The sequence below is a fragment of the Nicotiana sylvestris genome, chromosome 4, assembly GCF_000393655.2.
Source record: "Nicotiana sylvestris chromosome 4, ASM39365v2, whole genome shotgun sequence".
NCBI lineage: Eukaryota > Viridiplantae > Streptophyta > Magnoliopsida > Solanales > Solanaceae > Nicotiana > Nicotiana sylvestris.
This window is the reverse complement of record NC_091060.1, coordinates 107,167,897-107,239,985: the sequence shown is the minus strand read 5'-3', so window position 1 is coordinate 107,239,985 and position 72,089 is coordinate 107,167,897. Positions and strand designations below refer to the sequence as shown.

General features: G+C 39.9%; 4 protein-coding genes and 1 long non-coding RNA gene across 9 annotated transcripts; 2 read left to right on the top strand and 3 right to left on the bottom strand.

The window, feature by feature from the left end:
- The first annotated feature begins 2,765 nt into the window (after positions 1-2,765).
- LOC104217734 (uncharacterized) lies at positions 2,766-9,764 on the top strand. Its single transcript, XM_009768045.2, has 4 exons — positions 2,766-3,080; positions 3,346-3,433; positions 8,774-8,926; positions 9,435-9,764. The coding sequence occupies exons 1-4, from the start codon at positions 2,948-2,950 to the stop codon at positions 9,469-9,471; spliced, it is 411 nt and encodes a 136-aa protein (XP_009766347.1). The 5' UTR covers positions 2,766-2,947; the 3' UTR covers positions 9,472-9,764.
- Positions 9,765-20,191: 10,427 nt separating this feature from the next.
- Positions 20,192-21,133, bottom strand: LOC138889962 (uncharacterized). Its single transcript, XM_070173310.1, has one exon. It carries the CDS (start codon positions 21,131-21,133, stop codon positions 20,192-20,194), a length of 942 nt encoding a protein of 313 aa, XP_070029411.1.
- Positions 21,134-27,338: 6,205 nt separating this feature from the next.
- Positions 27,339-35,446, top strand: LOC104217732 (pentatricopeptide repeat-containing protein At1g79540). Of its 5 annotated transcripts, none has more exons than XM_070172161.1 (5): positions 27,339-30,131; positions 33,043-33,296; positions 33,396-33,513; positions 33,695-33,889; positions 34,003-35,446. In XM_070172161.1, the coding sequence occupies exon 1, from the start codon at positions 27,535-27,537 to the stop codon at positions 29,902-29,904; it is 2,370 nt and encodes a 789-aa protein (XP_070028262.1). In that variant the 5' UTR covers positions 27,339-27,534; the 3' UTR covers positions 29,905-30,131; positions 33,043-33,296; positions 33,396-33,513; positions 33,695-33,889; positions 34,003-35,446. The 5 variants fall into 5 exon arrangements, with proteins under 5 accessions (XP_070028262.1, XP_070028261.1, XP_009766344.1 ...); XM_070172160.1 differs by having other exon boundaries at positions 33,040-33,285; XM_009768042.2 differs by having other exon boundaries at positions 33,040-33,296; positions 33,793-33,889.
- On the bottom strand, positions 33,602-34,517 carry LOC104217733 (uncharacterized). Its single transcript, XR_011406887.1, has 2 exons — positions 34,431-34,517; positions 33,602-33,918 (listed from the first exon to the last, which is right to left on the bottom strand). It is a non-coding gene; the product is annotated as an uncharacterized lncRNA (long non-coding RNA).
- Positions 35,447-37,335: 1,889 nt separating the features above from the next.
- On the bottom strand, positions 37,336-38,037 carry LOC104217735 (probable transcription factor At5g61620). Its single transcript, XM_009768046.1, has one exon. It carries the CDS (start codon positions 38,035-38,037, stop codon positions 37,336-37,338), a length of 702 nt encoding a protein of 233 aa, XP_009766348.1.
- Positions 38,038-72,089: the final 34,052 nt, after the last annotated feature.

Genomic DNA, 72,089 nt, shown 5'->3' with positions numbered 1-72,089 from the left:
TACTCCCTATGATTATGGAAACATGAAGATTATCAATTTTCCAATCATTTGTAGTCTCAATATGATAGCCATTTGTATTAGTAAACTTCAGGTTTACTACAATATATGTTTTGACCATAATCATATAATATGAATGACATATTTGTATATAAGCTCTTCGAGAGTCTTCATTTATTATCCACAATCTAATATTTATCGGGCACCACTTGTGTAATGTATCCTCTAGGCAAATAGTTAGCTCTTCAATAGTTGTTGATACATTTTATACTATCAAATATTGCTCAATCATTGCTGGTATCATGAGAGAAAATCACAATTAAATAAACAATGTAAAACAACTGTTTAAGCACACGAAAACTCCTTTTCATAATATTTTCCTACTTCAGGAGGCAATTTCAATTGTGTTACTTCTTCAGGAGCAAATTTAAAATACGAAATATTGAGTATATATTCTCTCAATTATATTACCTCTTCTGGAGGTGAATTGTAATATATTCACATCAAGAGCGCATTCATATTTACCTGACTTATTAATATTGTCACATTCACTTCAGGGAATAGATTAATACTACCAAAAGTTCTCATCCTTCCAGAAATCGAACATAATAATCTGAATGCGCATTAATCACATCAAATTGTGATGCTTCAACCTCTTTTTAAAATATTTACTACTTTCAGGAGCAAATCGAGGTGTGCATTTAATATAGAGAATATTTATGCAACTTATCTTCAATTATAACCATAAAAAGCCTAAATTCTCATTTCTGGTAATCATAGGCATATACCACTTCTGGTGGTTAACAAAATATAGTTACAATGAGATATATGAAATATAACCACTTCTGGTGGTTGTATATTTCTTGCAAACTCTGCTAGAGTTTAAGTTGATCTAATAATGTTATCCATATTCTTCAAAATGACATAAATAAGATATATTATAGTAAACATCATTATCAAATCATAATTTTTTCTTTATGTACAACAATTACATAACCATACTATCTATTACAAACAACAAAAATTAAAATATTTACATTTCTATAGATTTACCACCGATTACATAACTTGTTTCTCCTTCTGGGAGTGCAAGGTAATCAGCTACATCCAAATGCATGAAGTCTAAATTATCTTCAGAAATAAAATTTGCTTCAACATTTTTCTCTGTCTTCTTTAGGGAGGCTTGATAAAGCTCAACCAGGTGCTTTGGCGTACGGCAGGTACGTGACCAGTGCTCTTTTCCTCCACATCTATAGCATGAATTTTCTGCATTTGGTGTTTGCACCGCTTCATGCTTTTGTTCCTTCCTTTTCCACTGCTGGTGGTAAGGAGGCTTCTTTGGTGCATTATTATTACCATGATTGGGGTTTCTTCCCCGACCACGTCCATGACCACGACTAGGGCCACCGACCTCTTCCACGTTTAGCTTGATGGAAGTTCGTCTCATTCACTTCAGGGAATGGACAAGAACTAGTAGATCGGCTTTCATGGTTTTTCATTAATAGCCCATTATATTGCTGGGCTATAAGAAGATGTGAGATAAGTTCAGAATACTTTTTAAATCCCATCTCTCGATACTGCTGCTGCAGGAGCATATTCGAGGCATGAAAAGTGGTGAAAGTTTTCTCCAACATCAATAATATTATCACCACATAATTTCAATTGGAAAATAATTCTGAACATAGCAGAATTATACTCACTGATAGATTTAAAATCTTGTAACCTTAGATGAGTCCAATCATATCGTGCCTGTGGAAGAATGACCATCTTCAGGTGGTCATATCTATCTTTCAAATTGTTCCACAGTATGACTGGATTTTTAACAGTAAGATACTCCATTTTCAGGCCCTCATCAAGGCGATGGCGTAGGAATATCATTGATTTGGCACGGTCTTGGTTTGATGCCTAATTGTTGTCTTTGATGGTGTCTGTCAGACCCATCGCATCAAGATAAATCTCAGCATCAAGCACCCAAGACATGTAGCTTTTGCCCGATATATCCAGGGATACAAATTCAAGTTTAGAAAGATTGACATTATTTAGGAAAAGAAAGTTCGTACCTCTAATACTTTCAAAGTATTTGCTCGAGATGGCAGAGTCTCGTGCTGATAACGTGTTATAAAATAAAGACTGTAAAGTAAAGACAAGTATAGAGAGAAATTGATATATTATTCGAATTCAAACTGATGTACATAATGAACTGTAATCTCTTCTATTTATAGAAGAAAGGAAGCTGATGTGTAAGCTGCTATTGCAAGCTGCTGTGTAAGCTGCTATTATACCAACTACTGAGAGCAATATTTATCCATAACGAAGTACTGAATGAATAAGCTCATTGTACCCAGTATAGATAATCTTCTACTAGGGGTAATGATTATCCATAATGAAGTATTGAAATGATAAGCTCGGGTATGGATAATCTTCTACCGGGGATAGTGTTTATCCATAATCAGGTACCGCAAGGATAAGCTTATTATATCTGGTATGAATAATCTTCTACCGGGGTAATGTTTATCCATAACCGGGTATCAAAGTGATAAACATATTTACAGCGGAGTCGGAAGCTTATTTACAACGGAGTACTAAATGAACATCCATAATATAATATATTTATAACACGCAAGAATTATTTAATTTAACTCCTCTAATAAACATTGTATGATTTTATGTAGAGCTTAATGCTTAAATTTTTATTTTCCTCATCTTTTTTGATTAACTTGTATATTTGTTTTTTAAATTGACAACTACCGGAAAGTATATTTAATTGTTTTTTTTTGTTTTAGAAAAGATACAACTCGAAGAGTGACATTGTAGACCAACTGACGAAGACAGCACACAATCACACCCCACAAATCTGAAGAAACTTCTCTCCTTGCACTGAAAAGTCTCATCAATTTTGAAGGAATTTCACTTTTTCATCAGGTTTTTGGGTAAAGAAGAGGTGATCCAAATGGATTTTCCAGAGCTATGGGCAATATTTGGACCTGGGGTGTCCGGCGCTGTCTTCGGTGCCGGTTGGTGGTTCTGGGTTGATGCCGTCGTTTGTAGCTCCGTCAAAGTCTCTTTCCTTCATTATCTCCCAGGTATTTCACCCCTATCTCTCATATCATATTTTCCCTATAATTCTTGATTTTCTTGATTCTTGTTATATGGGGTTTTCTAAGATTTTTTATTTTTCCGGGTTCTTAAGATATGGGTTTTGGCGTAAGATTGTTGAATTTTTCTGGGTTCGTGATATCTAATTTTTTTTGCATGTGATTCTTTATTTTTCTTGGTTCTGGATATAGGGGTTTTGCTTAAGGTTCTTCTTGTGCTCTTCAATTTCGTTGTTATTTGGGATATTTGTAGGTATATTCGCGTCTTTGGCTGCTTTGATGTTTAATTGCGTAAGGAAAGAGGACATTGACTACTCTCCTTATGATGAAGGCGAGTGGAGGTATGAATAATACACTCTATGTGAATATAGTCAGTTTAATCTGTTGGGGATTGGCCTAAATTTTGTTCAAAGATCAACCCTTTTTTTTTTTTGTTGTGAATTGACCACAATGATATGTATGCCTTGTTCTGATTCGTTTTGCCTGAGATAGAAACAAAAAGTAATTCACTATTCAAGATTCCCAAATGTGAATCCCCAATAGTTTAATTACACAACAACGGTCTAATGAACTCAATCAAGTGCAATATGAAATCATAGTCCATGAGTATAAAGTGGGGCTCGCCAAAAGCTGAGCCCCAAATTTAAGAAAATGTTTAGTCCAAATTTGAGCTCGACTGGTGGTGTATTGAACATGTTGAGGAGTTGGGGAGTGCATTATGCAGTGTTATTGGAGAGTTCTTTTCGATAACCCTGGTGTTCGAGTCGGCTTGCATGCATCTCGACTAATTCAACAGGGTATGTTATACCTCCCGCCAGCACCTATCCACCAAGGTTTGAACAAATGTGAGACTTCATGGTTCTCAACCCACTTCATTGTCCAACTAAACCACGCCTTTAAGTGCCGTTATTGGAGAGTTTCTTTACTGGCGCTAGAGCGCCCAAGTTAGTGTTAAAGCTAAGTAAGCTTGATTTTGATATGTAAAGTAGCAAAAGAATCAAGTTCAGCCTTAAAGCACAAGTTTTTAGTGTTATTGCATCAGGGTGCTCTAGTAAAATTCAAGCTGGTGTACAACACTATACAACAATAACAAACCCAGTGAATTCCCACAAGTGGGGTTTGGGAAGGGTGAGATGTACGCAGCCTACACCTATCCTGGAAGGCGGAGAGACCGTTTCTGGAAGACCTTCAGCTAAAGAAAAGATAAAAAGAAGCAATGGGAACAAGTATAAACAACGATAAGATAGAGCACCGAAAGCAAGGTAGCAAATAAATGTTATTAGCAGCAATCTAAGAATAAATGGATAACAAACTAACACTTAATGCTAACAAACTGAGGAAGACAAAGGGAGACGCTCGACTACCTTTTTTTTTGATAAAGTAAGAGATATTATAAATGGCATCAAGAAGATGCAGAAATATAGATACAAAAGATTTGTTAGCTCCAGTACAAAGAGTCCTATACTAATGTTAAAGAGCTAACAAAGTCCAAAAAATTGTCAGGGGAGTTTACAGGTGTTAAGGTACTCCAATTGTACAAAAGTAAAAGACATTTAGCCTTAAGGGAGTGGTTTGGAGTTGCTATTCCATCAAAACATCTCCTACTCCTCTCATTCCAAATACACCAAAAAATACAGAAAGGGATTAGTTTCCAGATTTTCTTGATGGTTGTACCAACTTTCCAACTATTCCAGTTCAAAAAGGCTTTAAACTCCCAGGCATTGCCCAGTCCATTCCAAAAAGAGACAAAAACATGTTCCATAGATCTGCTGAAACTAGGCAGTGTAGTAGAAGGTGCCTGGTTGTTTCTTCATTTTGCATGCACATGTGGCATCTGTTTGCCAAGTGGAAAGATCTTCTAGCTAAGTTGTCTTGGGTCAAACATGCTTCATAAAGTACATAAAGTGCATAGGTAGGGAGACGCTCGACTACCTATTAACGTTCTACCCTAATCCTTGACCTCCATACCCTCCTATCAAGAGCCATGTCTTCAGTAAGCTCCAGCTGCGCCATATCCCGCCTAATCACCTCTCCCCAATACTTCTTTAGCATACATCTACCCCTCATACCGACCAAGGTTAACCTTTCACACCTCCTCACTGGGGCTTCTGTACTTTTCTTCTTAACATGCTCGAACCATCTCAACCTCGCCTCCCGCGTCTTATCCTCCAAGGGGGCCACTCCCACCTTATCTTGAATAACTTCATTCCTAATCTTATCCAACTTGGTATGTCCACACATCCATCTCAACATCCTCATTCAACTACTTTCATTTTTTGTACATGCGAGTTCTTGAACGGCCATCACTCTATCCCATACAACATGGACGGTCTATCCATTACTTTGTAGAACTTACCCTTAAGTCTCAGTGACACATTCTTATCATACAAGACACCGGAAGCGAGTTGCCACTTCATCCACATGCTCCGATACGGTGCGTGACATCCTTGTCAATCTCCCCATCACTTTGTATTATAGACCCAAGATACTTGAAACTCTCTTCCCAAGGGATGACTTGTGTATCACGCCTCACATCCATGTCCTTCATGGGTAACGTTGCTGAACTTGCATTCCAATTACTTCATCTTGGTCCTGCTCAACTTGAAACTTTTAGACTCAAGAATCTGTCTCCAAAACTCCGGCCTCTCGTTAACACCACATCGCGTCTCATCAATCAAAACTATTTCATCTGCAAATAACATACACCATGACACCCCCCCCTGAATATCTCGCCTCAATGCGTCCATCGCCACATAAAATAAGAATAGGCTAAGGGTTGATCCCTAATGCAATCCCATCACAACCGGGAAGTGTTCTGAGTATCCTCCCGCTGTCCTCATTTGTGTCTTAGCTCCATCATACAACACTATGCATAGTGCAAAACTATTAGAGTCTTGGTTGAGTTTTGAAGAGTAATTTGCGAAGGCAGTCACTTATGTACAAAAGCACTGACTTTCAGCGCTATGAAGGGCTAAGGGTCAAGGATCTAAGGTCAGAATAATCTGTCGTAACTCAAATCTCCCAAAATAGTACCAAGACAGTGCTGAACTTTGATAACAACATTTGTGTTTGTCAATTTTTTTTTTGATCAAGTAAAGATTTAATTCATATGATTCCATGACCAAGACAGTGCTGAAGTGTACACCTGTCAAAATGTTACAATGAAGCGAGTCTATAAAATCTTCCAATATTCCTTCATTGTACATCTCGACAAAGTTACCCCATGTAGCCAGGTTGCTTAAACATTTAAACTTCAACATTTAAAATTACACCATGAAGCTCTGTTGTGTTTGTCAAATTATACTGCATAAATCCATCAGTTTCAAAAATAAAATAAAATAATAACAATATAATATAGTAGTATTTGTAATAATAATAATAATAACAACAACAACAACAACAATCTTGATCAAATTATACTGCATAGACCCATCAATTTCTCAACTTCTGTTTCCAAGGCGAACAATCTTGATCCGACGAGGTGGGTTATGATGTATCTCCAATGATAGGGGTCTGCTTGGACTACCTTGGATCCTCATAAATTGCCCTACTAGTCTATATCTGTATATCATCCTCAAACATCTGCTCCTTGTTTCTCATTTCTCAAACAACAACGATTACGCCTCAGTCTCAAACAAGTTAGGGCCGGCTTATCCTCTTGGTCATGAAGTGTCCCGCTAATGTGCCATATTCTCCTCTGAAATGTTAGCCTTAAGTACGAGGTTTTGTGTCAGATTACATATCAGGCATGAATTTCAGGCTCATTTTGAAATTTAATCGAAGTCTTCAATGTTGAGGTCTTGAAGGTGAAAGTACTCATTGATCTTGCTTGGACTAATATCAACCTCCACCTACTTCATTTTCAATTAATCACCCTCCTCAACATACCGAATGTTGGCATAGAACTCTTTTCTCTGTGATTTTCATATCCTAGTCTTTTCAGCAAATGCGTCCCTTTTCCTTGTGCAGCTACTGATACCCGGGGCTTCTGAGGTTCTAACCTTGCATTGGCCTCCTTAATAAAATTCCTCTTGTTTTGTTGCTGTAATGCATTTCTCGGATGTGTTGCTTGAAATTGAGGTGGTGGCGCTGGCTCCGAAAGAGCCTTCATTTTAGCCTTCTTTCTTGCCGCTATGGAGAAGGAAATGGTCCTTTTTTCCTAGCTTTCAGATTGGTTTTAGCAATTTGTTCGTGATAGCTTTCGTGAGCCGAAGGTCTATTAGATACAGCCTCTCTATTCTCGTAAGGTAGGGGTAAGGTCTGCATACACACTACCCTTCCCAGACCCCACGGTGTGGGATAATACTGGGTATGTTGTTATAATTTGTTCTTGATAGCCCTCGAGGTGATCAATTCCTGTAGCCAAATGCCAAAGAAAGGGTTTTTTTTTGGGTGAGGGGGTGGGGGGTGGGCATAAGTGGTTGTGGTCTTGAAATCTAACTAAACTAGCTTGACCTACTTAAGTTGGAACACTACCCTGTACCAGTTCAACCCTAGTGAGCTCCAACTTAAGTGGGTGGGACTCAATTTCCATGTATAATTGGGAGATACTAAGCAAAATTCGAAAATAGTTAGTTTGAAAGCCTCTTACTCAGTGTTGTTAAATGCTCATTTAAGGCGCGCTTAAGCCCTAAAGCTCAGAGAGGGTGCTTCGTGTTAAGCTGCTCTTCAATGTAGGCAAGGCACTAAATGTGAGCCTCATTTCCAATGATTTCTATCCTGAATTGAGTGGTATTAAACAACAAATTTAATCAGCAAAGAAGTGTATTAATTGTTAAGAAAAACATTATGAATGAGTTTGTTACTTTTTTCTTGAATTAAATGTATATTTTTTATCTTTATCCTTCATTATACTTTTTTTTACTAAAGCTCACACTTTAATTGCGCTTGAAGCCCAATAGACCTGGAGCGCTTTTTAGAGTTTTTCGCCTTTGACAACACTGCTCTTATTTCTATTTGGTGTTGGTTTACAATATTTTTGATGAAGGTGTTGGTTTACAATTCTACACAACCAAAACTGACATGAAAAATTGAACCGAGTTTTTCGAGAAACTAAATTATATGGACTGATGCTCAGCCCCTTACTAGTGGTACATAACTGTCTACCATATTCTTAATAAAGGATATTTATTAATGTCTGAACATTGTTTGGATTCAGTACATTGCAATTTTGTTAATGCAACTGTGAAAGTGATGAGACGAATAAGTATTATGCCTTCAGTCCAAAAAAACAATTTTGCCGTCTAGTTGAATTCTTCTTTATTATCTGGCCGGACCTTTTCTTGGTGGACTTTAAGATGCATTGCCTGGTAATATGAGCCAATTTTTTAAAAAGAAATTGAAGGTTTGCCTGGGAATTGGTTTTATGTTCCATTTATGAGAAAGAATGATCTAATTCCGCAGTTTTGACATCATATGTCATTTGTTTATGTCCTTGTGTTCATGGAGTAGATGAAGCTTGAACTTGGCATGTATACCTAGAGAAGTTGCTCCTATAATTTTTTGGGCATGAATCATGATTATGGTAGAAACCTTTTTCCTGTTAGTTATTACTGTTAGGTATAGTCATCTATCTTTGATCTATCACTTGCACATGTTATTTCTTCTATGTAGATTTGTGATTCTATTTGCTTCCCCACGTCACATTGGATTGCTCAACTGTTTCAATGTTGACAATGCAGGTTGAAGCTGTGGCTTTTTATTGCATATGTCGTATCCTTTGTGTCTTTGGCAGCATCAGTTGGGCTATTGATACAAGACGCACTCGGAAAATCTGGTCCTTCAGCTTGGACAGGAGTTGCAGGTGTTCTGCAATGTGTGTTTGTTTTAATCAGGTAACTTTGTTGAATATATACATTAGATTTTAGAACTTCAGATTGCATGGAGAAAATGGCGATTGCCTAGCACCTCAAAGGTTATTTTGTATGCACTATTTTGTTAGTTGTTCACCCACTCCTCCACCTGTCCCCTCCGACTTGCGCACACTCTCTCTTAATGATACATTTCTTTTCTGCCATAATGATACAGAAATAGAAACAAATGGGTTTGGACCTGTGTCTTACCAAGAATATCAGAATAAAGTAGACTGTCTAGTTTTTCTTCTCTTACCCTTTCAACTTCCATTTCTTACCCCATATAAGACTAGCAAATGATGTATCTCCGCCATGTACATGAAAAGAATACATCACATCTATGTTATGTTCAGTTGTGTCATGTAGCTCTGTTTGCTAGCGCATCTTCAAAGACACCACAAGAAAAAACAGATGCTGCTGCTATTCCTTTTAAGCTAGCTGTGGTTTGGGTGCCAATCTTTAATTTCTTCTTTGTTTTCACATATTGCAGTGGGCTGATCTATTGGACATCACATTCAGAATCTTGAAGATATACCATGGGAGAGGAACATAAGTCATTTGATGGAATCATCCCATACTCAATCCATCCCCTCGAGTAAGAGATACAATTGATGCTTGTATAAATGTGTGTTGGTTGTACAGTGATGCTAAGCACCAAGTGTTAAACGCTCGTATCTTCTTTCTACATATTGTTATAATGACTAATTTGAAATTTCAGTGGAAAGCTTCAGGAAGTATATGTCTTTGTGGTTACTGAACTGATGATGAAATGTTTTGTTTCGAAAGACACTTTTGATTATAGCTTTTACGTTAAGCCCTACCATGCAACTGTTGTCCAACTTGGAATAGCAACAAAGAATTATTCTTGTGATATTAACAAAAAAGTTACTAGTTGAAATCAAGACATTGATATACCACTTTGCAGTTACATGTGTGTCTGATCATTTGAAAAACCCCTAACTGTAAATCTAAAAGAAAACAAATTTGATAAAGACATAAGAAATGTGATCATTTCAGTTTTGTGCCTAAGCTAAAAATAACCTAAAAATTACAAGGATCTTCATCATCCCATTTGTCTAAACAAAAGCTTGGGCACACTAAATTTGTTGAATCTTTTGCTCTCAAATACATTCTTGTTCCTTTTTACTTTTAAATTTAACGAAAGCATTTTAAGTTACCAACAAACATTATGTAGTTAGCTTGGAAGCTTGTGAACCAGACTCCGATCTGAGTTAATACTACTTCAAATATGAATAATAAACGAATATCGTTTATTATTCAATATCAATTTCTAATGTCAGTCCAGAGACCAAAGTTAGTTGTAAGAGGACGCAAATTGATCAAAGACAGAAAAAAAAAAAAGTTACATAAGGTGTTTTTTGGGCAAGTCCTGGGGAGGCGTATAAAAAAGAGAAATTTTCATAAAGCACTATCTTTTAGTGCTAATTAGCTATCTATAGATATCATTTGCTATATTACGGATGTAGATACGTTTTCTGTTGTTATAAGATGTATTTGATATATTTAAGCTACTGTATTCATGAATACGGTAGCATTTCTAGGCGTGAAACAGGGGTTACAGCTAGATAGATTTTTGTATTCGAGTGTATTCGACTGTATTCATGGCGTGAAACATGGGATTACAGCTGGAAAGATTATTGTATTCGATTGTATTCGACATTTCGACTGTATTCACGGCGTGAAACAGGGGATTACACTATTTTTAAACGAAAAGTGAATCAATTAACATAATCGACTCCTAATATAACTCAACAAACCCAATTACAACACACAAATTTTGTATTTCCAGTTATAAAAGAAGATTCTCAACCGAAAAATACCCCAAAAACATAGCAATCTTCAGAGAAATTATATAATACATCTGAATACATAAATTATATTAATTAAAAAAAACATATGAATACATTCATGGCATATAGTGAGACAGTGAATACAATGAAATATATAGAATACATCGGGATACATTGAAATACAATGAAAAAAAAGATAGTGAATACAATGAAATTCATGGATTACAGCGAGATACATTGAATTGCACTGAAAAAATAGACAATGAATACAATGAAATACATGTAAATACAGCGTGATACATTGAAAATACATTAAAATACATTAACAAAAAATCAAGTTGCTCAGCCCCAAATTGAATAAAAATTCCATAATAATAAGGTAACACAAAAGAGGGGTCCAAAGAATGTCAAAATGGGCAAGGACTATTTTTCATCCTTCTCACAAAGCGGCAGCACTTTAACACATTGTTGTGCTACCATTCCGTTACAACTCCAAGAATCACACTCAAACTCTTTAAATTTCTGCTCCACTACTAGATTCTTGGAATCCCATCTTAATAAATCTTCCAAAATTCTATGAGTGGCCTTATCAATAGCAATGAGCTTACCTGCTGCTAAGGCAATAGACAATAGTGATTTCTTCGCGAACAACATAGGCGACAGATTCGGAAACGAGATCCAAACAAAGGCTCATGAGATTCAACCTTAACCCTTCTGATGTTAACTTGATGGAAAGGGATGCGCATCCATGGCAGCCTATACTACACCATGTCGCCCTAGAAAGAGAGGAGAGAGGAGAGAGCGTGGGGTTTTTGACTAATAGTAGGTGATGTGGGTGAGAGGAATTTTGAGATTCAGCATCGTATTTTCAGGGACTTGGGGAAGAGAATGACATGTATCAAAGTAGAGAGAGAAAGAAAATAGTGTAACTAAATAGCGTATTTAGTGGCTTAGGAGTAGGAGGTAACCAAAATTAGATATTTTGCTATAAACATTAAAAGGTATCTATAGAATATAATTTTTTAAAATGGTATTTATTTAAAATAAATAAGGTGTTAACCTTTGCTATAGGAGATAAATATTCCTATCAAAAACGCACTGACAGAGCATAAGTATTGTAGGGCGTAAGCCCTAGCATTTCGGGTGTTCGCTTAGGTGTAAGCCCCAACATCTTGGGCGTTCATTTGGGGCATAAGCTCTAAATTCTTTTTTAAATTTGAGCCCAAATTGCTTAGGGTCTGTTTGGAAAGTCACCAGATAATTGAAATTGGTGTAATTACTAGGGTAGTAATTACACAACCTAATAATTACACAACATTCAAATTACGACGACCTATTTGTTTGTCATAATGTAATTACAATGTAATTTCAAATGTACTGTTTGGTTGCATAAGAGTAATTACACAGTAAGATAACATTTTAAATACAAAACTAATTATCAAAAATTAAAAGTTAAGATTTAGTGATCACGCCCAACTATGCCTTATAAAAAGGACAATGCGGACGTTGCAAATATAACTTGAGTATTCCGCCCAGGGTCGAATCCACAGAGAATTAACCTATCAATCACAATCTTTAGAACTACTAACTCTTGAGAACCAGCTTCCCCAGACGTTTGAACCACCGTTGATGGTTTCTTTACTAACTAAGATTGCAAGTAAATAACAAGCTGTAAACTAAAATGCTAAGGTTGTAAACAATAATGAGAAAGTGCTAAGGTAATGACTTCCCTATTGATGGAATCCCTTCTGTTTATGCTTCATACAAATTGACCAACACACCTCTATCAATCATGAACACTTTCTTACCGTAAATCTCTCCCGAGTAATCACAGTAATATACTATTGCACTCTCCCGAGATACACTAGCTAGCTTTAATTAACACAGTTTACTTAAGATTGCACCCAAGGCTTCGTTATCCCTAATCCCGCCTTTAAACCCGCAGTTATAGATCTCTCTTATACTTTGGGAGTGGTGTTGCTCAACAATAACCTAAATATGCACTCTCTCCCGAGTTATTCACACTAAATAGGCACAGCTAATTGAGGATCCTGTCAATTAACTACAACAAGAACATAGTTGAACAAATAAAGATTGAAACTAGCAATTTGTATTCACATAAACAAGAAGTTCATCCCCCAATAGGTTCCATCAAAACCTTAGACAAAGGATTTAGCTACTCATAACTATGGGTAAACAAACTAAGATAAGATTCATCATAAACTAGCAATAAAAATCAAAGAAAAGAAGAAAGATGTTTTGGGTGATCTCTCACAATTGTTCTTCTTGCCAAAAATACTCTCCAAAACAATACATGCCTCTCTTGGGCGGAGTCTAGTGTTTAAAATAGGGTTTTGGGCTAAAAATTCCGTGTTTTGCACTTTAGTCCCTGAACTTCCTCGCGCCTGCCGCGGTTCTGCCGCAGTCGCGGTGGAACCGCGGCCAAACAGCTCATCTGAATCTCCTTCTGTCCGTGAGCAATCTTCACTGCGGTTCTGCCGCGGTCGTGGTGGAACCGCGTCAGAATCATTTCTCTGATTCTTCAGCCTGTTTTTGCGTGGTTCACTTGGGATATTTCACGGATGGCCTCTCTTTCTTCAATTTTTGACTCCAAAAGTACTCCCTAGCCTTCCCTAGTCATATATAACCTGCAAGTCATGAAAAGCACTAATAAGAGCATTTTGTTATCACTTTTATTATCAACACTATGCAAGAAGGCGGTTATTTAGGGCCTGAATATAGTTAAATTCACCTATTATCAACACCCCACACTTAAACCTTTGCTCGTCCTCGAACAAGCTAAACCACACTTCTAAGCTTAACCATTTCATGCATTACCCCAAGTATGTCACACCCGCCATTTTGACGGAACCACCTAAGCAATGTGTCAGTCATACCCCAGATGTAGACTCTACTGCCATGACATACTTGCGCTCACTCTAGTTACTCTAACAGAGGCGAAGACTTACTTTTCCTTCCCGAGTCACATTCCCTCACATCAAAAATCTGAGAGAAGTTCCACACGCATAAAATTCAAACACAAGGAACCGAAGATAGAAAGAATTCACTCACTCTCAGCAAAGAACATTCACATGCCACACAGACACACCATAAGCTTGCCCATAGTGTAGTACTCTACTAATCGAGCTATTTTAGTCAAAGATCAAGAGGTCTTTATTTGGTTGTAATGTAGGCTAAGGGCCGGGTAGGATACATTTGGATGTAGTGACTAATCTCCTTAAACACTTTTAATACACACTTCCTTTTATCTCAATTTCCCTGCTCAGCCTAATCATTCCTCCACATTTCTATTTCATAGGTGACCCCTACTTTTCTTTAGGTGCAACTGGCTTCTTGTTTTTTTTTTTTAAATGTCAGTGCACTATTCAAATGATTCATTCCTTATTCCCCTTTTTTTCGCTAACTCCCTACCACCCCACACTTTGACTTTTGTATGTTCCTTAGTGATTCAAGTGCTTCTCGGAGGTATAGGTTCAAACAATCAGCTATTCAAACACAGGGATATCGGTCATTATAGGGTTATCAAAGAACAGGCTTCAAGCTCAAAAAGTTAACTATGGCAATATAGACAGGTGGATTCACCATTATATATAGGCTTACACAAAGAAATGCCTCAATCATCTCTAAAACCAAACAGCTTTTATTTCGCTTTGCAAACACACAGGGCAAGTTCTAGGTATCGCATGCAAGCACAAAATGCAAGTAAAATCTCACACACTTAGCATGTAACTCGTTCTGAATCAGTTTATCAACACACTCATACGAGCGTTCAAGCAAAGCAAGATGTGCAAAATTAAGGCATAGATTTACAAGTCCACAACTGAGCCTAGACGTCACACTCTCAAGTTCATTTTAGTTATTTGCAGGTGTGTACATCCAGGGTAGCATTCTAGCCTTTACCCATCTTAGTCCTAACTACAAAAGGAAAATCTACCTAACCCGGTTCAAGAAAAACCCTTGGAAAAGACCCGTGGCCAAAAGAAAAACCAAGGGGGACTTACTACACTGCCTAAAAAGGAAGAAAAAAAAACTTCAAGGACTACTTCCCTCAAGAGTACTTGTCCAAGTGGTCCGTCCTCAGGAATAGTCTTCTACCTTTTTTTTTATCCAATTTGGACCCTCAAGAGACCCGTCGACAAGTGTCCGTCGTTGGGCCAAGTCAGACTCCTCATATAAGTACAGTCAATTGTATACAACAACATCAATTTCATGCTACAACACACACAATGTCTATTTACAGTACACATATCACTAAAGCAAGTCTCCCACCCCACACTTAAAGTCATGGCATGTCCCCATGTCATATCAAGAAGGTAAAGAGCAGAAGGGTAAGAAGACTTCCCTGAGACTCAATCAGAGTCGGAGACTGTGCTGGGGTCCACATGGCAAGCTCTCCCCAAAGCACGGAACCAGGACATGAACCGGCTCTCAGACCTGGCCTACCTTTGAGACATGGCATCCATACGCGTGTGTAGGCCCTCCACCGAGGTGCGAAGATCGGCGACCTCTTCCTCCATAGAACGCAACATAAGATGGGTAGACTGTGATCTGGATAAGCCAGCCCCAGCATGGGGGCGCCGAGAGGGTCTGCACTGTCATAGGATCTCCTAGATGGTGCCATAAGAACCGGGTCATCATCCTCATCATCGATCTCAATAGTGGTGCGTGCACCCCTGCCCACTCTGATGCTCGAAGCTTTGAAGGCTGCTTTAGGAGGCAACTCTCCATCAGCAGGATTTGTGGGGACATTCTTCCGTAGGCACAATGTAGTCACCAGGGAGGGAAAGTAGAATCCTTTTGACATCAGCGGGGACCGTATGATCATTTCGTCACCAATAAGCCTTGCCGCATCAAAATCCTTCTTTGTGATGAAGCACCACGTCAAAAGGGCTCTTTGGAAGTTCACATCAGTCGTATTGCTTGAGGGCAAGAACCGGCTGCAAATGACAATGAGCCAACACTTAGCCAAATGGGTGAACGAATTGGAGTTCAGGGTGATGTGGTCACATATCCAGATTGGTTTCCCCCCTGCGCAGAGTACATCAGTCATAGTATCCCAAGTGACACCTGGGGCATCCTGGTAATAGTCGACGTCACCAGTAAACCGGGGCAGCCGCAATACCTGTCGAATAGTTTCCACTGAGGTATCTACCCATGTGCCTCGCACAGTCACCTCCCGCAGCATATGAGCTGGGTAGCTCGCGTAGAACTCCCGTACAAACATCCTGTTCACCGTTTCAGGTTCATCAAATAAGAACTCCATTTCCCTCCGCCGGATTTCCTCATACATCTCCTCCTTTTCTGCACAGAGGGTGGCCCTGTCAATCGGTATTTCAGGGATGAAGCTCTTTGAGGCCTTGTCATGAAAGTCGTCCTCTACCACTTCGAATTCGAACCTAGAAGCATCATAAGTAGGCTGTTGGGACGTGCCTGCCGATCTCTTCTGCTTCTTACGAGCCATATGACCTGCAAAGAATACAGAAGAACCATCAAATATATCCTACATGTGCCAGCCGGATGGTTACTCAGACTTCACCACCTGATGGCACCAAATAATATCTCCCATTAATTTCATTTAGACACTATGCCAAACCCTCAACCCGTGATGTGTTCAAAGTTACAATCTCCACAATGGCCTCACACGCATACAACACCCCACACTTACTCCTTCAAGTGAGTCACATTAAAAATATCACCACCATTTACCAAATACAATACCACCACAACCTAGGGTAGGCCCAAAATGCCTCAAAATAGCACCACAAGCCCCAAATTCCTGGCCAAAAAGGTCCCACCACCAAGCTACACCGCAGAAATTACTTCTAGGCCTCCAAAACATCTAAACAACCTCCACAATCGAAGTAGAAGAAAGACCCAACCATTTTAGCACCAAATAAATCCACAAGAAGCAAATACAACAGTAAAACAAAGAGAAGAAGCAAAGATTGAAAGGAAATCTACACTATTCCTACCTAGGGTTTAACTAAATAAGTTTAGATCAAATTTACACTAAGTTAGAAGATGAAATAGAGAGAGAGAGAGAGAGAGAGAGAGAAACTTACTTGTTTTGTTGAGGTAAAGTGGGTGGTGAAGGTGGAAAGTAGGGGAGGATGATAATGAAGTTTTGTGAAGATGAGAGGAGAAGAGGGAAGATAGAGAGAGGTTAGAGAGAAAGGAGTGGGGGGGGTTATTTTTTGTTTGTGGTTCTGGGCTGGTGGGAGAGGGTTTAGTGGTAGGTGGGAGGGTATTTTGTTAAAGGGGAAAAGAAAAAAAATTAAAACAAAACAGAAAAAAAAAACTTACCTGGACCCCGTCTGCGTCTGCCGCGGTTCTGTCGCGGTCGCGGTAGGACCGCGTAGGCCAAGTTCAGATGGCCCTCTTGACCGCGGTCGCGGTGCAACCGCGATGGCCTGGGTTTAGAGAAGGGTCAGGACCGCGGTTTGACCGCGGTCGCGGTAGAACCGCGGCCTGAGCCTATCTCTGATTCTGACGCCTTTTTTTTAAATTTTATTTTAAGAAGAGTTACACTTACAATAATTTCATGGGTTGCCTCCCATGCAGCGCCTGATTTAACGTCGCGGCACGACCTAGATGAGTGCAGTTAAAGCTCGCTCGACCTCCGTGGTTCAGTCAACTGCAGTTGAGACCCTTCCTTGTGCTCGCTCATACCCACATACAACTTCAATCTCTGACCATTGACTCTAAATGTACGAGAGTCATTCTCAGTGGCAACGTCAACCGCTCCTGACTGGAAAACTTCAACTACTCGAAATGGTCCAGACCATCGTGACTTCAGCTTACCCAGGAACAACCTCAGTCTTGAGTTGTATAGCAATACCATGTCCCCAGGTTTGAAATTTCACTCAACAATGTTCTGATCGTGTAGCCTCTTCATTCTCTCTTTGTACAACCTTGTGCTCTCAAAAGCAAGATACCTGAACTCCTCGAGCTCATGCAATTCTGTGACTCTTGACGTGCCCGCAGCTTCCATGTCTAAGTTTAGTTGTTTCAGTGCCCACCACGCTTTATGCTCGAGTTCTACAGGTAGGTGACAGGCCTTCCCAAACACTAACTTGTATGGTGACATACCAATTGGTGTCTTGAAAGCTGTTCTGTAGGCCCATAGTGCATCATCTAGCTTCCTTGCCCAATCAGTTCTTGTGGCGTTTATAGTTTTCGTTAACACACTCTTGATTTCCCTGTTGGATACCTCAACCTGTCCACTAGTTTGCGGGTGGTATGGAGTAGCCACATTGTGGCGCACATCATATTTTATAAACAACTTCTCAAAGGCTCTATTGCAGAAGTGAGTGCCTCCGTCGCTGATAATCGCATGTGGTGTCCCAAAGCGGGTGAATATGTTCTTCTTTAGAAACCCCACCACCACTTTCGCATCATTGGTGGGCAACGCTACAGCTTCCACCCACTTGGACACATAGTCTACAGCAACAAGGATGTACTTATTGCCATAGGAGCTGACGAAGGGACCCATGAAATCAATCCCCCAGACGTCGAACACTTCTATCTCCTGAATTGGGTTCATGGGCATCTCGTGGCGCCGGGAAATATTCCCGGTGCGTTGACATTCATTACAACCCTTCACCCATAAGTGAGCATCTTTAAATATAGTCGGCCAGAAAAATCCGGCTTCTAGCACCTTTGCTGCTGTCCTGATCCCTCCAAAGTGTCCACCATAAGTCGATGCATGACAAGCCTGCAAAATAGAAGATTGTTCTATCTCGAAGACGCATCTCCGGATCATGTTATCCAGGCATATTTGAAAGAGATAGGGCTCATCCCAATAGTATAAGCGGCTTTCACGAAAAAATCATTTCCTCTGGACCAATGAAAGGTCGTGAGGAACTATACCACTGGCCAGGTAATTGGCCAAGTCTGCATACCATGGCGCTTCCTGATGAGTGGTGGCGAGCAGTTGCTCGTCCGAAAAAGTTTCCAGAATTTCCTCAACTTCAATTGCATTTTCATCTCCCTAGAGTCGTGATAGGTGATCAGCGACTTGATTCTCAGTGCCCTTGCGGTCACGTATTTCAAGATCGAACTCTTGCAGCAGCAACACCCAACGAATCAGGCGTGGCTTAGAGTCTTTCTTTTCTATTAAGTACCTGAGAGCGGCATGGTCAGTGTAGACGATTACCTTTGATCCTATCAGGTAGGATCGGAACTTGTCGAATGCGAACACCACAGCTAGTATCTCCTTTTCAGTCACCGTATAGTTCAACTGGGCTCCACTCAGCGTTCTACTGGTGTAGTAGATTGGGTGCATCAATTTGTCCTTCCGCTGGCCCAACACTGCCCCCACTGCGTAGTCACTAGCGTCACACATTAGTTCGAATGGTTGCTCCCAGTTGGGGGCAACAATGATGGGTGTTGTGACCAGCCTCTGCTTCAACTCCTTAAACGCTACCCTGCAATCATCAGAAAATACAAACGGGTGATCTTTCTCTAATAACTTACAAAGAGGTTTGGTGATTTTGGAGAAGTCTTTTATGAACTGCCGGTAGAAACCGGCATGTCCAAGAAAACTTCTGATTGCTTTGACCGAAGTTGGTGGAGGCAACTTTGCTATTACATCAACCTTTGCTCGATCTACTTCTATTACCTTGCTTGACACCCGGTGCCCCAAGACTATGCCTTCTTGTACCATGAAATGGCACTTCTCCCAGTTCAGCACCAGATTAGTCTCGATGCACCGTTTCAGCACATGTGTCAGATTCACCAGGCACTCATCAAATGAACTTCCCACCACTGAGAAGTCATCCATGAACACCTCCATTATATCCTCAACCATGTCAGTGAATATGGTCATCATGCACCGTTGGAATGTGGCGGGTGCATTGCATAGGCCAAAGGGCATCCTCCTAAAGGCATAAATGCCATAAGGGCATGTGAAGGAGGTCTTCTCTCAGTCCTCAGGTGCAATGGAAATCTGATTGTACCCTGAGTACCCATCCAGAAAACAAAAGTGTGACCTCCCTGCCAATCTATCCAGCATCTGATCGATGAAGGGAAGTGGGAAGTGGTCTTTCCGGGTGGCTAGATTCAACTTTCGATAATCCATGCAAATTCTCCAGCCTGTGATAGTTCTCGTTGAGATTAGTTCATTGTTGTCATTCTTCACAACCGTCATGCCACCCTTCTTAGGCACACATTTAACTGGGCTAACCCAGTTGCTGTCAGATATTGGGAAAATAATTCCCGCATCTAACCACTTTATCACCTCATTCTTCATCACTTCCTTCATATTTGGGTTCAGCCTCCTCTGATGTTCCCTGGAAGGTTTGTGCCCCTCTTCCAGCAGAATCTTATGCATGCAGTAAGCGGGGCTGATTCCCTTGATGTCTGCCATGGTCCACGCAATGGCAGTTTTGCACTTCTTCAATACCTGTAGAAGCTGTTAGACCTGCACATCTAACAAACCAGATGAGATAATAACAGGTAGAGTGGAGTCAGGTCCCAGAAATTCATACCTGAGGTGGCCTGGCAATGGCTTTAGTTCCAGCTTCGGTGGTTCTTCAATGGATGGCTTAGCTGGAGGAGTCTCCCTCTTTTCTAAGTGTAGGGGCTCAAACTCTAGATTTCTTTCCCAAGACCCTCTACCTTCCAGTGCCAACACCCATTCCGCCAAGTTTTCACTATTCACTTCCTCCAAATTCGTCAAACATGCAGCTAGGGGATCCTCAATCGTCAACACTTCATCATCCGACTGTACGATTACATCCACGGCATCAATAAGAGAGCAATTGGCGAACTTACTTGGTCGCCTCATAGATTTCTGCACATTGAATACAATCTCTTCGTCATTGAGCCTCATCTTAAGTTCCCCGGTCTCACAATCAATAAGAGCTCTCCCTGTGGCCAAGAATGGTATTCCTAAGATGATAGGAATTTCTTCATCCACTTTGTAATCCAATATCACAAAATCTGCAGGGAACACGAATTTCCCCACTTGAATAAGTACATCATCAAGGATCCCAAATGGACGCTTCACAGTCCTGTTAGCCAGCTGCAACAACATAGAGGTGGGTCTAGCTCTCCCAATGCCCAACTTTTTGTAAATGACCAGGGGCATAAGATTAATGTTGGCCCCTAAATCACAAAGTGCTTTCGCAAAAGCAAAGTTTCCAATAGTGCATAGAATAGTAAAACTCCCTGGATCAGAGAGCTTTTCAGCAACAGGTCTAGTTACCACTGCACTGCACGTCTGAGTAAGTGTCACTGTGGCCAAGTCTTGGAAGTCAAATTTTCGGGACATTAAATCTTTCATCATTTTTGCGTATCCAGGCATCTCCTTTAAAGCTTCAATCAATGGAATATGAACCTGAATTTGCTTGAGCATCTCAAAGAACTTTTTGTACTGCTCTTCCTTTTGATGCTTGGCCAACCTATGTGGAAATGGAGCAGGAGGTCATTTCTTCCCAATCTCTTGGGACTTTTCTTTCTCAGCTACTATCTCTACTACCGGCTCTTCAACTGCTTCAGCAACTTTCTCGGTCTCCTGCTGAGTATTCTTTTCTTCCTGAGCAGGCTGGATTGTCACATCTGTCAGCCTTGTGGAATCATCTAGCTCAATGGGTACCTGAATGAGTGTCTCAGCCTGTATATTGTCACGAGCTCTCTCCTGCTCTACATCAAGATCCCTGCCATTACGGAGACTCACCGCCATCAGTTGCTTCGGGCCCTGATCTTTAGGATTGATTTGGGTATCTGCAGGTAATGTCCCTTGAGGACGATTGTTCAGATACATTGAAATTTGTCCCAAATGCACTTCAATATTTTTGATTGCTGCGTCATGTGCATCTACTCTTTCATTTATTTTTGCATTGGACCCAATCACCTGCTGCATCATTGCTTCAAGTCTTGTGAACCCATCTTCTTGCCTTCCACCATGTTGTTGCTGAGGTGGGAGATACCCTTGCTGTTGACTGTTGTACCCCTGTGACCTTGGATAAGGTGCCATATTGTTGGGGGGGGTCTCATACCTCCCATGTTTCCAGCATTGTACTGTGGCTGAGGTGGTCTGTATGGCTGCTGAGTTTGTTGACCCCAGTTCTGATTGCCCTGTCTCTGGCCTCCATAGTTTGACACATAGTTCATGTCCTCAGGGTGCTGATGATGATGATCATGTTCAGCATTCCACGGATTACCAATTGGCTGACTAATGCAAGATGTGCACAAGCCCCCATTGGTGGTATCTACAATGTGCACTTGCTGTTTCTGCCCCGATTCCTCCACCTTTTTGGTGAGTATGCTCATCTGTGTCAAAAGGGTCGCCACATTTTCAGCCATGGAATTTGATGGGTCAAAAGGCACTGAGTGTACCACTGGAGTGATAGGTGCATTCCTCGTCGTCCACCCCGAATTTTGAGCCATTTTGTCAAGCAGACTCTGACATTCTCTCCAAGTTTTGCTCAAAAACGCCCCACCAGCTGAGGCATCTACAATGTTCTTCATGCTATCTAACAGTCCCATGTAAAACCGTTGTCCCAACATCTGATCTGGAATACCATGGTGTGGACATATAACCAACATTCCTTTAAACCGGCTCCATGTCTCATGCAGTGTCTCCATTGGTTTCTGCTTAAAGCTCACGATCTCATCAATTTGTTGAGCTGTTTTGTTGGGTGGGTGGAACTTGATGTGAAATTGCTTGACTAGCTCATCACAAGTTTCTATAGAGTTTATGGGGAGTGAGTTTAGCCAGACCTGAGCAGCTCTTGTCACCGAGAATGGAAATAATAACAGTCTGATTGCTTCCGGAGTTACGTTGGGTTGCCTTTGAGTTTTGCAAATCGATAGGAAGTTCTTCAAGTGCTGCTGAGGATCTTCGGCTAGTGTCCCAGAAAATAATCCCTTGTTTTGCAGCAAGTGCAGCATGTTGTTCATGATCTGGAATGATTCAGCTTGTATCGCGGGCACAACAATGGCAGTGGCCAGATTGTCAGCTGTGGGTTGTGCCCAGTCATATAGTGCAGCCTCAGGCGCAGGAAGTGCCCTATCTCTGACGTTTCCGTTGACGTTGTCTACGTCACCCATGTCAATTTCGAGGTTGTGTGTTTGATGAGGTTGTTGAAGTCTTTTGTTGGCACGGTTCAATATCCAGAATGTTTTCTCTGGGTCTGAGAGTCCTTCAAGTACTTCTCCAGTCCTTGTAGAGTTTCTAGGCATACACCTGTGCAACTACGTCAACAACCGTCAAAAATTTTCAATCAAATCTTGGTGTAGAGAAGACTGACTATACTAAGAATTTGTTGTATTTCTATTAATGGTAGTTGATAATTCCGTTAATTCCCCGGCAACGGCGCCAAAATTTGATCACGCCCAACCATGCCTTGTAAAAAAGACAATGCGGACGTTGCAAATATAACCTGAGTATTCCACCCAGGGTCGAATCCACAGAGAATTAACCTATCAATCACAATCTTTAGAACTACTAAACTCTTGAGAACCAACTTCCCCAGACGTTTGAATCACCGTTGATGGTTTCTTTACTAACTAAGATTGCAAGTAAATAACAAGCTGTAAACTAAAATGCTAAGGTTGTAAACAATAATGAGAAAGTGCTAAGGTAATGACTTCCCTATTGATGGAATCCCTTCTGTTTATGCTTCATACAAATTGACCAACACACCTCTATCAATCATGAACACTTTTCTTACCGTAAATCTCTCCCGAGTAATCACAGTAATATACTATTGCACTCTCCCGAGATACACTAGCTAGCTTTAATTAACACAGTTCACTTAAGATTGCACCCAAGGCTTCGTTATCCCTAATCCCGCCTTTAAACCCGCAGTTATAGATCCCTCTTATACTTTGGGAGTGGTGTTGCTCAACAATAACCTAAATATGCACTCTCTCCCGAGTTATGCACACTAAATAGGCACAACTAATTGAGGATCCTGTCAATTAACTACAACAAGAACATAGTTGAACAAATAAAGATTGAAACTAGCAATTTGTATTCACATAAACAAGAAGTTCATCCCCCAATAGATTCCATCAAAACCTTAGACAAAGGATTTAGCTACTCATAACTATGGGTAAACAAACTAAGATAAGATTCATCATAAACTAGCAATAAAAATCAAAGAAAAGAAGAAAGATGTTTTGGGTGATCTCTCACAATTGTTCTTCTTGCCAAAAATACTCTCCAAAACAATACATGCCTCTCTTGGGCGGAGTCTAGTGTTTAAAATAGGGTTTTGGGCTAAAAATTCCTTGTTTTGCACTTTTGTCCCTGAACTTCCTCGCGCCTGCCGCGGTTCTGCCGCGGTCGCGGTGGAACCGCGGCCAAACAGCTCCTCTGAATCTCCTTCTGTCCGTGAGCAATCTTCACCGCGGTTCTACCGCGGTCGCGGTGGAACCGCGGCAGAATTATTTCTCTGATTCTTCAGCCTGTTTTTGCGTGGTTCACTTAGGATATTTCACGGATGGCCTCTCTTTCTTCAATTTTTGACTCCAAAAGTACTCCCTAGCCTTCCCTAGTCATATATAACCTGCAAGTCATGAAAAGCACTAATAAGAGCATTTTGTTATCACTTTTATTATCAACACTATGCAAGAAGGCGGTTATTTAGGGCCTGAATATAGTTAAATTCACCTATTATCATTTAGCAAATATATGTTTTTATAAATAATATTACATTTGACATTAAAGATAGATATTACAACAATAACATACCCAGTATTATCCCACACATTAAAGGTAGATATTGTTTCTTGAAATATATTAATTGCTAATCATATATTTGTAACTAATATTGTAAAAATAATTGATATATATATTTTTTAAATTAATAATATTTTACTTAATCAATTATAAAAACTAAAAGTACATATTTTGTAAGAACATCATGGAATGTATGCTTGATAAAATAATTAATATTCATAAAATTAATGTCATACATTACTCAAATATTTTACGAAAAAATAATCTATCAATTCTTATTTAAAAATGAGTGGCATGCAATCTGAATTAATAAATGAATACTACTAAAGCAAATAAAATGGAAGCGAAAATATAACATAAATTTAAAAATCCAAAATAATTAACATAATACTCTTATGTAAAATTATAACATAACATAAACTAAGTTTTAACATAATTTAAGCAAATATAATTCAAAAGGAAAAGAAAACATAAATTTATAACCTCATTCAACAATGAGATTTTACTTTAATGACACCACTCATTATATGCTAAGTTTATTAATGTTTTATTATTTCTAATATTAGGTAGAGTAGTTCCAAAACTAGAATAATACTAACATAATTATGCTAAATGAATAAAATAGTAAAAATAATTTGAAACAACTACATGGAATCACAAAAAATAGAAGTTAGAAAATGAGACTATTATTTAAATATTAAAAAGTAATTTATCATTTTGCATATAACCTCATCCAATAATGACATCACTCATTATAAGTCAAGTTTGTGTATGACTTTTTCTTTCTAAGATTACAAGGTATAATTTTCAGAAAAAATAGAATAATAACATAGCTAAATGTAATAAAAAAATAATTAAGAAAGAAATAAAATATGAGAAATTATGTAGAAACACATGAAGTAAAGGTTGGGAAGTGAGAAATAAGAAAATAAAAAATAAATAATGTAAAAAAAGGTATTTGAAAAAAAAAAGAAATTAAAAAGCAAAAAAAAAGTTAATTAAAAGAAATTAAAAGGCAAAAAAAAAGAAGAATGTAATTTTGAATCTCTTTTCTTTTCCTTTTAATTACTTTTTTTTCTGATACTTTATTTTATTTTTATTAGTATTTGTGATATATTATCTAATTTTTGGATTTTAATACAATAACTTTCTTTTATTTTTATTCTTTGAATTACTAGAAACTAGAATATAATTTTTGTAACTTAAGTATGTTCTATCATAGTCATGTTAATTATAGGTATAATGTATCTATACGTTTTTCACTTTTCAAGTAAAAGAAAAATTTCTTTTGTTTGATTCATGTACATGTTAGCATGGACGGATCTACGTATCAATTTATGGTGCTCAAGCACCCATTAACCCCAACGTGAGCTATGATAGTCACATAGAATATTAGTAAGCAAACATATAAACGTTGATAGTCAGATCCCTAGGTGCTTTAGATCAATGGCGAAAATTAAGCCTTGCGTCTAGGGGTGCCTGAGTTCGATTCTTAAGTCAAGCAGTTTTTTTATTTTAAATTTAGCTGCTTTTATGTTAGAAAACCAGCCACGCCGAATTCCACTACTTTCCCACAAAGCATCAATTTTCCCATCTTTCTCTAATTCCAAATCTAACCTTATTCTTTCCATTGCTGACATTTCCTTTTTGTTCTTTTTTTTTTAACGTTTTTTTTTTCTTTGTTTGTCTCATTGTGGCACATAAAAGGGAAAAAGTAAGACTAAGATTTGATTAAAGCTAGAGAATCTTAATATTTTTTGTCTCTTAACAATTTTTGTGGCTCAAAGGGAAAAAAAATTCGGGTACTTTAAAAGTGAAAATAAATAAGCGAAGCTTTCGCAATTGTAAGCAATGGTGCTATTATTCATCATTTTCAACGTATGAAAAAACGTCAAGCACAATTATACCTTGTGGCTAAATTTTTTTAATAATGATAATATTATTAGTAGTTCATTATAACTTGCATGTAGAAGTCTTTTTTGACAATGGTAATACTAGTCGTAATTTTTTTTATTAATGTTTTTTATTGTCGCATTTAAATAATTATGTACTTATACTATTCGATTGGTAACAAATTTATATTAAATTGAGCACCCACGACCTTCAAATCCTGGATTCGCCACTGTATGTTAGCATATAACATTTAAAATTAAATACTTATGGGGCTTACGTCCTGCCTCAAAGCTTTCGTCTCGCCCTGTGTTAGATAAAATGTCTCATCTCTCACCCATACCTTTTAAAATACTGATTTTAATTAAGAGCATAGTTAGTTGAAAATGGATTGTAAAAATTTAAAGAAAATTAAAACAAAAAAGCTAAAAATCAAAAAAATAACAAGATATGAGTTGATTTACTTTTTTTATTTTATTTTAAAAAGCCGACTTCAGTCGGACCTTGCACACGAGCACTTATCAAAGGTTGTGGTGAAATAATACGTATTTTTCGTCCTTACTAAGAGGTTTCGAGTTTGATCTCTAGATATCGTGATATTTTTATTAGTGAGTACTTCTCGGCAGGGGCGGAACTAAAAGGCAACTTACGGGTTCGTAAAACATGCTAGGTTCGTCCTAAATTATGTATTTGTGTTACAAAATTCTCTAAAAGTATATATAAATTTTAAATTTAGAACCTAGTTATTAGCATTTAAATAGAATTCACAACTCATAATGTTCAAATATTGGATTTGTATTGTTGTTGTAGAATTCAAAACCCATACTGGATCAGCCTATGCTTCTTAGGATGAATGCGGATTAATTGGTTTCCAAAATGGATACGGGTTGAGACTCAGAAAAAAAATCACATCACAACGTCTGGACAAAGTTTTACATTTGAATTTCCAAAAGTGGAGTGGTGCTTAAATTCTATTTCCTAAACCTGAGGGACACAGTTGCTATTTTTTACTCAAAGCCTGAGAATCCTAATAAACCATGCCGCTACCTTACAGCTTACCGCCAGATAAACCCCACAAACACCAACTAAAACCTCCTTCCTGATGGCCCAACGATGAATCCCCCACGCAGCCACCGGAAACCCGTATCAGAAAGTCAACATTACATTTTCTCCAAGCCATGAAACTCTTACATTCTCCACTCTTTCGTTCAATCTCTTCCAAATCATTCAGTTCCTCTCGGGAAATGTCCGTGTCAAACAAGGTCCTCAACATAATCGAAAGAGTAAACCCAATGGAGCCAGCACTCGACAAATTAGTTCATTTCCTATGTCCCAACACTATATCGTCAATTCTCGAAGAACAGCGGCAAAATCAAAATCCTCAATTGGGCTTTCGATTTTTCATCTGGACCGCAAAAAGAAAGCGATTTCGCAGCTGGGTTTTGCAGAATTTAATCGTGGACATGCTTGTAAAAGAAGGTGGATTCGATTTATACTGGAATGTTCTAGATGAACTTAAGGTTAATGGGGTATCTATAAGTTCTGACGCTTTTGGGGCGTTGATTTGGGGTTATTGGAAGGTAAATAAAGCAGAAAAAGCTGTTGAGGCTTTTGGTAAAATGAAGGATTATGAATGTAAGCCTGATTTATTTACTTACAATATGATTCTTCATATTATGGTTCGAAAAGATGCGATCTTGTTAGCTTTGGCTGTGTATAATGTGATGTTGAAGTTGAACTCGAGGCCCAATAGTTCCACTTTTAGTATTTTGATTGATGGGTTGTGTAAGAGTAGGAAAACTCATGATGCTCTTAAACTGTTTGATGAAATGAGTGAGAGGGGTGTGTTGCCTAGTAAGATTACATATACAGTTATTTTGTCCGGGTTGTGTCAAGCTAAGAGAGCGGATGATGCTTATAGGCTGCTTAATGTGATGAAGAGTAGAGGATGTAGGCCGGATTTCGTTACATACAATGCTTTGCTTAATGGATTTTGTAAACTAGGCAGAATTAATGAAGCACAAGCACTTCTTAAGTCTTTCGAGAATGAAGGTTATCTAGTGGATCTAAAAGGGTATACATGTTTGGTTGATGGTTTCGTTAGAATTAAAAGAATTGATGAAGCACAATCCGTCTTTAAAAAATTGTTTGAGAATAATGTGGTTCCGGATGTTGTATTGTACACGACTATGATTCGGGGTTTATCTGGAGCCGGTAGGGTGAAAGAGGCATTGAGTTTGTTGAGAGATATGACAGGGAGAGGTGTGCTACCGGATACTCAGTGTTATAATACTCTAATCAAGGGATTTTGTGATATGGGTTTATTAGATCAAGCTCGGTCGCTTCGGCTAGAAATATCGGAAAATGATTGCTTTCCAGACACCTTTACTTACTCTATTCTTATTTGTGGTATGTGCAGAAACGGCCTCGTGGAGGAGGCTAGGCTAATCTTCAATGAGATGGAGAAGCTAGGATGTTTTCCTTCCGTTGTAACTTTCAATACTCTCATTGATGGACTTTGTAAGGCTGGTGAGCTTAAGGAGGCTCACCTAATGTTTTACAAAATGGAGATAGGTAAAAACCCTTCATTGTTTCTTCGTCTCTCTCAAGGTGCTGATCGAGTCCTTGACAGTGCAAGCCTGCAAAAAATGGTAGAGAAATTGTGCGAATCAGGTAAGATTCTTAAAGCTTACAAGCTTCTTATGCAGTTGGCTGATTGTGGAGTCGTTCCAAATATAATTACGTATAATATTTTGATCAATGGATTATGCAAATCGGGAAAAATTAGTGGTGCTTTTAATCTTTTTGAAGAGCTTCAACTCAAGGGGCATTTCCCCGATACAATTACTTATGGGACACTTATTGACGGTCTCCAAAGGGCTGACAGGGAAGAGGAAGCTTTTAAACTCCTTGATCAAATGAGCAAGAATGGGTGCATGCCAAGTGCAGAGGTTTACCAGTCGCTTATGACTTGGTCCTGTAGAAGGGGAAAGATCTCTATCGCGTTTAGCCTTTGGTTGAAGTATTTGAAAACCCAAGCTGTTCGAGAGAGTGAGATGATAGGGTTAATTGAGAAACATATAGAGAAAGGTGATCTGGAAAAAGCAGTTCGAGGATTACTTGAGATGGACCTAAAACTGGAAGACTTTAATTCATCACCTTATAACATTTGGTTGATCGGGTTGTGTCAGGCACGCAAGCCAGGTGATGCTTTGAAGATATTTTCTTTACTTAAGGAATTTGGTGTCTCGATTTCAGCCCCAAGTTGTGTAATGTTGATTCATAGTCTTTGTGAGGAAGGAAACTTGGATCAGGCAGTCGAAGTTTTCCTATATACTGTGGAGAGAGGTGTTCGCTTGATGCCACGAATTTGCAACAGATTGCTTCAGACCCTTCTCCGTTCTCAAGATAAAGCACAGCATGCTGTTGATCTTTTGGAAAGAATGAGGTCTACAGGCTACAACTTAAATGACTATCTTCATAGTGGTACGAGATCTCTTTTCCAGCGATGGAACAGGAGGGGAACAGAGAGTCTATCACCTGGATAAGGTTGCTTGACAGTTTCATGGTGCAGTGATTTTCGCTTTCCTTCCAGAACTTTCTGAGCCTGATTTGCATGGCCGTGTTGAAGTTGTAAAGTTTGCAGGTGCCTCCACCTTTTACCTTCACTAACCCTGTTTCAGACCTTGTAACTTGGACTAGAGAATTAGCATAGAGATTTTGCTGAAGCTGCTCTAACCAGCATTTTTGGGAGGAGGAACTGGACAGATTCATGGTAATTTTGCATGATACATAACATTCTTTTGTAATTTCTGATAATTTTGTTCATGTAGTAAAGATAATATATATATGTGTAATCTCAATAAATATTTGATAATTTTGCTCATTTAGAAAAAAATACCTGTGTAATCTCTAAAAAATTTTAAGAGAGCTATTATTGTTCCTTACAAAAAGTTTGCTTTCAAACTTTGTTGACATAATAACGCAATATGACGGGAAACAGAAAAGGCTTGATTATTTTGTTTCTTCCATATTTTCCTTGTTTATCTTTTCCTAGTTTTTTCCAGCTCCATTTTCTGACAAGAATGGTGGAGTGTTATTTTATTTTTTGGAGGCGAGGGGTTGTGGTTAGAATGACACACAATTTTTGCCCATGTCTAGTTATTGTTACACTTGGATTTATTTTCACTTCTTGTTATGTCTTTTGGTATGGCATTATGACAAGAGTTCCCTATTATCCGAAACCTCTTACTGCACTAAGCATAAGTGGCATGAATCAGTAGTTCTGAAGCTGCAGCTTTTCTCCTCTAGCTTTTGACCATCTTACGCATTCTAATCTGAAACAACTGTTCCTGTTTTAAGTAACAACACCATATTGGTGTGTTCCACGTACAAATGATTGCAGAAAGTTTCTTAGTACCTCTCGAGCACCGAGTACTTCTCTATAGTCAACTTCATATGTGCTGGTGCTACTTTGGTATATATTAATTTGTTTTCTCATGATTTCCTCTTGTAAGGTGTTCCTCAGTCACTTCTTTAATTGGTTTATCCTATCCATTTGATCTAGATTTGTTTCCTTTTTTCTCTTATATTTCCCAGTATTTTAGCTCGTATATTTTCAGTATGAACCACCTTATTTTTGAATAATGGCTACAATTTGATATACTACAAAAAAAAAATACTATTGGACTTACTAAAGTTCCAAACTATGAAAATTTTTGGTGTGGTGGAGGTTGTATATCATGTTGCTCTCTTGTTTTAGACTGCAGAGTTGGCAATTCCATTCCTTCCCTACACTTGGAGGAGACATGCTCTTGAGTCTAAAGGTTTCAAGTTGAGCAGGACGAAGACGGAATACCTCGAGTGCAAATTTGGAGTTGAGCCGACGGAAGCGGGAGTTGAAGTGAGGCTTGACTCTCAAGTCATTCCCAAGAGGGGTAGTTTCAAGTACCTTGGATCGGTTATTCAGGGGATCGGGGAGATTGACGAGGATGTCACACACCGTATAGGGGTGGGGTGGATGAAGTGGAGGTTAGCGTCGGGAGTCTTGTGTGACAAGAAAGTGCCACCGTTACTAAAAGGTAAGTTTTATAGAGCAGTGGTTAGGCCTGCCATGTTATATGGAACTGAATGTTGGCCGGTAAAGAACTCACACATCCAGAAGATGAAAGTAGCAGAGATGAGGATGTTGAGGTGGATGTGCGGGCATACAAGGATGGATAAGATTAGGAATGAAGATATTCGAGAGAAGGTGGGCGTGGCCCCCATGGAGGACAAGATGCGGGAAGTAAGACTCAGATGGTTCGGGCACATTCAGAGGAGGAGCACTGATGCACCGGTGAGGAGGTGTGAGCGACTGGCTGTAGTGGGCACGCGGAGAGGTAGAGGGCGACCTAAGAAGTATTGGGGAGAGGTGATCAGACAGGACATGGCGCGACTTAGGATTACTGAGGACATGGCCCTTGACAGGGAATTATGGAGGTCGAGCATTAAGGTTGTAGGTTAGGGGAAAGTTGTGAATATTTCTACAGCACAATAGAGTGAGACTAGCCAGTTAGGAGTTAGACTAAGAATGTCATTGGTCGTCTATTGATGCAGGGCTTTACCTGCTAGTTTTACTATACCAGCCATCTATTTCGTATTTCGTATTCTGTATTTCATATCTCTTATATTGCTGTTATTTTATTATGCATTTTTATGGTACTAATATATCGGCTCCTGTTGCTTTTTTTTTGAGCCGAGGGTCTCCTGGAAACAGCCTCTTTCCCCTTCGGAGTAGGAGTAAGGTCTGCGTACATATTACCCTCCCCAGACCCCACTTGTGGGATTATACTGGGTCGTTTTTGTTGTTGTTGTTGTTGTTGTTGTAGGCTTCAATTCTTTTCCTGAATTTCCATGCCTGCCCTTCTTTAGGCTTTCAGGTAATTGGCTAATTCTTTTCCTGTAGCAATGGGTAAATCAGAATTAAACTGTACTTGCTTCTGTTATCCTTCCTGGGAGATATAGCTCATCAGAATGTAGCATATTGTAGTCTTGGAATTCAAACACAAGTGCTTATACTATAATGCTAAATCATGTACTTGTATATCGGATGAGTGGTCTCATTGTTAATGACGCATAGTCATATTTCTTGATAAATGTTATGAACAAGGTTTCATTTTTTTAAGTAAGATTTTTTTTTGTGGATCATTTTTAGGGTCCCATCTTTTTTATGCCCTGTATCCTTTCAGGAGGAGGCTGTGGTCCATCAGGGCTTTAACTAGACCGCAAATGAGATGTTTGATATAGCTGATACCCTTTAGGTGGACAATGGTTTTCTCATTTCTTAGCATTTCAAGTGGTTTTTGTTCTGATGCAAGAGGCACAACCCTCTTACCCAGCTGGATATGAAATCATTGCTTTGTGTTAAATTATTTTGCTGGTGACTCGGTTATGTGGATGATCTTAAGATTGACTTTCTTCATCTTTAGATTTATTTTGACCGTGATAAGATTATTTACACTTTGCTTCTTGCATCTTATTCCTGTGTAGTTGTATCATCATTCTACTTAGCATGCTTAGTATGTAGCCAGTTTGAACACCTCTAACCTCATGCTGTCATTTCTGCTGCTAAATGCCGTTTCAGCGAAAGCATTTGAATTGTTGTGGCTGTATAAATTAATCTGCCACTCTTCCATTTTCAGCAGAAAGTGGCATTTGCGGCATGTATACGTACTGTCAATCTTTTGATGAATCTTGTGAAGGTGCAAGATTGTGGAGTTGGTGATGGTGCTTACTAAAGGAGCTAGCATGGATCTTCTACCGAGCCTCTTTGCCACTGGCAGGGTGTTTTGGAGCTAGGCGGTGCTTATTGGCCGTAGATGATGTACTTTCAGTCACAAGCTTTATTGCACATTAATAATGAGTTAATGCTTTTGGTCGTGGCATTGGTCAGTTTGAAGTATATCACACTCCCCATTCTGTTTTGTTAGTTGTTGCTCGATATTTTTCCTTCTTTTTTCCTGTGGTTCCTGAATGCCTTATGTTTATGTTGTTTTAGCAAAAGACTCCTCGCCAGTGCTGTCAAAGGATCGCATTTAATCCCTGAAGCTAGGTGCAAAACAAGTTGATGAATTCTTGCTTAGGTAGCGCTTCAGTGCAGGCACCAAGGCACTAAGGTGTATACCTCCTTGCCATGGGCTTTGTCTTGAATATTGCGGGCACTGAACAATAACTATTTTACTTAATTGCAAGTTTTTCAATTCCTTCGTCCATACGTTGTTTGTGTTAATAGTTATTATTCTTGAATTACATATATATATTATATTGTTCCTTCATTTACGCCTTTCTTCATTACAGCCCATATTTATTTGCGCTGTGTCTAAAGCCCCCACAGAGCAAGGCTGTTTTTCTCACTTTCCGCTGCTCCTGGTTCTCACTCTTCACAGTATGTGCAGCTGATGGATTTATTAATCGCTCGAAGTCTCCCACTGATGCTAAATCACTTAGCAATTGATCTGCCACTTCAGAACCTTGTTGATTATTGCAGCAGAGGTGGATTTGCCGCTTTGCTTTCATTGTTCCTTCAAACAATTCATTAAACAATAAACAAAAGCACACCATTTCATACCGCTATATGCATTTGAACTATGTGTTGATTTTTGCAGGCAATTTATACGAGGAAACGTGAAAATAAACACAAGCCTTTCTTTTGCTAAGTGAGATTATGCTCACTTGTGGTGATTAACGTAAAGAGTTTACTTGAGCTTCAGTATTGGAAAAAAAGGAGGGGAGATTACCGTTTATGTCTGAATACCACGTATTCTTACCCAAATTATGGTGTAAGAGCATACATGGAACAAAAGTTGTCTTTATATAAATGCTGGCCAAATGTCTGGTTTTTAGTGTTGATGCTTTGCCAGAATTAGCAATTTTTTTCCATCTCAAGTGAGGTAAAGACATGCGCTTTAGAGAAATGTGCGATTCAAAGAATGACTAGCAAAAGTGATGAAAACAAAAGGTGCTCGATTCTCGATCAAGATCAAGATCTGCACTATTACTATTGTAGATTGGTTGCTAGAATTAGTAATCTTACTTGCAATTTGAATATCATATCATAGTACTTAAACTGAGTCTTAAAGAGGAGTATGATCATCTCCATCTTCATTCAAGTCGGGCGGCGGCCTTGTGGGAATTATGGACCTGCTTATCTTTTCCTCCTGTGGTGGAGGCAATAAGTTTTTTTGCTCATATGTATCGGCCTGAACGTGGAAGATGCACAAGAGGATGCTAACAATTGGTAGCCAGCTATCTTCAGGAGATAAAGAGAGATTGGATCTTACATATGGAGCCAAATACACAAGAGCAAAAATAGCATAACGCAGTTTCCCAGTATCCAACCACGCGAAAACCCAACTCAACCAATTAAAATACGGAATTAAGCTGATAATTGCCATCACAGTAAACCTCGCATCACCAGAATCAATCACGGACTCACCGTCATCGTGATCCGGCTCCGAGTAAGTAGTCGGACTCGGGAAAACCAACGAGCTGAGAACGCAGACACCGATAGCCACGGCAATAGTAGCGTCGTTATTTGCAAACTCTGCCCTGCACCTGCAATTAGTTCCATTTCTCAGATTTAGCTTTTTGCGGAGGCGAGGTTGGAGAGTTGGTAAAAGTGAGGATTGTAAGGATTTTGGAGGAGTCAGAGGAATCATCGCCGGAGACGGCGAGGCCAGCATTTAACGCAGTGTTTGGTGATAATAAAAGTAAGAAATCATTACTCCTACTCTTTTTCTTTTTGCCCAACAATATCCATCTGATATACGATGTTGTGTGTGGTGGGGAGATCAGTTGACAAATTGTGTTGATTTGACATGAGAAAATGTAAAATAAAAAATACTAGAAGTTATTTAAGTAACATTTATTGAAGTAAATTTTGCTCCAAAAATATCCAACTTGTTCTTTTCAAAGAACGAAGACTCTATGTTTCTTTATATGGCTGTTCCAATAGTTGCGTCTTCTTTTGGTTGTAAACTTGCAGGAATAATTATTGTTGTTGTATTTACTTTTTGTTTTGTAAATATAGAAAAGCTCGAAGGTACAATACGGTATGTACATGATATACAGTTTTACTATTCCTTCCGTTCCTATTTAATTATAAAGTTTTGCACAACCTTTAAGAAAAAAATACTTAGTTATTGAATTTGATTAATCTAAACCTTATTAATTCTTTAATTTAATCTATTTAGGTGCATATTAATTCTAGAACAATTAATGCTAAGGACAAAATTAGTAAAAAAATAATTAATTCTTTCTTGATCTTTTAAATTGACAAGTACTACTCCGTTCGCTTTTACTTGACACGTTTTGATTTTTCACGTGTCTTAAGAAATAATAAATGAAGTGCATAATTTACTATGATACTCATATTAATTAATGCATATTTTATTGGATTTGAAAAAATAATTTGAAATGAGTAATAAATACTGTGGGTATAACAGGAATTTTTTTTGTATTCTCTTGATATGCGTAAAATGACAAGTAAAAATAAAAATTTATTTTTAGTATATATGCTAAGTAAAAGTGAACGGTATTTGAGAATAACTATTTTTAGTATACATGAAAACTAAATGAGAACAGAGACGCTCGCATTTTCGAGGAACTTTTTTTTTTTGACTATTTACCTTCATCAAAGCCAAAAACAAAGGCGAAAGCTCCAAAACTAAACCTAAGTAGTTGAGATTTCCTCCAGATGAAGTCCATCTTTAATTATCACAAACAAATTCGCAAGTGGACTGAAGTTCTAAATTGTATCAACAATAATAAATAATTATAGAGACTTACCTTATCTTTCTTCTACCTCTCAACCCACCTCGCCTTCCATGGATTTCGATTTGAATTTGGTTTGACATCCGATTGGGTTTCTGAATCAGTAAATTTAGATTCTTTCGTTGCTAAATAAGGAATAAAATTATGTTTTATTTGCTTCCCATAGTTAAGAAGTCAAATGCCAAATATCCCTTTGTCGGGGGAAAAAAGAAAGAGGGGGAGAGGTTTGGTTCTTAGACAAGCTCAGGATAAACCGGGATTAGGGAAGACTAGCTAGATTAATAACATTACATTTATAAGAAATTTTTAAGGGCTAGCATTATCTAGCTAGATAATTGAGAATTCTGTGGTAGTTTACAAGTGTAGCTAATAATTTTGATCCGTTTTCAAGAGATTGATGCCTTGAAATGGGATTAGCGAATTGAATATCCCTTGTGGATTTCCTCCTTTTAGTCCCAGTTTGAGTTATACTCTATGTTAGGGTTAGCAAATGGGTGGGTTGAGTCGGATATGAGCGGGTTGAAAATGGGTAATTCAAAAAATTAATAAATTATCAGACTCGGCCCGTATTTGAGACGGATAAAAAATGGGTTATCCGGCGAATAATATGGATATCCATATTATCCATGGCTTCTTCCTAGTCTTCCAAACTTGAGGAACCCCAATTTGAGGCTTTACAAATGTAAAAGTTAAACACATTAGTTATCTATTTAATTAACCATTTTTTAAGTGGATAATATGGTTCTTATCTATATTCGACCCATTTTTAAAAACTTTATTATCCAAACCATTATGAATAATATATCATTATGAATAATATGAGTGGATAACTATTTTATTTTAACCATTTTGACACATTTGCCCTGTGCTAGTATCGTAGTTACTTAGACTAGCTAACTGCATGTTAGAAAACCTTTTTTTGGGGGGTTGTGTGGGGGCAAGAAATGTTAGAAAGCCTTAATTAAAAGCAATTTGCTTCCTTCTATTTTTAGTTAATTAATTGCAACTTTTGAACTATGGAATAGAGGTAAATTCAACAGATATGGAGAATATAAAACACGGAATAATAATAGAAATAAGACGGAAATTAACACTTGTGTGGCCATACAAGAAATTCAAAAATGAATGGGCTAAAAGTAATAACATGAGTAAGTTTTCTATCTTGACTATGCTAATGTTAGATCTAAATTATCCTTTGAAGATTGACTCCAGTGTGATGAAACTCCAGAAAGTCGCTGGTCCATTGTACCACTGGCTGACGTAGAGGCAACAGAATCAATTCCACTGGCATAAAAAGCAGGATAATCATACATATGATGAACCCAAGTAATAGGCAATACATTGTAATAATTGGGAATGGATTGACTAGTTGCAATTGGAGTCACCACTTGAGAGTTTGCAGTTTCTTGATCTTGATTTTCCAACGGAACAATTTTTATATCATGCTCAGAAACAATAGTCTCTTCTGAGATTTCTTCAAGATTCATACTCTCCTGTGTTTTTTGAAGATGAACGTCGAAAACACTTGGCTTCTTACGACTTTTTCTGTCATTGGAAGCATATTCCAATCTCATAAAATACTTTTGAGCATGACTAGCAATTTGTGTTGGTGTTCTACTTGGCAATAAATCTTTACTAATCTTTGCCCACTTACCTTTCCCATGAATCTCCAATCCTTTCAAGAATAATCTCTGTTCATCCTCTGTCCACGCAATTCCTTTCTTTATTTTTCTTCCATTGTCTTTTTTACAAATAGCACTACTACTAGTACTGATCTTCACACCGAACAATTTGATGGTCTTGCTTTTCTCACTGCACGTTCTGTAGTTATGCCCATTGCGACCACACAACGTGCACTTCCTGCCCATTGCTAGCTAATTTTCTCTTAATTAGCCACACTACTCAAAATCATGAACAAGAACACAGCACTTGAGAAGAGGTTTGTTCGCTATATATATAAAGAGAAAGATATGATGAGTATATATATATATATAGTAAACATCGAGTAAGCTTTCCTTTTTTATGCAATGTAAAACTTTATTACAACCGAGTGAAAAAGACATGGAAAGTGGTCTTTCATCTCCTTTCTAGCGAGGGACTAAGGAAAGTATTCCGATTTATTTATGGGAATGAGGTCGAGGATCATGATTAATATTAGGGGTATACATGGATCGGGTTGGTTCGGTTTTAAACCTAACCAAATTAACTATATCGGTTTAGATGGGTTCGGTCTAATCGGGTTTTTTGGATTTTTTGTTACTTAAATATTATTTCATCTTACTTTGTTAAATTTTTTATAAGTAATTATATGTTTAGTAAAAATATAATAAATTGACAAATATTATCTATTGAAATATTCTTACGGGAGAATTTTCTTAGTAATACATAATAGTTATTTTTTAGTCGTCTGACAATAATTTTTCGTTGATGTACACTTTCAAGGTTAACCGAATTTAGTAATTAAACATAAACATCAATATGATACCTAAATAATAATAATAATCACTTCAGATTCGGAAAAAAACATAAGAATTTAATAGATCTTAACATATGATATGAATATGGAAGAACAAAGAGATTGACGCATTTCAGTAATACTTGATAAGAAAATGATCATACAATCCATTATTAAGGTTAATAAATATGGAGCATTATATACTATTAAATATTACATCTCGCGAACCCAAATACTTTTAGACATTTTTTAAAGAAAACTCTATATAAAATTTTTATATTTATATATCGGTTTGGTTCGAGTTTTTTACTCAATACCAAACCAAATCAACCCAAACCTAATCGGATTTTTTAATCGATTTGATTTGACTTTTTGGTTTGGTGCATTTTCTGGTTGTGTTTGTACACCCCTAATTAATATTACCAAGATCTTACCTTTTCTTTTGTCTTTTCTGAATCTGTTTTCAAATCCTAACGAGTAACGCCATGTGTGATGATAAATCAAATAAAACGGTGAAAGTTATTCGATATAATATCAAAACCCACTAGCTCCGGAAAATTGATCAATAGATATTTCCCATCATTAGTACAGTTGATATTTATAATAGTTGACCGACCAAAGTCACACTGAGTTTATGTTATATGCTGTAAAAAATATTTATAAATCAAGTCACCTAATTTTAGGTAAATTTCTTGATAAATGTAGTCTGATAAAAACTAAAAACCAATATAAAGTTACGGGTTATAATTCACCGGTAGCGTAAAAGAAATTACACTATATGAAGATTTAATGTTTTGTTACATCCGCTATAGTTGATAGAATACTAAATAGTCACAAAATGGAAAGTAGACTAGTCATATTACAGATAAATATAGCTAGGTTTATATTATTATATAGAAAATAGGACGAAAACTAAAGATAATAAATTATTAGTTATAATTCTAAGAAAATTATTAGTTATAATTCTAAGATAATCTAGTGAGTCAAATAATCAACTAACTTGCAATAAAAAAATTAATTATGTTCCAGTAGTGTATACGGTTAAAATCTGGTCTATCCGTTTTTACTATTTGATCGAGACTAGGGAATTGCATCGAAGGTCGGCTTCGCAACGGATCAGACCGAGGTACGAGGATAAGGCACCGAGTTCGAGGACCGAGGTACCTATCGAAGATTGAGGCCAGTAGCGATCGAGACCAAATGAAACACACATCGAGCAAAGCACAATAACAGAAAGGCGAGATATTCGAGACTGGCTGAAGATCATGGCGTAAATCTCGGAACAGATCAAATCAAGGATGGTTATTTAGTTAATCATGGGATTTACTTCTGTATTTAGAATTGTACCATAAATAGGATTCTTCTACTATATAAAGAGGGGCCTAATCATTTTGTAACCATCTTACATTGACGCATATCAAAGTAATATAATACTTTCTAGCTTATATTCATGTTCACCAGTTGGTTTGTTTCTTAACTATTTTGGGCATCGATCAGTTCCAGGGTATTTAAGCTCGAGGGCTGAATCACGTTTCAACACTGGCTTGCCTTATCTCATTTTTAATCTTTACGTTTATCAATTGGTATTAGATAAAATCACGTGTCCTTAAAACCACATTATAAGTTTAATTGTTATCCAATTTTTCATTCTGGTGCCGAATCACTGGTTCACAACGTCATCAGAGCAGGATACTATTGGGCCAATATGGAAAAAGATACTAAGGAATTCGTTCGAAAATGCGACAAGTGCCACAGATATGCACCGATGATCCACCAGCCTGGAGAGCAACTTCATTCAGTCCTATCCCTATTGTCGTTCATGAAATGAGGAATGGATACCGTTGGCCCTCTGCCATCGGCCCCAGGTAAAGCTAAATTCATTTTATTTATGATTGACTATTTCTCTAAGTGGGTTGAAGCACAGGCTTTCGAGAAATTCAGAGAAAAAGAAGGTATAGACTTCATCTGGGATCACATCATATGCCGATTCGGAATACCCGCCGAGATAATATGCGACAATGGAAAACAATTCATCGACAGCAAAATAACAAAGTTCCTCGAAGATCACAAAATAAAAAGGATCATGTCAACGCCGTATCATCCTAGTGGGAACGGACAGGCCGAATCGACAAACAAGACCATAATTCAAAATCTAAAGAAAATATTGAATAACGCTAAGGGAAAATGGAGAGAAATTTTGCCTGAAGTCCTTTGGGCGTATCGAACAATGTCAAAATCCAGTATGGGGGAAACACCGTTCTCCTTAGTATATGGTGTCGAAGCTCTGATCCCAGTTGAGGTCGGGGAACTTAGCGTCAGGTTTCGATACACAATGGAAGAGTCAAATCACGAGGCTATGAATACAAAGCCTCGAATTACTACATGAAAAGTGGTAAGCCGCCCTCATCCAAATGGCCGCACAAAAGCAGCGCATCGAAATGTACTACAACCGAAGAGCCAATATTCGCGACTTTCGAATCGGGGACTTAGTTCCTAGAAAAGTCACCATCAATACTCGAGACCCAAACAAAGTAAAACTCGTCCCAAATTGGGAAGGACCGTATCAGGTCCTCGGTATCATCGGAAAGGGATTTTACAAACTTGGCACGATGAACGGCAAACAATTGCTAAATAATTGAAACGTATCACTCCTCAAACAATATTATTGCTAAGGTATGACTTTATCCTTTTTCATTCGTATTTATACTAACTTGTTGCAGGTGTTCGATCGAAGACATCGAAGTTCTCTCCAAACACGAAGTCCTTAGGTCTGAAAGCACCCGTTGCACTTTTTTTTCCTTCGACTGGTTTTTATCCCAAATGAGTTTTTCCGGCAAGGATTTTAATGAGGCAACCATTGTTCATACTAACTTAGAGCAATTCAACTCCGAGGCTTCTTTACAATCAACCTCGAATACTGGGGGACATCGCCCTCAGATGTTATGTTTTCAAGGAAAATACTTCGTGTCAACAGGGTCTCGATAGGTAAATTTTGTAAACGGACAAACGGTCAAATGAACCGTGTCAATGTAGATTACTCGAGCCCTAATGGCAAAACATGTTACACATGAATGATCTATTGAAAAAAGTATTTTTCCTTACCAGATGTTCCATGCCTTAGTGAAAATTTACTTTACAATTTCATACTTATGATCTATTGCGAAAACTGGCTCAAGTGCCGATTGCAACTAAATCTCGAACAATCAACCCCATACTCGGGGACGCCATCCAAAAATCGAAATGCTCGAAAAAAAGAAAATCCTCGATTTTTTAGGCCAAGGCCACCCCACTCGGGGACTGACACTTCGAATAAGTTCGAAGTGTAATTGGTAAAATATGCCCAAGAGGCAAATCCGAAGGTTACGACCAAACTAAAACTGTTCAGAGATGTCCTAATTCCATAATGAAAACATGCCTTCGAATACTTTTATGAACCGGTTAAAAATGCTACTCTTGGCGGAACAACCAAAGGGTTTCGACAACATCAACCCTCGAAAAACCCTAAGGGGTATCGAACTATTCGAACCTTCGAACGATTTAGTACTGAACAAAATTGTTCTAAAGGCACAAAAAAGCAAAGGGTTTCGATAACACTATCCCCCCTGCTTGCCCAAAAAAAACTTAATGGGTATAGATTTACTTCGTGCTAAGGCATGATAAATCTTTATATGATTAAACTCTTTAAGACGAAAAGGGAAAAAAGCCACTCTTTTGCGGCCATATCGACCCAATTCAAGAGCCAAAAGGCCGTTATATTTTTTGAGTTAGAGAATTCACCCTCACTTAACTAAAACCTAAGGGTTTTTCTACTTCGAGTTCGAGCAAGTACTCACTCGACTATAGAGACTATATTAGTCTGACTTCGATCAAGTTGCCTAAGTTTCGGATTCACGAATAAAATTTTCACAAGGCATGAAGTGAGTCAAAATTCTTACAAGGCATAAAGTGTATCAAAATTGTCATAAAGAAAAAAGCAAATCAGAATTTTCACAAGGCAAAAGTCGAGATAATAAAGGAAATATTATATAAAAATATTTATAAGGACTGATTAGGATCCTACACAAAAATTCAAAAAAGAAAAATCCCAAGTGCCTAATTTTCCTCGGGAGCTGCGTCTTCGTCATCGGGATCCACTCGCGCTCCCGGAATCATCATCATCAGAAGAGAGTAATTCTTTGGATTCGGCCTCAAGCTCTTTCTCATTCTCGATCTCGACAGTAAGGTTAAAGCCATGAGCATGAATCTCCTCGAGATTCTCTCTTCGATACTGGTACTTGGCATACTCGGCAGCCAGTATGATCGAGTCTGCGCGGTTTTAGAAACTTCCCTTGCTCGAGCTTGAGCATCTTCAGCATCAGCTCGGTAGACGCCCACGATTGCCTCCGCGTCAGCCTTTACTTTTTTCGCTTCTGATGTGACCTTTGCAAGTTCGGCGACCAACCGAGCCTCGAGCTCCTTAATTTTCTTGGCTCGGGTCGAGCTTTCCTCCTTCATGCTTTGGAGTTGACGTTCAGCCGATGATAGTTGGGCTCGAGCAATATCTTTCTCAGAGGCAAGGTGGTCCATGTTTTGTTTCCACCCCACATCATGTTGGCATCCTCGCGGGGTTGTTCGATCTTTTTGGCCTTCTCTGAACCTGTAGATTCGAAGTATTAGTCGTTGTTCCCAAATTGGTACATCGAGCTTCTAAAAATTTTCATTACCTTCTCAATCAGGTCGATCTGCTCTTTATGAGTTATGGTCAATTCGGCTCGAAGGTCGTTGGTCTCCTCTTCTCTTTGCTCGCTGAGAAGTTTGAGGGAATTTCTCTCCTCCGTGAGCCTTTGAAGATTAGCCTCGCATCGGCTCAGCTCTGCTTGAGATTTAAAAATTGCTTCCCGATGAAGTGTCAAGGCCTTTCTAGAAAGAAAGGAAATTAGGCAAGAAGAAATAAATACAAGCGTAATATCAATGAAGGGAGCCGAGGCTTACCCGGCTCAGAAGTCGCTGAGCCTCATCAAAGAGACTTGATGCATCGCTCAGGTCGATAGCATCTTCAACTCCTGTAAAGCAACCACGGAAAAGGTCCTCCCCTTCATGGGATCTTTACACATTGGGGGTCCCCATGGCCTAGGCCTCCTGAATTTGCCCCTTAGAAATGTAGGAAGGATCGGCGAATCGTCAATTTCTATTTCCCCAAGCGAGACACTTATGGCGTTCTCTTCATTTTGAAGGGCCTCGAAGCCAGCCCCTTCAGGCACATCCGCCGATTGCTCATTTAAGCAAGAGGCATCTTCAGCCTCCAACGACTCGGGGACTTTACTCAGGTCCTCTTTCGAGATCTCCTCTGTTCGAGGCCGAGTCTCTTCGGCCCCAACCGACTCAATGGCTTTTGATGCATCAATATTTTTTGTCACTCAGGCAACCAGTGTGGAGCCATCGTCTTCATCTTCTTCTTCCTCTTTCAGTCGCTGAGCTACGTCAGTGGGCAGAGGGGCGGTGTCATTCTTCAGCTTACGAGCCTTACTCTTCTTGGGTTGGAGTCTCGGAGGGAGAAATCCTTTTTCTTTTCTTTTCCTTCATCGGCTTCAAGACTGAGGGCGAAACCTCTTCCTCCCCGGACGGGGGCCTAATGATGGCATCTATCCTGAGGCCTGTATGAAAGGAAATCAAGTGAGTATATAAGAGAAACATCTTAACAAAATCCATCTAATACGTGAAGAAAAGGCTCACCGTGATTTTTTGCCTCTCATCGGCCCCTTGCTAAATCGTGCCATGAGCGCTCAGAGTATGAGGAGGTCGAAGCTAGGGTCTGAACCCAGCTCTCGAGGTCCGGAATCGCACCAAGCATCCAAGGGGCTGCTACATCGTAGAAAAGAATGTCGATAAGGAGAGGTAAAAGAAACAAAATAATAAATGCAAGCAAAAAGAAAGGATTGAACTTACACTTCATATTCCACTCTCGGGAAATGGCATTTTCTCAGGTGGAATTAGGTCGGAAGTCTTCACTCGAACAAACCGACCCATCCACTCTCGATCCTTGTCCTCGACTATGCTCAAGAACAGCACCTTGGTGGTCCGACGTTGAAGTTTTATTAATCCACCTCAAAAAAGACGGGGTCTATACAATCTGATGAGGTGGTTAAGGGTGAAAGGCATCCATTCGACTTTGCTCGTGAAAATCGGAACATAATGACAATCCGCCAAAAAGAAGGGTGGATCTGACCTAGGGTTATTTGATATTGGCGGCAAAAATCAATGATGACGGGATCGACAGGGCCCAGCATGAAAAGGTAAGTGTAAACACTTAGAAATCCTTTCACATGGGTAGTGATATCATCCTCGGGGGCCGGAATCACCACCTCTTTCTTCTCCCAATGGCAGTCTTTCTTGACCTGTTCAAGGTCACTCTCAGTTATCGAGCACATGTATCTCGAAATTGGCTCACACCGGCCAGGGACAGATGAAGTTTTCTCTACTTTGAAGTTGGAAGTAAGATCACACCACCCTCGGGAAGGCACTCTTCAGGGCGCGGCTCCACCGACGTTTTATCGCTAGCCGGCCGCGATGAAGAGGCTCTCTCTTTTTGTGGAACAGTTTTATATGTTTTTGCCATCTCTGCAAGTTGGAAGAAGGATGAAGAGAATGAGGTTTGGTGTTTTGAGGGAAGGTTGATAACGAAACTTAGAGATTATGCAGCACGAAAAGCTTGAAGGAAGTAAAAAGCTTTGAAGATTAGGGCAGAGATTAAGAGTAAAGTTTAGGCAAAAAAGAAGGAAAGTACATTTATAGGAAGAAGATGACGGTTCAAAATCAATAATGGCGGACAACAACTAACAGGAATTTAATGCCTCGATATGTGAATCGACGGGACGTTTCAGTCACTTATCTCGCTTACGTCATGAAGATGACGTCATGGCAGGTCGAGGTACAAAATCAAAGGCTCAATTCGTTTCTTCTCATTACGCTCCAAGAAACGAGGGGACTATCTGTATACGGTTAAAATCGGGTTACTATTTGATCGAGGCTAGGGAATTGCATCGAAGGTAAGCCTCGCAACGGATCAGACCGAGGTACAAGGATAAGGCACCGAGTTCGAGGACCAAGGTGCCTATCGAAGATCGAGGCCTGTAGCGATCGAGACCAAATGAGATAGACATCGAGCAAAGCACAATAACAGAAAGGCGAGATATTCGTGACTGGCCGAAGATCATGGCGTAAATCTCAAAACAAATCAAATTAGGGGCGGTTATTTAGTTAATCATGGGATTTACTTCCGTACTTAGAATTGTACCATAAACAGGATTCCTCTACTATATAAAGAGGGCCCTAGTTATTTTGTAACCATATTACATTGACACATATCAAAGCAATACAATATTTTCTAGCTTATATTCGTATTCATCAGTTGGTTTGTTTCTTAACTATTTTGGCCACCGATCAGCTCGAGAGCACTTAAGCTCGAGGGCTGAATCACGTTTCAACACTGGTTTGCCTTATCTCATTTTTAATCTTTACGTTTATCAATTTGTATTAGGTAAAATCATGTGTCCATAAAATCACATTATAAGTTTAATTGTTATCCAATTTTTAGGGTAAACAAGTAGATATTAACATGATACAAATGTTTATTTGCCTGGATTGCGGCGAAATTTTGCATTAGATATACGAATGTTTTTCCATAAAATCAAGAATTCTTTTGAAATCTGGAAATTTGTAGGCATTGTGGAGAATAGAAATAAAGTTTGCAATAATTTATATATTTTGTAAGGTGAGAGCTTTTTAGCAATCTATTCGTCAGGTGAGAGTTATTCGAGATTAAATTTGTATAAACAAAAAAACTTACCCACATTTGATGTGCTTACACCAAAACAATTAGTTTACTATAGTTAAATGATAAAATTGAGGTCATAATGTGTAATAATTAATTATTATTAAGTGATAATAATCCATGTAAATTACATGTTCCGCATTCGTTAAATTCATGTAAAAATGAATGTGTGTAAATTTTTTGCTCTATTCATACCCTATCTATTGCAGAGTCTAGGTTTTGGTGTATCTTTGTGTATTTTGCCCATTAGTCCCTAGGTCTTTTTGTGTTAAGTCCTTAGGGTCTTCTTTATTTGTTTTTATTCCAAAGATGAGTCTAAAAGGGTCTCTAGGCTTAATGGACTAATCCGAATTGAGCCAAGAATTGGGTTCTAAAACTCATAAAATTATGATCCAACACCTTAATTGACTCATTTTAAGGTAAGATAAAAATACTACCCATGCCAAAGGCTAACATGAAACTATTATAAATATATATATATATATATATATTCCAAAATTATATAAAGATAAAAATAAGTACTATTTTTGTATATTTCTATTTGAATTTATGAAAGATACGTAAGTTAAAAATATATTTTTTCGTAATTTTTCCATTTTTATGACGAAAATAAAGTAAAGAAGTTAAAAATAGTTGAAATAGCTATATTAGGCCTAAATTAAATATTTACATGCTAAAATATGAAAAATCTTGGGGAGGGTCAAAAATCACATGTCTACATCTATAAATAGGAAGAGATAAAGAACAAAGAGGGGATCTTCACTTTTTGATAAGAGCACATTGTAAAGAGTTGACCGAAAAGAATATACAAATGCTTGTTCACTGATTATGTTGTTTGATTTATGTTGTTCATTCACAAAATCCAAAGATTCCTTATCCATCTTCATTTCCTATCACCCCACGTTGTTGTTAGGGAGGAAAATCATCCAAGTCACGTACATTTGGGTGATAAATTCCTTCTTATTACGTTTATTGCCATTATCTACATTTATTACATGCTTCTATTACTACATTCGTTGACAATCATTGGTCATATACCTGATATTTATTATTCTTGAACACGGTCTCATCCCACTGATATTCTCCAATTTTAGATCTAGAAATTATTACGTTTAACTAGGATTCACCCTCTATTTTCTCTTTAATTCGTTTTAAGAAAAGATTTAGTACTTTTTTGGCAAAAAAATTTGGCGCCATTTGTGGGGAGCTTCTAGTTAAAATTTTAGTTTCTTTTAGATAAAAAAAAACTGACAACGGCCATCTTTTTCCCGTTTGCACGAGCTAACAATGGCACGAAAAGGGGATGAAAGACAGAAAGCTGTAGTGGGTGTCACTACCAACCTCTTGAACACCATCAACGAGGATGACATAGAAGATGAGGAGAATGTGACACCGAGTGCTACAACCAGGCGGAGTGACTCACTTCCCCCTCATGGAAGTGTAACCGCTTCACGTGAAAGGGGAGCCTCCACGTCCACAGTTGAGGAAGCACCACCAGCAGTGAAAAAATTACTGGAGGAGTGGTTGACAAGTACTCTAAATAACATACTCGATAAACCTGTCAAAGGGCGAATAGAAACGTCGCAGAAGCGGATACCACAACATTCGCCAGCGAACAACCCGCTCCCCCAACAAGAAACACTCACACCATTGTTGATGTAGGTAATGACGCACTTGCGGCCATTCTAAAGAAAATGGAAGAAATTAAGAACGAGAATAAAGCGCTCCGCGACCAGATGAGGGAACATCAAGACAGGGTTGATAAAATACCAGGCACCTCGAAACTGCTGTCAAAACGGGACGTCAGCCGGTTCGTCGAACAACCGTATAGCGAAGAGGCAGCCCCACATGCCATACCCAAGACCATAAAAATGCCACCATATTTGAAGATATACGATGGCACAACAGACCCCGAAGATAACATCATTAGTTATGTCACAATAGTAAAAAGCAACGACCTCTCAAAAGAGCAAGTACCATCAGTGTTGCTAAAGAAGTTTGGCAAAACCCTAACAGGGGGAGCCTTAACATGGTACTCACAATTACCAGCACGTTCAATAAAAACGTTCGAGGAAATGGCTGACAAGTTCGTCACCGCCCACGCCGGGGCTAAGAAGGCGGAGGCCAGGGTGAATGATATATTCGCCGTCAGGCAATCACCCGGCGAGGGACTCAAGTATTTCCTCGCTCAGTTAAACAGAGTAAGAATGAGCTTGCCAAACGTGTCAGAAGGGATGGCGGTGGTAGCTTTTCAAAATGGGTTGAACAGAAATGGGTCGAGAACGACCAGAAAGTTATTAAGCAGACTCATGAAATAGTCTCCCACCACTTGGGAAGAAATTCACAACGCCTATTGTGCCGAGGTGAGATTAGAGGAGGATGGCCTCAACGTTCCAACCCAATGGCTAACGTCAGTCCAAACGGAGTCGAGGAAAGACTGTCGTAACGATGGTCGAAGAGACCATTCAGGTCCATGCCTCAACCGGGACAGGCACCAATCGTACGTCAGAACAACCATCCCACCATCTTCTCGCCATATGGAAGGACCATCCAGGCCATACATAGGGACTCAGCGAAGCGAAAGAGGTATGCCTCCACTCTTATCTGCTCACAATTTCTGTGTTTCTCCTTCAGAATTAGTGTAAGCACTAGAGAAGCTCAGCTCGAAGGTGAAATGGCCACAAAAGATGAAGTCCAACCCAAGTACCAGAAAGTCAAATGTCCTCTATGAATTTCATCAAGACCGGGGTCACAAGACTGAAGACTACATAGCCCTACGACAAGAAGTAGTAAACATGCTTCACCAAGGACACCTAAGGGAGCTGATGAGCGACCGAGGAAAAGCCAACTTTAGTCACAGATGAGAACAACACCAAGGCCCTCCAAAGCCACCCTCCCCCGCCCGCACCATCCATATGATCATCGGCGGAGGCGACGAAGCAACAATCAATCACGTGAAGTTCACCACCACACATAAACTAAAACGGTCGATCACCCATGAACAATATGATGACCTCGAAGACAATATCATCTTCGATAAGTCAGATACCCACGGTTTGACCTTTCCTCACTTCGATGCTCTTGTCATTACTTTACGTATTTCGGATACTGATGTAAAAAGAATAATGGTAGACGACGGAAGCGGCACGTGTATTATTCACCCTCGAGTTCTCGCATAAGTGAGACTCGAGGACTAGATAGTACCACGCTGCATAACACTAACAGGTTTTAACAATGCAGTTGAGCGAACCTCAGGAGAGATAACGCTGCTTGTTCTGGCCGGGGGCGTCACCCTAGAAACAACATTTCATGTCATGAACCAGGACACAGCTTATAATGCCATCATATGGCAACCCTGGATACATGCCATGAGGGCCATCCCATCCATCTTATATCAAGTAATCAAGTTTCCTACTCCGTGGTGGATATTCAGAATACGAGGCGAACATCGCACAACCCAAGAATACTATCACATCGCCCAAGATTGTAGATACACCCAACAGTTAAAGGGAACAAGATCGGGAGCATAGCAATTACCAAAGTCGGGGCCCGAACCCATCGAACCAAAAGACATCATCAAGGATCCTAACGTCGTGGAAGCCACAGGGTCAACGGTATAAGACCTCGACTCCATCCAACTAGACAACGAAGATCACAGTAAAAACGCTTACATCGGCCATAAACTCTCAGAACCAAGTAAATATCATGAATTTTTAATTAACAACGCCGATCTGTTTGCTTTTTCCCATGCAGATATGCCAGGTATCCCAAAAGACATTGTCATACACAAGTTGATTATCGATCCACTCTACCCGCTAGTACGACAAGTAAGAAGAAAATTCAATGTTGCAATCAACGAGGCCGTCAGTGATGAGGTGGATAAACTACTTGCTAACAGTTCCATCCGAGAGTCGAAATACCCCTAATGGGTTGCCAACGTGGTCATGGTAAAAAAGAAAAATGAAAAGTGGCGGATGTGCATGGATTTCACATACCTAAAGAAGGCATGCCCGGAAGACTCCTTTATGTTGCCTCACATTGACCAACTCATCGACGCAACGGCAGGGCATGAGTTGTTAAGATTCCTGGACGCCTACTCAGGTTACAACCAATTCCTCATGGAGGAGGACTAAGAAAACACCACTTTCATCACTCATCAGGGGACGTACTGCTATAGAGTAATGCCATTCGAGTTGAAGAATGCAGGGGCGAACTATCAAAGGTTGGTCACCAAGATGTTCAAGGACCAACTCGGTAAAACAGTGGAACTTTACATAGACAATATGTTGGTCAAATCAAAAAGGAAGGAAGACCACATCGACCACCTGAAGGAAGCCTTCGATATACTAAGGCAATATGGTATGAAGCTCAACCCTGAAAAGTATGCCTTCGACGTAACCTCGGGTAAGTTCCTCGGCTTTATAGTATCACAAAGAGGCATCGAGGTCAACCCTAACCAGATCAAAGCCATCGAGGGAATACCCGAAGTATTGACCAGCAAGAAACAGGTACAAAAACTGACAGGCCGTATGGCTGCCCTGTCAAGGTTCATATCACTGTCCTCTGACAGATGCCACAAGTTCTTCAACGTGCTTAAAAAGGACAATAGACTCTAGTGGAATTCAGAATGCATCGAGGCCTTAAGATAACTAAAGGCATACTTTTCCTCGCCCTCGCTACTCGCCAAAGCAGAACTAGGCGAGTGCCTTCTGGTATATATTTGGCCATATCAGAGGTCGTAGTAAACGTAGTACTGATCCGCGAAAATAAAGGTACGCAATCTCCAATTTATTACATTAGCAAAACCTTGGTTGATGCCAAAACTAGGTAACCCCACCTCGAAAAGTTGGCCCTAGCATTGGTCACAACTTCACGAAAGCTGAGACCCTATTTTTAATGCCAACCCATATCGGTGGTCACGACCTTCCCCCTAAAGAGCATCCTACATAAACCCGAGCTATCGAGGAGATTGGCCAAGTGGGACATAGAATTGAGTGAGCACGATATAATATATCAGCCACGAACAGTGATAAAATTGCAGGTACTCGCCGACTTCGTCATCGTTTTCAGTGCCAAAATAACGCCCGAGGTCTAGTAGAAAACTCCCCGTACCTCTCCAAGTTACCCAACCTATGTGTCTTATACACTGATGGCACTTCCAACGTGTCAGAATCTGGACTGGGACTCGTACTCGAGGTCCCAACAGGCGAAGTCATCCACCAATCCATACGGTGCCCCGATATGACTAACAATGAGACCGAGTACGAGGCCGTAATTGTAGGACTAAAGCTAGCTCTTAAGTACGGAGCACGACGAGTCGTCCTCCAATGCGACTCACAACTCGTTGTCAACCAAGTCACAGGGACTTTCCAAATCATAGAGCAGAGGCTACAAAAGTACTAGACAAAAATTCATAAACTACTGCCGTAATTCGACGAATGTCAACTCGACCAGATACCTCAAGCACAAAACATCAAGGCAGATGCCTCGCCAAGTTAGCAGCAGCCACCAAAAATATTAGAAAAGAAAACATGGTTACCCTCCTCCACTCGTCAATAGACCAACTTGAGGTACACTCTGTAAATTTAACTTGGTACTGGCGCAACCGTATTATAACATATTTGCAGGAGGGATTACTCCCGCCAGACAAAAAAAAGCCAAAAAGCTTCGAATGCAGGTGACCAGATACAACATCGTAAACCACGACCTATACAAAAGAGCATTTGGCGGCCCCTTAGCGAAATGCCTAGGGCCGAACCAAACAAGACACATCCTCAAGGAAGTACATGGAAGCTATTGCAGTTCCCATACCGGCAACCGAGCCCTCGTTAGATGCCTCATATGAGTAGGTTATTATTAGCCTACCAAGAAGAAGGAAGCTGCCAACTTCGTCAAGAAGTGCGAGTAATGCCATAAATACGCTCCTATGATACACCAAGCAGGCGAGCACCTAAACTCACTCACATCGCCATTGTCATTCATCAAATGGTTAATGAACATCATGGGACCACTCCCAACAAGACAAGGTAATATTCGTCTGACTACTTTTTCCAAATGGGTAGAAGTAGATGCATTCGCCCAAATAGCGAACAAGAAGTTATCATATTCATATGGAGAAACATCATATGTTGCTTCAGCATCCCCAAAGAAATCAGCTGTGACAACGGACCTCAATTCATCAGGAAAAAGACCGTCGAATTCTTCAAGAAATGGCACATCAAGCAAATACTCTCCACGCCATATCACTCTGCAGGCAATGGCCAAGATGCGTCCTCCAACAAAACAATACTAAATATCTTGAAGAAAAATCTTGAGGACGCCAAGGGACTGTGGCCGGAATTGCTACCGGAAGTACTGTGGGCATACCGCACCACACCAAAAACAAGCACAGGAGAAACTCCATATTCACTAGTCTATAGGACGACACAATGATACCAGTCGAGGTCGGGAAACCAAGTTTGAGATACTCCAATGAGAGCGGACGAAGCAATGATGAGAACAGGAAACAAGACCTCGACGAAGTGGAGGAGTGAATAGACATGACTTACATAAGAATGATAGCCCAAAAATAGCAAGCAGAACGGTATTACAACAAAAAGGCCAAAGTACAACCATTCAAAGTCAAGGACTATGTACTCAAGTCCAAGACACAGGCGAGCAAAAACCCAAGAGAAGGTAAACTAGGAACCAATTGGGATGGGCCATACAAAATCACGGCAGCGACAAACAAAGGATCATTCCAACTAGAAACAATGGAGGGAAAGCTGTTACCAAACAATTGGAACGTCGCCCACCTCAAATACTTCAACTTCTGATAGCGGATGCCCTCCAAGGCGCACACTCTTTTTTCCTCACCCGAGTTTTATCCCAATTGGATTTTATCGGGGAGGTTTTTAATGAGGCAACGAAGAGGACTTCTCGAAGTTCAAGTGTATTTCATCGCCCCGCTTATCAACTACTTCTCCAGGCCAAGCGATGTAGGGACTAGGTAGACTGGAACTTCTCAAATGTATGTATGGAACAAACAAATACATGTAATATTCTCCAATGAAATAAGCAAAGCAACATGCAACATCTGTGCACAACTCTACCAACTCATTTTACATTTTACATTCGACCTCACTCGTATTATTCTACATTCGACCTCGCTCGAATTACTTTACATTCGACCTCGCTCGAATTATTTTACATTCGACCTCGCTCGAATTACTCTACATTCGACGTCGCTCGAATTACTCTACATTCGACCTCGCTCGAATTACTCTACATTCGACCTTGCTCGAATTACTCTACATTCGGCCTCACTCGAATTATTCTACATTCGACCTCGCTCAAATTATTTAACATCCGACTGTGCTCGAATACTTTACGTTCGACTGCCAAAACACTACGTGCAAACGACTGAAAAGTCAGGGACTTCCCCGCATAGCAAACAAAAAAAAAAGAAAACAGGAATCCGAAATACATAGCAAAAAGGCAGTCATTCCATTTCAATTGTCGGATTACAACTTTTTACAAAAGGCTCGAGAACGCCCTCACAAAAATAGCAAAGCCGAAAAAAGCCAAGTACAAAAGCTTCACGCCACATCGTCCCCACCAGCATACTCATCATCATACCAATAATCAAAGGCAAGCCCATCTGTGGCATCGTCATCATCATCCCTGCCGAGTGTACCAGAGTCGTAACCATAAGCTTTACGAGGGCACGTACCTAGACATGGACGCCCTCAAGATCTGCCTCGTAGACCTTCCCGGCAACCTGTAAAGATTTATACCCGTCAAGTTGAGCCTCGTCATGGACCCACACATCATACAACTCCCGCGACATACCGGGATCGGCAAAAGTACGAGATATAGATGGTTGTGCCTACTTTTGTGTCTTCTCGGCCCTCAGGGCAATGACTTGCTCATTTAACTCAGACAGCTTCACCTCCAAACCCATAATCTGCTCCTCCAACCTTGCTACGTTGAGCGTCGACGTCTCTACCTCCTTAGTCAGCTCAGACCTGCAAACATGGAGAGCGTCATCTAGGGTTGCTGCCTCAACCACAGCGGCCATTCTACCTTTCTCAGCCCGACCCAATTCTTCGATTTTGGCACTCAACTCATCACTCAGATCGACAATCCTTGCCTCCCTCTACCCGAGTTCAACCGTTAAAGACACCACCTATGCTTGAAGGTCAGCATTCTCGTCCATCACCCCCTTACTCACCTCGAGCTTGTCCTCATTGGCCTTTAGCGCTGCCTCAAGCACGCTGCACCTGCTGATGGCCTTCATAAGTTCCTCGTCCCTCTCCCTCAGCTCTTTGTCCTTCTTCATCAGCTCATCGTCTTTCTGTTTGAGCCTATAACAAAGCGACTGAAACTCGCCATCCTGGCTGAGAAAGTTGGCCAGTGTTCGGTTCTTGGTACGGTACTTCTTATACTTTGGGGGTCATCTTCTTAAAAATGGCCATCCTCCGCTCCTACCATCGGTCGTGCTCAATCTCCATAATAAGAGTCTGACATGCAAAAAAAAGGGAAGAGGTCAGTGTAAGCAAATTATACATACGAAACAAACTTAACCTAACATAGAAAGCACTCTCTCGCAGGGCCATGCCAGATATACCCAATGACCGATCCGCATCTTTCATCGTCTGTAGCATCGTATTCTTGGAAGCCGCGCATAGGGGAGAAAAGGCCGGCACCACCCGTTCTGAGTTGGCCAAGAGGTCATAGTCCACGAGAATGACTATATGCCGATTAGGACCCTCCTTCCTTATCTCCACACGAGTAGCCCTCTCCATGAAAGTTCGTATCTTCTCAGGGTCGATGTCTGAGCTAGAGTCATCGTCCTCCGCAAGGACAACTCTACCTCTCCTAGCTACCGACGATGAGCCATCCTCAGCAGCCCGCGTGAGCTCTCTGCCACCACGAACCTCCTTAACCTCATAGGACCTCTTCTCCATGGCAGCACCCGCCGCAGAAACGGCCTCGACGCCTAGTGTAAGCGTTTATCCGTCTTCCAAAGCAACAGATCTTACTGGCCCAACATCAGCGATAATGGCTTTTCCGGTCCCACCCTTTGCCTTTTCCTCGGTGATGCCTCCTCGCCACAATACGGCTCATCCACAAGGTGGAAAATTGGCTGAAAAGAGATCTCATCCGGCATGGCAACAGTTTGAGGGCCAGAGTCCCTCATTTGCGAAACTTGAGTCCGACCTCCTCGAGCAGACTCAGCTAAAGCAAACTGCATTCCAGCCGACACGATGGCCTGGCGAAATGCAGGTACTGGAGCCTTTTATTTTTTGGAAACTCACCGACCTAGTACCAAAAGAAGGTCGCGTCAAAAGGTAATAGTGAACAACAATAAGTTAAGGTAGAAATAACACTTACTAGACGGAGTCTTGGGTCCAAAGCACTTGTGAAAGGACACCCAGTCGCGAATTCCCACTGTGTGGGGTAACACGCGAGCCACCCAATCTTCAATATCGAAGACGGGAGAAGGTGCATGCCTCTCAGCTGAAAACAAGGAAGCCATGAGATTCGAAAACAAAATAGGAAGAAAGAAAGTAGCGAACATACGACAAGACACTTACGATTATAATGCCATTGCTTGGGAAATCCGGTCGGATTCACCACCAGGTGCTCGGTCTTGATGAAGAAGTATTTATGCCAGAATCGCTGGTTCGCCTTATCATCCATCCCTGCCACCAACCCTTTGATCCCACAATGTCGCAGATATATCAACATGCCTCTGTAAAAGCTGGGCGAGAATAGATGCAGCAGATGGAAAATATTGACCTCACAGTCGGCCAACTCTGCATACTTCGCTACCATCAGAAAACTTTGTATAAATAAGGGAAGAGCTGCGCCGGGCAAACGTTATAAAAGTGGCAAAACTCCTACGCTAATTGGGTGGGGGGGAGAGTCAAATAATAACTGACTAAGAACGGGTAAACATAGAAAGCACAATATCCAGGTCGGTGAACCTGTACTATGTCATCTCCTGCCGGAATAATCTCGACGTGAGAGGGAATACAGTACTTGGACTGGAGGTCGGCTATTTGATGCGGCCCCATCTCAGAAAGATCTTGAGCAGGAGAAGGTTCCTTTGGGAAATCGTTTCTGATCAAAGGATTCTTAGTAACCACCTCCTCCACGGTGGGAAACTTTCTTTCTCCTCAACTATGGATTCCTCACCGTCGGGAGGAATGGCCACTGATAAAGGAGTGGCATCGGTGACTCCATCATGCATATGAGGAGAATTTGACATATTTCCGTAGTAAAGTGTGTACAGCAAAATCGGAGAAAGAATATCAACCGGGAAAGAAATCAGGGACTGAAACTGAAGAAATTGCAAGAAATCGGAAATGGAGATCTGAGAAAATCAAAGAGAAACGATATGCATGCAACAAGAGGAGTGCTAAAAGTTTCAAAAATGAAACCTCCCTCCTCTACTTATAGGGTTGGGTAACACCGGAATCAAGGCAAAGAGTCATCAACGACATCAAAACCGAAGCGATAGAAGCACAAACACTGCATTGGGAGGACGCATAATGATAACGTGTATGGCATGACGTCATCCTACGATAGCCATACCAACCACGGCTCCACCGCCAGTTCGACCTCAACCGATTCGATTCAATCGTCATAACCAAATTTCCTTTGAATGGATGCAGACAGGATCCGCTCATCGAGGACGTCCAAGAGCACAACCTCAACAAGCGGAGGGACTAACTGTATTGGTCAAAATTTGGATTGGACTTAATGGCTGTAAATGGACGTAGTTGAGGATTAAGCTGGCCACGACATGAGGGCAAAGAGTCGTCTTAAGAACGATTAGTGCCGAGGTCGAGCAAAGGGAGTATGAAAATAACGGTAGGATAAGTTAGAATAGAAAGAAGGAATATTCCATTGAATTTTTTTCTGTTGTACTTTCTTAAGGTTTCTCAGGAATATCCCCTATAAATAGGAAGATATAACGAACAAAGAGGGGATCTTCACTTTTTGATAAGAGCACATTGTAAAGAGTTGACCGAAGAGAATATACAAAAGCGTGTTCATTGATTACGTTGTTCGATTTATGTTGTTCATTCACAAGATCCAAAGATTCCTTATCCATCTTCATTTCCTATCACCCATGTTGTTGTCAAGGAGGAAAACCATCCAAGTCACCTAACATTTGGTTGATAAATTCCTTATTATTACGTTTATTGTCATTATCTACATTTATTGCATGCTTCTATTACTACATTCATTGACAATCATTGGTCATATACCTGGTATTTATTATTCTTGAGCACGCTCTCATCCCACTAATATTCTCCAATTTTAGATCTAGAATTTATTACGTTTAATTAGGATTCACCCTCTATTTTCTCATTAATTCGTTTTAAGAAAATGTTTAGTATTTTTTTGGCAAAAAGAAGTGGACCACCTATGTACATAACATTGCCCCATGAAAAGGCTAACAAATAATGCTAAAAGTAGAAAATCAAACACTAGAAAATCCAATACTCCATTAATAAGGTGGAATATTGTATGGCAAAAATTGTCGAACGTGGTATATAGAGGACGGTATGTACTCCATTTTCTTCTTTAAAATCCAACGGTTTAGAGTGATAAATCACTTAATCGGCCATAATATGGTGAATTATTTTCTCTTCAACTGATAAACATTAATTTTTTTTTATCTTTTTTTTATTTCTCACCCGGTATCCAATACTCATATTGGGGCCCGACTAATCCGAATTCGCACTGAGAAGTCCCACATTGGAGGGTAAAGCGCTCCCTAACAAAGGCGACTCCATACTCAGGGGCTCGAACTCGAGACCTCTGGTTAAGGATGAATGAGTGTTGCATATAGATTTCTTGTTTTAAAAAGTGATGTGCTTGATTGCAATACTGTTATTGAAACAAAGAATGTTGAGTTCTTTGAATATATTTATCCACTGTCTGACAAAATTCCTCATACACCTGTTGAAAAAAATAGAGAAATTATCTCTAATGAGAAACTGCGAAGGAGTAAAAGGCCTAGGAAAGAATATTTTTCTTATTGAAATGATTTTCAGACTTTTCTTGTCGATAATGAACCATCAAATTATTTTGAAGCTATATCTTATTCAGATGCTAAATATTGGAAAAAGGTAATAAAAATTGAAATTGATTCTATTAAGAAAAACAATACATGGATTTTAACTGATTTACCTCATGGTGCAAAACCTATTGGTTGTAAATGGATTTTAAAAAGAAAATTTAATCCTGATGGATCCTTAGATAAATATAAAGCTCGTTTAGTATCAAAAGAATTTTCTCAAAAACAAAATGTAGATTATTTTGATACATTTGCACGAGTGACTAGAATTTCTTCTATTCGAGTTTTAATCTCCTTAGCTTCAAGCGTAAGCTTTTTATCCACCAAATGGATGTGAAAACTGTTTTTCTAAATGGTGATTTAGAATAAGAGATTTATATGGTTCAACCTGAAGGTTGTGTCATTCCTGGACAAGAAAATAAAATTTGTAAATTAATTAAAGCTCTTTATGGCCTTAAACAATCTCCTAAGCAGTGGTATGAAAAATTTGAACAAGTCTTACTGAGAGACAGTTTTTCTTCAGTTGAGGTTGATAAACGTGTTTATACTAAAGTGGTAGACAATGATTATGTGATAATATGTTTGTATGTTGATGACATGCTTATATTTGGTACAAGTTTAAGTATAGTGCAAAGTACTAAATTATTTCTGTCTGCTAATTTTGATACGAAAAATATGGGTGAAGTGAATATGATATTGGGAGTTAAAGCTATAAGGAATAAAGATGGCATAATGTTGTCACAAGAACATTATGTTGAGAGACTTCTTAAGAAGTTTGAATATTTTAATGTCACATCTGTGAGCACTCCTTTTGATGCTAACTCTAAATTGAAAAAGAATAATGGTGATCCAGTTGCTCAGTCTAAATATGCTCAGATTATTGAGAGTCTGATGCATTTAATGAATTTTACAAGGCCTAATATAGCCTATGCAGTGTGTAGACTGAGCAGATATACTCATAATCCCAACAGAGAGCATTGGTCTGCATTAGATAGACTAATGAAATATTTGAGAGGAACCATGAATTATGGTATCCTATATAGTGAATTTCCTTCTACTTTAGAAGGGTACAGTGATGCAACTAGATCTCTGATTCAGATGAGACAAAATCCACTAGTGGATATGTATTCACCCTTGGTGGTGGTGCAATATCTTGGAAATCAGCTAAATAGACGATCATTGCTAGATCGACTATGAAATCAGAGTTTGTAGCGCTGAAATTAGCTTGTTCTGAGGCTGAGCGGCTAAGAAACGTCTTAGCTAATATCCCTTTGATAAAGGACATATTGCCTCGTGTGTCTATACATTATGATTGCCAATCGGCAATAGCTATAGCAAAGAATAAATCTTGTAATTGTAAAAGTAGACACATGAAATTGAGACATGATGTCATAAAGCAGCTGCTAAGAGATGGAATAATTTTCATTGATTATGTGAAGTCAGAAGTTAATTTGGCCGATCCTCTGACAAAACCCGTGGGAAGAAAATTAATTCTTCAAACCTCAAAAGAGATGGGGTTAAGGCCGACATGTTGTCAATAGAGATGGTAACCCAACCTATGTGATTGGAGATCCCATGAAGTAGGTTCATATGGGTAATAACAAGTCAATATTGGCACTGATGCACTAAAAGAGAGTGCTTGACTGCTACTAATTGAGAGACTGAGTTATAACTCTTAATGAAATTCATAGTCCTTATGAATAGTGTATTTAAAAGCAGTATACACTTGATGAATTCACATATATGAGAGTGAAGTGGGTCACTCCTATGGGATTTTGGCCTAGTCTCTAGAGCTCTAACCTCAAATTATAGATATTTTCTCCTTCCTACATAATTTTTTAATTATGATCTCTCAATTCTTTTTCTTCACCGTAAGTGCTTTATCTATATTTCTAATATACTTTATTCTAAATTATGGATAGACCCATTAATAGTATAATTTAGAAAAGTTGTTTCATAAATTTGTTATAAAATTTACCGCTATTTAAAAAAATATTTTAATATTACGTGCATTAATTATTTGAGTTCCCCCCTCCCCCTCTTTTATTTTTGATTTTTGCAAATATATTTTTGACTTTTGATTGTCACTAATGAAGCTAATAGTACGAACAATAGTTGTTAGATTCTATCTTTATTTATAGCTATTAATTTATATGTTTTATGTATTTATTTTTTAAGTTCATAAATAAAAATAGGGACAATATATATGTGAAACTAATAACATACATTAAAAAGGAAATTACGATAATTAAAAATATTTACAGAGCCATACGTTATAATTAGAGAGTACAAGTATAAGTTAAGTTAATAATATCATTCAAAATCATAATTTGGAATAAGAATGTCATCATTTGATTACAGATAAAGAACTTAAGTGGAAAATAAAAATTACTAAACAATATAATCTGAAATAAATTACAGAAAGAGAAAATTCGTAAATTAAAGGCAAAGTAGATATGCTTGGGTTAGGAGTAGAAATGTATATCTAGTCTAAACTCTGAAGTTGGAGTGAGAAGTGATTTTTAAGACAAACTTTAAAGAAAAATAATTTATTATCTGATGTTGAATTACTAAAAAAGAAACCGAGATTTACATTGAGGACTAAATTTGCTCCCCTATTCGATTTTTTTTTTTTGCCCTTCATTATACTATCAGAAATTAAAGCTGAAAAACAAGGACGAGAGTATTAAGTGAAATTAACGGTTTCGTTTTTACCTCTATAATCTTTTTGCACATGAAATATAAAAGATAATCCCCCTTACAGCTCCATCTGATCCTAATCTCTCCTAACTCACACTTTTTTTTCTTTCAATTTCTAGATGTTAACACATCTTTTACCTATATAATCAAGTGAACTCAGCAGATGTAAATTTCTAGATATAAACGCAGCAGATGTATTTGAAGGGGTTGGGAACCCTCCACTCTCAAGTTTTAATGAAGCTAATTGTACTAGCGTAACTTTCAATTTTTTTTCCTTCAAAATTGTATTGCTAAAATTTTGAATAAGAAAGAAAAAGGAAAAAATATTTTCATGTTAAATTATTGTGAGCACGTAATTTTTGCCGTACAGAAAATATTCCTACAAAATCCTCAAAAAATAGTTTTTTCCTATTTGTTTTTGAATTTATAGAATTTTAGAATTTTCTTTTAAATTGATTGTTTGCATTTAGCTGCATTTTCATGCATATTTTAATATTTTAAAATTATAGAAAATTATAAAAATTAACACATTTTAATTTCATGTCATCTTAGGTCTATTTTGCATTTTTAAGAATTAATTACTCTTTAATTGATAGCACTAATACATAAAAGAAAAAAACAAACAAAATATTTCATGCATTTGTTAGTAGATAAATATAATTAATTTTATTAATTAAATTTAAGTTAGGTTTTAATTTAGGATTTTTAATTAATTTGTTCAAGAATTTAAAATCAAAAGGAAAAAGAAAACAAAGGAAGGAAGAGGGGAAAGGTTAGCCTTGGCTTTAATTTCGGACTGGCCAACTTTCATGGCCAATGTCCTAAAAATCCCCATTTCCCCTCTCCAAAATAGCCCAGAACGGGTCCAGTAACCCTTACTAACCCAAACGACGCCGTTTGGCGCGTTTCAATCCCTACCCTCCATTGATCTTAATCCGACGGCCTAGAACTCAACAAACCTCTCACATAAAAGTGTCGGACCAGAGACCCCTACCCCTCCCCCCAAATCGTCTCAAACTCGTCTCTCTCACCACTCTTTCATCCCTCGCCGTCCGTCGCCGCCGGAAATAGCCTACGGCGGTGGCGCCATTCCAAATCACCCCAAATTAACACCACATAATTCCAACACCCTCCTAAATCTTAACCTCTTACCAATTTTCCCAAAATCCCCACCAAACTCGTCAAATTTCGGATCTAAGAAGTTACAAAAGGCCTAAATCCACCACGTTTTAAGTTTCTCCAAAATCCGGTCTACCTGAGGTTCATACCAACACTAATTGAACACTCTTGTTGAGAGTAATCAATTGGAGTCGATTTTGGACTTATTCTAGGCCACCTGAATCCCGCCACTACCATGGAATCTCTATAATATTGATTTGTTTTGTCGGAATATGGAGGACATCATCATATAGCATTGGTTACGCCTCGAGTGTGAGTTAATGTTCATATAACGATGACAACTGTTAGCTGGATGTTTTCTTTTGGGCAGCCTTGTCGTTAAGGGGTATTCCTTCTTTTCGCTTCTTTGGTTACTGCTTATTTTAGGTTTATGGACTAACATTTTTGTGTTACATGTTATAGATTAGGTTTATTTCAAAATTAACAACATGTTTTAGTATTAGCTTCAACTTTTGTTAAATTAATCAATTGATAGTTATTTTAAGGGTGTATCAATATGTTGATCGTTAGAATATCCTCTCATATGTTTAGCATGGTGTAGATTAGTTAGGATTTCAAATTCATCAATTCTGTGATTAGGCCAATATTTTAAAAGCATAACAATCAGTTTTAATTAGTTTAAAGTGACTTTAACTAGTTAATTACATGTTGAATTAGTTTAATTACCTAAATAGGTTAAAGTTTGAGTATTGCTTGTTGTGCTGTGATTTTTAATTCATCTAAGTTTTTGTGATAGCTGTTTGTAATTACTGAAATTCAGGGGTCTAAAAAAATAGGAAAACTAAGGAATCTATTTTTGTTTGGTTGAAAATATATTAAAATGGGGAACAAGTTTAAAACTTGGGGTAAAAATTAAAGTTTCAAAAGTTTAAAAGGTTCTGAGAATAAAAAGAAGCTTCTATAAGGGGATAGTTGTCCAAACCTGTAGATAAAAGATGCTAAAAACTTGGATAAACATTGGAAAAGTATAGTTGTCCATTTATTATTGAAAAAGATGTTTTTTCCTAAATTTTAGGGACTGACATTCCAGAATTATTCTCTGATTTTTCTGTGCACATAAACAAATTCTCACTCTCTATATAAAGACCTCATCTCCTCTCATTTTGCAAGAATAGCCGCCTATGGTCCTTTTTCTAGTTTTTGGCCACTTAGCAAACACAGTTGTTTACCGTGAAAATGGTAATAACAATTAAATTTGTTGATGTGACTCTAAAAATACGTGATCTATTTTTATGCTAGTTGTTAAAGCAGTTGATGCTAGATATGTGAAGATAAAAGATGAAATGCGAGCTAAAATGGAGTTGTAATCACACCAAGGGATTAGCTGTCCGGACCTCGGACTAACCGATGAGGGGCCTCGAGGTCGATGTCTGGGGTCGGGCTCGAGCTATCGGGGATAATCGGGAAGGGGCTAACAATTAGGATATAATTAAAGGAGGCTATTTATGGCCAATAACAAGCAATAAATGAAGAACAAGTATGAAAGTAATAAGTAATAGCAATAGTATCAGGAGGATATGTTGGAAAGAAGAGAGAGAGTTGTTATTTATCTTGTATATAATAGTTGGAGCACCAGCAAGAGACTTACAAAATGGCAAGGATCCCCTTTATATAGGAGGAGAATCTCAACATAGTATAAAATGCATTAATTGTAAAGGTATGAAGATGGGACGACTAGACGTGACACCAGACTTTACGAGTGCTATCTGCTTGCCCTGGGAATTCCCCATCCTCGACATCGTCATTGGGTCAAGCGTAAATGGACATCGAGGGAGAGAACTTGACCGCAACCTTGCAGCCTCGAGATCTCGAGATGACTTCCTGAAACACCTTAATGACGAGGAATTGGATCCTCCAATTTCACTGTATACAGATAGTCTCCGCGTTTTCCTAGAACGAAGTAATAGAAAATGATTTTGAGCCGTTGTTCCGAGAGCATCATTGCCGTGACGTCAACCTATAAGAGCATTAAATGCCATGTCCCAGAAAACCGTGCAAGGGTCACTGTCAAATGCGATTATCGAGGAACCCACGAACTGCTATTGGCTCGTCCATTCCGTAGCCCAAGCGGTTCCTATAAATACATCGATTGTTTGATAATCCTCATCTCCGTAGCATCTTCAAATTCACGAGTCCATACCCATCTTCTTTTGCACTCTTCCATCTTGCTTTCTAAGAGGAAATTTTACCATTGTTGTGGCCAGAACTTCTAGAATGGTTCCTCGGCGGAATGAAGTTGCATCTTCATCTCGGTCATCCAAGGAGAAAGCCAAAGCGGTACCCACCTTGGAACAACGCACTCCCTCCAAGATTGATATGTCAAAAGATTTTACCGTCGATGCAACTTCATCCACACCAGGCCGATGTGAACATGTGTCTTGATACATTAGTGTCGTGACCAACATCGACACAGTGAAGACATACTGCCGATGGGGCGAGGCAGTGAAGGTGGAAATTCCTGACCCTGATGAAAATATAACAGACTACAAGGCTAGCTTCCTTCATGTGTATACCTACCCGTTAACCTTGGGTCCTGCTGATCCCCCTGAATCTTCTCCCCCGGAAATAGATCCGGTTATCCTTGATTTTTGTGACAAATATCAAGTGACGCTCGGTCAGATCTATCCTTCTGTCTAGAGGATAGTATTGATGCTCCGTCATTTCACCGAAGGGGTTGTGGGCGAGGTTTTTACCCTCAACCTTTTAATTAGATTGTACAGCCCTCGATTTTATCAAAGTTTGATCAAGCTCCATAATCGATCCAAAATCATTTTTCTCGAGCATCGACGAGGGGAAGGACCGAGGATGGATGAGCAGGTTCATCCGAGTAAGGACCTCAGACATCATTCCGGCCTGGAGGATGCCCTCCCCGGAGAGGTGGAACACACAGCATAAGCGACTCTCCCTTAACCATGTTTTGTAGTTTTCTTACTTTTCCCTTGGAATGATGACCTCTTTGTAGTTTCACGCAACTATTGCTTGGTACCCCGAGGTTGTTTCGGACTTGCCTGAGTGGATCAGATGGTTGGACACCGCATTCCCGTATCATGTTCGGTCTTTGACCGACCTGGCCAAGGAGCGATGGGTGACCAAGAATCATGGTAGGGCTTCTTTGTTGTCAATGTCTTATACTTGCGTTTCTCCTTACGTCCCTTGTGCTGACAAATTATGGTTATCGTGCTTGTGCAAGCCTTGGCGAGAATATGGAGATGAGGCCGCCCCCTGGTGGTAGGATGGAAGCTTCAGAGACCGGCAAAGGCAAGAAGAGAGGAGGCAAGATGGTTGTTGACCCTCATGTGGCAAATAAACCCAGGTCACTCAAGTATCAAGCCGCCGCTAGGACCTCTGCTTCAACTTTAGGGGCAAATCCTAGTGCTGAGGATGAAGATGTTGTTGAGTGCCAGTTGGCCGGAAGATGAGGTCGAGTGTGGGAGCCTCACAGGTGCCTCGATCGGAGGCTGCTGAATTTGGAACGGCCGACTTAGGTTGGTCACGTAGATCGGAAACCCTTGAGGGGGTGTTGATGTGGCCTCAGATCGCATGACCGAGTTTGGCACAGTTTCCGTTGGGGGGACCGCTGCCATCGATCTTGAAGGGTTGGGGCTCGGAGCTTTTGTGGAGCAGGGGTTGCCTTTTAGGGATATCGGTGACATAAATGATTTCATCTCGTGCTTTCAAGTCTCGTTAGGGGAACTGAGGGACGCTCAAGAAGCGAACGCCGTCAAAGTAGGGATTCCTCTCAAAGGAGGAGGCCCCCTTGCCAACATTTTTGACAATATTAGCAATAATATCGATCTTAACGTTCCTAGTGCCATCAAGGCGGCGGAGAGATTTATGCAGTAGGTGACAACTATCTTTCGTATATTTCTTTTAGTCTTGGGCATCATTCTTCGTCTTTCTAACTTTTCCGCTATGCCACAATGCAAGGACATGTATGACCATGCCCTCTTTCGGCTCCGTGAGGAGCTTTCTTACCGTGAAAAGGAGTGTAAGAAGCTTACCTCGATGCTGCGGGATTTGGAGGCTCACTCTGCCCGAGGAGAGAAAGAATTAGGAGAGCTCCAAGCTGTTTTGGAGAGAGCGCTTCGGGAAAAGGCTGATCTCGCTGTGCAGGTATCTCGTCCTGCTCGTACCCAACCTTTGCTCCCATATTTCGACATAAATTGGCTTACCTTTCTTTTGCAGGTCGAGCAAAATGGTTCACAAATTAGTCGATTGAATGTGGAGATCCTTGGGCTGAGGAAGCAAAGTGAGGTAGCTATTGAGAAGTTGGTGTCATCCCATGATCTTCTCACGAATGCTCGCAAGGAGGTTACTGCCTTGGTCGTGGCCAAGTCTGAGATTGAAAGAAATGTTACCACTTATCTGGATGACGCAGCCACGATGCATAAAATAGCTCGTGATGTATCGATAGCAGACGAGTAAAAGCTAGCTCGGGCTATTAATCATGCTAAGTCAGAGGCGAGGAGAGAAACCCCGGAGGAGTTCGGAGCCAGGGGCATCGATCTGTCAGTTGATATCGAGGAAGCCCGCGAATTGGAGAGAGAACTAGCGCTTTTAATTGTCCCAGATGAGGGCGAAGATAGTGGTGATGAAGAGTAGTCCCCAAGTCGTTTTGCATCCTTTCTTTTTCCTTTTATATGCAGTCCCCGGGGGATGGATTTTGTAAAGATATCTCTTGTGGATACATTTTTCGGCAATGTAAAAAGAGGAACTTTTCTTCTTTCCATTTTTTTGTTCCTTTGCTTTTGCAGATTTAAACTTTTGAGTGACGTTAGCCTTTCGAAATATGCTCTTGGTGTGAACGGGAACCTCAAATCGGTCCATGCCCTGGGTTAAACCGACACCTTCTAATGGGCTGGTGCCGGCGATATCGAGGAGCCCCTAAGGCCTCCCAGTTTCTCGAATTCTGCGGGGCCGCAACATTTGCTCAATCTGGTAAACGGGCCCCGGGGTGATTCTGCTAGTACATTTCCCTATGAGAGGGTGATGTTAACGCGGCCAGAATTAATTGGCCTTTTGGGTAGGCGGGCAGTTGTTGCTTTGCCCCTATATATTCGTTCACTTGCCTTTCCAATGGTGATTCTGCTACCTTGAGAGACTATCTCTTCCACAGAGCCTGGCGCTTTATGCTAGTTCTTTCGTTGCTTCAACTCAAAATTTTTTGCTCAAATCCACATCTTTCTCCTCTTATTCTACCATAGCCATGACTGCTACGTCGACGTCTGACCGCTAGGGAGAAGGGAGTCTTTCCTATGCTCAGCATTCGATTGGTGATAGTGATGCACCGCCGGTGCCCAGTGAGCGGGCCTCATGGTGTCTTGCCTCTAGGAGGGCCATCACACTGGGGAGGCCTCCTAATGTTCCGGGTCACCGGGAGCACGTGTCGAGGATGGTCTCATCAGTGGGAGAGGAGAACCTCGAAATGATCAGAAAAGATTGCGGATGGGGAGAAGGTGCGGTGTTACAAGTACCTTCTCCTGAGCAGAGCATCATGACATACGTTCAGGGGTTTTTGAGCGTACACACGCATAATTTTGAATCAGGTCCCCCCGACCGGGTCGTGCTTGATTTCTGTCAGAGATACCGGGTTACTTTGGCACAGGCTCACCCCTTCCTTTGGAAAATAGTGCATGCGATGAGATATTTCGCCAATAAGGCCGATATAGAGTTTACCCTCAGCCATCTCGTGAGGTTATATCGGCCATTCCGCTACCGAGGTTTGATCGCTTTGCAGCGTCGATCCACCCGAGCTCCTATCGTGGGTAGCGAAGAGGACAAGGACCGTGGATGGATGAATCGGTTCATCCGGATTCGAACGACCGATGTCATCCCTGGAGAATTGCCATTTCCTGAGAAATGGAAATTCACACGTAAGTGTCTCACCTGAACTATCATAGTTTTGACCGGAGGCAGGCTCCGTAATGACATCTTTCAGTTCCATGTTTGTAGCAACTCATTGGTCGCCAAACGAGGTCCCCGATTTGGCCGAGTGGTCCCGTAATCTGGCAGCTTGCTCGATTTATGATAGGTGCCGGTGGCGAGATCTGTCCAAAGGGAGATGGGAGGTGAAGCATCGTGGTAGGTGTCTGGTGTTTTTTCCTAAAAAATGCCGCTTTTCTTGTCAGCTTATTAACTCAACTTCCACAAATATCGGAGATTTTCCGAAATGAGGTCGTGTCCTCTGGGGGAGGAGGAGAGACTGCTGACCTCAGGATTGAGGATTGATGATAAACAAAAAGATGCTCCAGGGTGTAAAGGAGCTTGTAATGGGGCGACTCCTTCTCAGCGGTTAAGAAGAAGCGATTCGGTCGATCGACTACCTTTTGAAGGTAGTAAGCAATCGGATATTGGCTCGGCCTTTGGCAAGGCTCAACGGCTCGGCATTATGGTGAGTTTTTGATCACTTTAAGATTATTCTGGTTCCGTGTCTTTCTTTTTTCATTTAGTTTTCTTTCATAGGCCTTCGATAGGCTCAAATCCGAGTTACTTCACTGTGAGGCCCCGTTACGGGAGGCTTTGGGTAGGGTAAAATCCCTTAAGCTTCTTTGTGCGGAAAAGCAAAGTGAGATGGTTTCCTTGGGGCGAGAGGTAGACCGGAGCCGGAGCCGTGAGATCTGCCTAGAAAAATAGGTACCCTGCATTCCATGCTGGCTTGCACTCCTTTTTTCATCTCGGCGGCTTGATGTTTTGATATTTTTGTTGGATAACAAGGCGGAGGAGCTAGGACAGCTCTGGGGCGAGATTGGTCGAGCCAAACGCGAATTCAACGAGCTGCAGGCGCATATAAGTACTCATTTTGCGGCCAAAGAGAGTGCTCTAGCCATAGTTTATGCTCTTGAGGTGCAAATCCAGACTGTTCGTGCGAATCATTCTGCACGGGCGAATATGATCGCAAGGCTTTCGTCCTAGCTTTCGAATGCAAAGGCCGAGATGGTGAATGTTCGGGCCGAGGTTGTGACGAGCAACACTAGGGGGGACAGAAAGTTGTCTATTTGAAGAGTGTTGTTGTTGCTAAAGCTGAACTGAAGAGAGCCCTTGATCATACAAGTCATAGCAAGGAGTATGTGAGGTGAAAATCTCGGAGGGAAGTTCTCTATGAGATTCACGCCAGAGGATTTGATCTCTCGGAAGAGATAGAGCAATCCCAAAGGGAGGAGTATGATGCCAAGTTCCTTCTGTCCGATGCTAAAGATGGCAAGGAAGGGGCCTCCGGGCCATAGCCACAGAGGGGGGATGTTTACTTCCTGCCTTGTTCTTGTGTATATAGCTTTCACAGTATGTTGTAAACGGATCTTGTATTTTATCTCATGTATGTATAAGGGGGAACCCCGCAATTTATGTCTTCTGTGTTTCTGTTTGTCAAGATTTCAACTAGGTCGATTCGACCTTTTAGCTAGTAGAAATCTTTAAATCCGTGGTACGGCCCTGAGGCTCATTAGGCTAGCGACAACGGCTCTTATCTTTTGCCCTCGGGCATATGCATTTTAACTATTTTGGGTTCAGTCTCCGAGTCGGGTTTTGACTCGAGCTCAATTGACCCTCAAGTTTTGTATTTGTGCGGGCTAGCGACAATGGCTCTTACGCCTTGGGTCGAAGCGACCTTCTATATGTATGGCCCTGAGGCTCGACAATAGCTCTTATGCTTTGCCCTTAGGCATGTATAGTTAACTATTTTGGGTCCGATCTCCGAATCGGGTTACGACTCAAGCTCATTTTGACCCTCAAGCTTTAAAATTTTAAGCGGGCGACAGTGGCTCTTAAGCTTTTGGTCGTTGCGACCTTTTAGTGTGTGTGGCCCTAGGGCTCATTAGGTTGGCAACAATGGCTCTTACGCTTTTCCTTTAGGCATATGTAGGCTTTATTTTCCTCTTGTTAAGGACTTTTTGAAATGATTTTGCTTGACCCGTCGTTGGTTCGGGAAGAACCTCGATTTCAAGTCATTTGCGGCGATGTTTAATCACCTCGGAAGGTTTAGCTCGTAGGATGAGTAGCTTGAAGCCTTGTGATTTGAAGCTGACATGGTCGAAGCTCTTTTTCCTGTCGAGGGTAGCCTGCTTAACCGGTTCTTTTCAAAGTAGATTCGATAATGGACTATGATTTTGTTGCGACGGTCGGGCATTCCCGAGTCACGTTAATTCGGTTGGTACAACCATATGACCGTTGTCATTTGTGTTTGGCCCGAGCCATTTTTTATCCCGAGTGTAGTAGTTTAGGCGTCTACATTGAGGGTATGTCCTTTCGGGAGTCTTACAAATACGACATACTGCCCAAACTTTGGGATTGAGTTTATGCCTATAGTAAGGTCTTACAAATTTTTCATGCCTTTTGAGGTCTTACAGTTTTGTTGATACTTGGTACAAGTATGATTCATGTCTTGCTTGAGGTCTTACAGTTTTGGTGATACTTGGTACAAGTATGATTCATGCCTTGCTTGAGGTCTTACAGTTTTGTTGATACTTGGTACAAGTATGATTCATGCCTTGCTTGAGGTCTTATAATTTTCGTTGCTGCCTTAAATAGGTCTTACTAGACCGAGTCTACCCGCTCGGGGTCTTATGGCCTCGGGCTTTTAAATAAATGGTGACTGGAGACAGTCTCCGAGTCATCGAGTTTGCTTAGGCTCGAGGGTCGTTACTCGTGAGCTCGGAATTGCCTCATTGAGGGCTTAAGATCTTGAAGATTCCGACCCTGGGGTCATATGCTTTCTGAGTTTGCGATGCCAGTCTCTGAGTGTTCGGGACATTTTTCCCTTTTGGAGATATTTCGTGATTTCCGTACTGCCTCATTGAGGTCTTATGAGTATGGAGTTCCGACCCTGAGGTCATGCGGGTGCCGAGTTATTGACGCTAGTCTCCGAGTATTTCGGGGCGTTCTCGATAGAGGGATCCTTGCTGTGAAAATGCTGAATTTTCTTTGGAGTACGAGATGCTTTGGCGAAAGATATTCTTTGATTATTTTGCGTAAGTACGTGTTGTTTCATTGCCGTGAGTCCGGCTTATGCGGACACGGTTCATGTGACCGTTTGGCCCGGTACATCATTTCTTATTGGAACCTTATTTGTCGTTCCCTGGTTCTTCCGAGTGGATGACCCCTCAAGGGGGTGCCCTCTAATGTTCGGGGTTGATCACAAAAGAAGCCTCGTACGCTTGTGGGATCCTCCTTAGGTAGCGCGTGGACGTTGCCTCGTTAAAAACCTTGCCGGTAAAAACCCATTTTGGGATAAAAACTTGGTCGAAGGAAAAGAATACAATGGACAATGCAGAACCTCGCGGTTTTCAAGTTGGGTTGGCACCTCGACTGCTTTGGTCGATGGCCTACGCAAAAGTTATTGTAAAGTAAAAAATAGAACAAAGGGGGAGATGATTATACCTAAGTGGCGATGGCGCTCTTGAGTTTTGACATTTGTTTGGCGGATGCAATGTGGTCCTTTATTTGAATACAGCCGACGGTGTGTCTTAAAAGATCATGTGGACGACGTGTTGGGACTTGTCTGCTTTGTTCTTTTTGGTTGTTTCTCTTTCTCGGGACTGGTTCTTAGCTCGGTCGCTGAGGAATTCCCGAAGGTGTCCGTTATCGAGTAGCCGGGCCACTTCCTCCCGGAGTTGCTGGAAATCCTCGGTTCTGTGTCCGTGCGAGTTGTGAAACTCACATATCAAGTTATAGTTTCTTTGTGAAGGATCCGACTGTATAGGACTGG

What these genes read in the sequence shown, in the direction of transcription:
- LOC104217732 (XM_070172161.1), top strand. Translation starts at nt 27,535, where the DNA reads ATGAAACTCTTACATTCTCCACTCTTTCGTTCAATCTCTTCCAAATCA.
- LOC138889962 (XM_070173310.1), bottom strand. Translation starts at nt 21,133, where the DNA reads ATGCTCAAGCAAATTCAGGTTCATATTCCATTGATTGAAGCTTTAAAG.
- LOC104217735 (XM_009768046.1), bottom strand. Translation starts at nt 38,037, where the DNA reads ATGGGCAGGAAGTGCACGTTGTGTGGTCGCAATGGGCATAACTACAGA.
- LOC104217734 (XM_009768045.2), top strand. Translation starts at nt 2,948, where the DNA reads ATGGATTTTCCAGAGCTATGGGCAATATTTGGACCTGGGGTGTCCGGC. An exon ending in TTTCCTTCATTATCTCCCAG is followed by an intron (nt 3,081 to 3,345) that starts GTATTTCACCCC and finishes GGATATTTGTAG; the next exon opens with GTATATTCGCGTCTTTGGCT. An exon ending in TGTGTGTTTGTTTTAATCAG is followed by an intron (nt 8,927 to 9,434) that starts GTAACTTTGTTG and finishes CACATATTGCAG; the next exon opens with TGGGCTGATCTATTGGACAT.